We start from the raw sequence: 64,738 nt of genomic DNA, 5'->3' as shown, positions 1-64,738 counted from the left end.
GATCTGGGACCGACCATCAACTGACGGTATAGCTGCGATCTGGGACCGACCATCAACTGACGGTATAGTTGCGATCTGGGACCGACCATCAACTGACGGTATAGCTGCGATCTGGAACCGACCATCAACTGACGGTATAGCTGCGATCTGGAACCGACCATCAACTGACGGTATAGCTGCGATCTGGAACCGACCATCAACTGACGGTATAGCTGCGATCTGGAACCGACCATCAACTGACGGTATAGCTGCGATCTGGAACCGACCATCAACTGACGGTATAGCTGCGATCTGGGACCGACCATCAGCTGACGGTATAGCTGCGATCTGGGACCGACCATCAGCTGACGGTATAGCTGCGATCTGGGACCGACCATCAGCTGACGGTATAGCTGCGATCTGGGACCGACCATCAGCTGACGGTATAGCTGCGATCTGGGACCGACCATCAGCTGACGGTATAGCTGCGATCTGGGACCGACCATCAGCTGAACTGAGTGGCTTTGGTTGCCTGTTATTCATTGAAGTAGCAAGCATTTTGAGCTTAACAAATATTAACACTTGTGATGTATTGTATATTTGTTATATTTAATGTAAGACCTGTGGAAATCAATCCCATGGACCCATGTCCAGCCAGTCCAGTCCAGGGACGTTACCTGTGAATTATTCCCAGGTGCCATAGCTATAGAGGGCTATAGGTTTAGATGCAAAGTGCATCCCTCTGCAGCAGCACTGTGTGGTTCAATCGCGTCTCTCTAACGATTGATTTTTAATTTATAACTTGCTCCCCCCGATGGCCCAACTGGTTAAAATCAGTGAGACGCCCTGCCCTACACATCAGGATGGTCCCGGGTTTAATTCCCATTCTGTGTCGTTGGCCGCTCTCAGTGACGGAAGTATTATGGTTTTTCCAAGTGTCGCCCTAGTGCAGGACTTCTGACTGCTGCTGGGAAATTCACACATTCCCTCGAGTATGGAAGATGAAGGGGGTGATCTAATCGAGGTGTTTAAGATGATTAAAGTATTTGATAGGGTCGATAGAGAGAAACTATTTCCTCTGGTGGGGGGGGGGGAGGAGTCCAGAACAAGGGGGCATCACCTTAAAATTAGAGCCAGGCCGTCCAGGGGTGATGTCAGGAAGCATCTCTTCACACAAAGGGGAGTGGAAATCTGGAACTCTCTCCCCCAAAAAAACTGTAGAGGCTGGGGGTCAATTGAAAATTTCAAAACTGAGATTGATAAGATTTTTGTTATGATGTGGAGATGCCGGTGATGAACTGGAGTGGACAAATGTAAGGAGTCTTACAACACCAGGTTATAGTCCAACAGTTATAAGCATTTGGATGAGCACTTGAAATGCCATAGCATACAAGGCTACGGACCAAATGCTGGAATATGGGATTAGATTAGACAGGGCTTGATGGCCGGCGCGGACACGATGGGCCGAAGGGCCTCTATCCGTGCTGTATGACTCTATGACTCCTTAGATTTTTGTCAGGCAAGGGTATGAAGGGATAGGCAACCAAGGTGGGTAAATGGATTTAAAATACAGATCAGCCATGATCCGATTGAATGAAGGAACAGGCTCGAGGGGCTGAATGGCCTCCTCCTGTTCCTATGCAAATATAATTAGGACTGTTTACTTGCATGGAGGGTAAATGCCGACACAGACGGGGGTTGGGCCCAATGGCCTGATTCCGTGCATTACCAATATGTGCATGTTCTTAGCTCACCTTCCCTAGCTGTGTGCCTCTAGTTCAAATCTTCGTTGAACTTCCGTTGCCAATTATCTGGCTGACGGCATCCAGCATGGAACAGATCCACTACAGGATAGGGAATGGCAATGGCTCGCCATTGAGCCAGCCGAGGAGCTGTGCAGTAACTTGCAGGCAACGGAACAGGCTCGAGGGGCTGAATGGCCTCCTCCTGTTCCTATGTCTGTAGAGTCCAGGCAGGCTGGATTTCAGCATTGACAGCTCAGCCTCATTTGGACGAGATAATGGAGCTATGAGTGACTTCTATATTTAATATTTATTCTCGGCAAGGCCACATTTATTGCCCATCCCTAGTTGCCCGGAGGGCATTAAGAGTCAACCGTGTAAGCGTGGGACTGGAGTCACACGTAGGTCAGACCAGGTAAGGACGACAGGCTCCCTTCCCTGAAGGTCGCTGGTGAACCAGTTGGGTCTTTACTACAATCCGGCAGCTTTCATGGTTTCCTGGGATGGCGGGACTGACGTATGAGGAGAGATTGGGTCGACTAGGCCTATATTCACTAGAGTTTAGAAGAATGAGAAGTGATCTCATCGAAACATATAAAATTCTAACAGGACTAGACAGACTAGATGCAGGGAGGATGTTCCCGATGGATGGGGAGTCCAGAACCAGGGGTCACAGTCTCAGGATATGGGGTATGCCATTTAGAACCTAGATGAGGAGAAATTTCTTCACTCAGAGGGTGGTGAACCTGTGGAATTCTCTACCACAGAAGGCAGTGGAGGCCAAGTCATTAGATGTATTCAAGAAGATAGATATATTTCTTAATGCTAAAGGGATCAAGGGATATGGGGAAAAAGCGGGAACAGGGTACTGAGTTAGACAATCAGCCATGATCATTTTGAATGGCGGAGCAGGCCTGAAGGGCTGAATGGCCTACTCTTGCACCTATTTTCTATGTTTCTATGGTCGTTTTATCTAGTGTGAGATTTCACTGAATTCAAATTTCCAACTTGCTGTGGTGGGTTTTAAACTCATGCCCTCTAGATTGCTAGACTGGTACCATCGCCACTAGGCTACCCTGTACCCAAGTCTTTTTTTTAAATTCGTTCATGGGATGTGGGTGTCGCTGGCGAGGTTGGCATTTATTGCCCATCCCTAATTGCCCTTGAGAAGGTGGTGGTGAGCCGCCTTCTTGAACCGCTGCAGTCCGTGTGGTGAAGGTTCTCCCAGCAACGATGAAGGAACGGCGATATATTTCCAAGTCGGGATGGTGTGTGACTTGGAGGGGAACGTGCAGGTGGTGATGTTCCCATGTGCCTGCTCTTGTCCTTCTAGGTGGTAGAGGTCGCGGGTTTGGGAGGTGCTATTGAAGAAGCCTTGACGAGTTGCTGCAGTGCATCCTGTGGATGGTACAAACTGCAGCCACAGTGCGCCGGTGGTGAAGGGAGTGAATGTTTAGGGTGGTGGATGGGGTGCCAATCAAGCGGGCTGCTTTGTCCTGGATGGCGTCGAGCTTCTTGAGTGTTGTTGGAGCTGCACTCATCCAAGCAAGTGGAGAGTATTCCATCACACTCCTTCCTGACTTGTGCCTTGTAGATGGTGGAAAGGCTTTGGGGAGTCAGGAGGTGAGTCACTCGCCGCAGAATACCCAGCCTCTGACCTGCTCTTGTAGCCACAGTATTTATATGGCTGGTCCAGTTAAGTTTCTGGTCAATGGTGACCCCCAGGATGTTGTTGATGGGGGATTCGGCGATGGTAATGCCGTTGAATGTCAAGGGGAGGTGGTTAGACACTCTTATTGGAGATGGTCATTGCCTGGCACTTGTCTGGCGCGAATGTTACTTGCCACTTATGAGCCCAAGCCTGGATGTTGTCCAGGTCTTGCTGCATGCGGGCACGAACTGCTTCATTATCTGAGGGGTTGCGAATGGAACTGAACACTGTGCAATCATCAGCGAACATCCCCATTTCTGACCTTATGATGGAGGGAAGGTCATTGATAAAGCAGCTGAAGATGGTTGGGCCTAGGACACTACCCTGGGGACTCCTGCAGCAATGCTCAGAGGCTGAGATGATTGGCCTCCAACAACCACTACCATCTGTGGAACGGTGCGTCCCAGGTCAGTGTCTTCAAAGAATATGAAAAAGGCAAGTTGCCGATCTTCAGTGTCATCAGAAAGGAGCACGTCTACGAGCCCCCATTAACCCAGCAAGAGGCAACCAAAGGGGCACGTCCACGAGCCCCCATTAACCCAACTAGACGCAACCAAAGGAGCACGTCTACGAGCCCCCATTAACCCAGCAAGAGGCAATCAAAGGGGCACGTCCACGAGCCCCCATTAACCCAGCAAGAGGCAACCAAAAGGGCACGTCCACGAGCCCCCATTAACCCAGCAGGAGGCAATCAAAGGGGCACGACAAAATGGGCAAGTCTCAACACACAGGGTTTTAGAAATGTCGTTCCACCACTTGGTTCAGGCTCCCAATAGAAGCAATGAACTGTACTACGATAATTAAGGCGATAGATGGAGAACAACGATTTCCTCTGGTGGGGGGAGTCCAGAACAAGAGAGGGTAACCTTCGAATTGGAGCCAGGCCGTTCAGGAGTGAAATCAAGAGGCACTTTTTCACACAAAGGGTAGTGGAAATCTGGAATTCTTTCTCTCCCCCCCTCCCCCTTACCCCCAAAAAGCTGTTGAGGCTGGGGTTCCATTGAAAATTTCAAAACTGAGATTGATAGATTTGTGTTGGGCGAGGGTATTAAGGGATATAGAACTGAAGCGGGTAGATGGAGTTAAGATACAGATCAGCCATGGTCTAACTGAATGGTGGAACAGGCTCGAGGGGCTGAATGGCCTCCTAGTCCTATGTTCCTACGTCAACAAAGTCCCTTTAAAAAAAGGGAGCGAGCCAGGATTGAATGCCGTGGGGACTGACGACAGACGACTAAACGCTGATGCTTGCGGCCATAGGAATTATTTTATTTACAGTTATCAACAGAGTTCAGCATTTCCCAGAGAAACCTGTTACAGACACAGTGGCCTCAGAGGGACATCAGGCGTGCGTCCATCTGATTTTAACTTCAGTACAGATGAAGGGAACAGAGAGCCTGGCGAATAGGAAGATAAAAGAACAAACGAAGTTGCATTTACATAGCACCTTTCACGACCTCAGGACGTCCCAATGAAATACTTTTGAAGTGTAGTCACTGTTGTAATGTAGGAAACGTGGCAGCCAATTTGCGCACAGCAAGATCCCACAAACAGTAATGTGATAAATGACCAGATAATCTGTTTTAGTGACGTTGGTTGAGGGGTAAATACTGGCCAGATCTCCTCTGATGCTCTTCAAAATAGTGGCCGTGGGCTCTTTCACATCCACCTGAGGGGACAGATGGGGCCTCAGTTTAGCGTCTCATCCGAAAGACGGCACCTCCGACTCCCTCAGTACTGCACTGGGAGCGTCAGCCTAGATTTTGTGCTCAAGTCTCTGGAGCCCACGACCTTCTGACCCAGAGTTGAGAGTGCTGCCAGCTGAGCCACAGCTGACAAAAATTGGAAAAGGAGGTGGGGGCGCATGATGATTTTAAAACCACTTCTCCCCACCCCCCACAAGAGGTCAGATCGGGACACTCGCAGGGCGGGGGCTTCTGTAGGGCACGAGCTGCTGGAGTTGGTTCACGCAGCACCGCAGTTAGGCGGCACTTCAGCTGGCTTATCGGTCCACACCGACGCAGACTTGGGACTAACAGGGACCAGGACAGAGGTGGTGACAGGGACAGCCAAGGTTTGGGAGACTGATACGGGAGTGTTATCGGAACGGACTCAGTGGCAACTCCACATTTTCTTCAGTCTCCCTCCATTGAATAAATTCCCTCCTTCACTTCCCCGGACTTTCCGCACCACACTCCACTCCCCGATCGTGGGGCCAGAAGAACGGTTGCCTGGTGCCTCCAGAGGAAGCGCACGGAGTGCTCTGATGGGGAATTCCCTGGGGGGGGGGGGGGGGGGGGGAGGAAGGAGGAGGAGCGCCTGCGTCTATTTGTCAACATGCCAACATCACAGCGGGTAGTATGGCTGGCGCCAGTCCGCGCTACCAGACCGCGTTGTTTTGAGAATACACTTACAAACATGAGACGCCCACCGACTGAACTACAGCGAATGAAGGATCACAGAGTGCTCTTCAGACCAGGTTTTTCAAACGCCATATGCTCAGTCCAAGGCCATTACATCACCTCTCCAGTCCCTCTGGGGTTTCCCCTCGCGTTCTCTGCCCGCGCTCTTGCTCCTCCTCTTCCCTGCTCTTCAGTAGTTGTTCTTTTTCCTCTGCAATCCGCTTCTGCTCTTCCTCGTCCTGCTGCCTCAGCTTCCCTTCTATCTCCTCGGGAATCTCCACCTCCAACAGATTCTCCATCCCGGCCTCGGGCTCGTCGGAGATCAGCAGCTGGGTAAGGGGTACACAACCAGCTCACATTAACCAGGATCACGCGGGATATGTCGATCATGATATTGTGTCGGTCCTGGCTCAGTGTTAACTCTCTCGCCTCGGAGTCAGAAGGCTGTGGGTTCGAGTCCCACTCCAGAGACTTGAGCCCCATAACCCAGGCCGACACTCCCAGTGCCAGTACTGAGGGAGTGCTGCACTGTCGGAGGTGCCGTCTTTTGGATGAGACGTTAAACCGAGGCCCCATCTGCCCCCTCAGGTGGACGTAAAAGATCCCATGGTGCTATTTGAAGACGAGAAACGGAGTTCTCCGCGGTCTCCTGGCCAATATTTATCCCTCAACCAAATCATTAAAACAGATTATGTGTTTCTGGGATCTTGCTGTGCGCAAATTGGCTGCTGCGTTTTCCTACATTACGAGAGTGACTACACTTCAAAAGTACCTCATTGGCTGTAAAGTGCTTTGGGACGTCCTGAAAGGAGTTATATAAATGCAAGGCTTTCTTTATGATAAATGTTGAACTGCCAACTTGACACCTGCACTTCCTCATTCTGCCCCATCCCTCATTTCTCTCCTTCCTTCCCGAAGGATATGCCAGGTATAGTTCCTCAGTCGCCTGCAGCTATCTGCAACTTTGACCAATCTTCACGCGAGCCTAGGCAGCAACACTTGGTGGGGTATGCGAACATGGGGGAGGGTAGCAGTCGAGTTCGATCCTGCACCCACCAAAAGTCCAAACACATAGCATTCCGGCTGGGGATAATGCATGGTGATCAGGAGTGGAAATCCTTGCTAATATCCCCCCCCGCTGCTGAGCCCAGGTACCCCGAGAGTAAGCTGTAGCACGGCCAAGTGTGGCCCAGCTGCGATCAGCTAACTCGGCACAGGCCAGGGATCAAACTTGGGGCCGACTGGCTCTCGTGGTTCAATACAGGGAGCTGCCATAACCGGCAGGGCCGTGGAGGTGGGGGTGGCTCTGCCTCATTGTCTGAATATAATTCAACCCCTAATCAATGAATACCGAAAAATCGTCAAGTTAAAGGAATGAGCTTGTATTTAAGGAAGAAAGAACTTGCATTTATATAGCGCCTTTCACGACCTCAGGATGTCCCAAAGCGTTTTATAGCCAATTAAGTTTTTTTTGAAGTGTAACCACTGTTGTAATGTAGGAAACGCGGCAGCCAATTCGCGCACAGCAAGATCCCACAAACAGCAACGCGATAAATGACTAGATCAACTGTTTCAGTGATACTGGCTGAGGGATAAATATTGACCAGGACACCGGGCAGAACTTCCCTGCTCTTCTTCAAATAGCACCGCGAGACCTTTTACGTCCACCTGAGAGGGCAGACGGGGCCTCGGTTTAACGTCTCATCCGAAAGACGGCACCTCCGACAGTGCAGCACTCCCTCAGTACTGCACTGGGAGTGTCGGCCTGGGTTACGTCAAGTCTCTGGAGTGGGGCTTGAACCCGCGACCTTCTGACTCGGGGCGAGTGCGCTGCCCACTGAGCCACTGTGATAGACAAAGAACAGCTGCTTGGGTGACAGGCCAGGAGCAGCCACTATCCCTGGAACTGTATCCCAGCTCAATCACCGCCATCGGGACAGGGAGAGAGAGAACTGGAGTGGGGGGTGGTGAGGGGACCCTCCTCTGGAGGCCTGCAGGGCCCGTACCTCAATCAGCTTCTCACACGCAGCACCAACATCCGGCTCCTTCTCCCACCTGTGCAACTCCCGCAGGATCACGTAGGCGTTCTTCTCCTTCACCATTTTACGTCCATTTTTCGTTGCCGTGAGCTACAACAGAAAGTAAGTGGCAGATTATCCAGAGCTACTGAGACACAGAAGTTCCAAAACAACTCACACAGGAGGGACAGATAGATTTTTTTGGTGAGACGAAACTTTCCTGGTGCTTGTAAAGGTGAGAGGAATGGATTATTTTCTTATTTGGCCACAGCATCAAACACTCCCAGGGCAGGTACAGCACGGGTTAGATACAGAGTAAATCTCCATCTACACTCTCCCATCAAACACTCCCAGGGCAGGTACAGCACGGGTTAGATACAGAGTAAAGCTCCCTCTACACCGTCCCATCAAACACTCCCAGGGCAGGTACAGGGTTAGATACAGAGTAAATCTCCATCTACACTCTCCCATCAAACACTCCCAGGGCAGGTACAGCACGGGTTAGATACTGAGTAAAGCTCCCTCTACACTGTCCCATCAAACACTCCCAGGGCAGGTACAGCACGGGTTAGATACAGAGTAAAGCTCCCTCTACACTGTCCCATCAAACACTCCCAGGGCAGGTACAGCACGGGTTAGATACAGAGTAAAGCTCCCTCTACACTGTCCCGTCAAACACTCCCAGGGCAGGTACAGCACAGGTTAGATACAGAGTAAAGCTCCCTCGACACTGTCCCATCAAACACTCCCAGGGCAGGTACAGCATGGGTTAGATACAGAGTAAAGCTCCCTCTACACTGTCCCATCAAACACTCCCAGGGCAGGTACAGCACGGGTTAGATACAGAGTAAAGCTCCCTCTACACTGTCCCATCAAACACTCCCAGGGCAGGTACAGCATGGGTTAGATACAGAGTAACTCAGGTTAGGCAGAGCAGTGTTTCTATACAGATTAAACCTCCCTCTGCAATGCTCCAACAATGTACAACTCCACCGCACCAGTGTGATATTTCCATTTCCCACACTATTGTGTAGCCTCTTGGAAAATTTATGCAGAGTAACGAGCCGTGCTGTAAAATTGGCTGTCCGTGTAGGCAGGACCGGGCTCGGCTGTGATGCCCCGCACTTTTGAATTTCCTAGATTCACACATGGGCAAGGTACCAGTGGGTTCTCTGTCGCTGGGGAGCCAGGGGAGGGGCAAGGCGGAGCCAGGGGAGGGGCAAGGCGGAGCCAGGGGAGGGGCAAGGCGGAGCCAGGGGAGGGGCAAGGCGGAGCCAGGGGAGGGGCAAGGCGGAGCCAGGGGAGGGGCAAGGCGGAGCCAGGGGAGGGGCAAGGCGGAGCCAGGGGAGGGGCAAGGCGGAGCCAGGGGAGGGGCAAGGCGGGGAACACTGGGCTAAATTTTAAGAAAAATTAAGGCAACAGGGTAACAATTTATCAGCTACACTAAAAAAGCAGGTTATCTGGTCATTTAGCTCATTGCTGTTTGTGGGATCTTGCTGTGCACAAATTGGCTGCCACATTTCCCTACATTACAACAGTGACCACACTTCAGAAGTACTTAATTGGCTGTGAAGCGCTTCAGGATGTCCTGAGGTGGCAAAAGGCACTGTATAATTGCAAGTTCTTTGTTTTTATATGTCGGTATGTACCAGGTTGATGGCCTCAAGGAGCATTTTGCGGATGTCTGGGTCCTCCTCGCGTTGCTTGTCCTCCGGCAGGTACTGCAGGTCAATGGGCAGCCCTACATCAGGATGCAGAGAGAGGGGCTAAAGGTCAGGAGGGAGGCTTCAGCTATCACTAACAATCGACATGCAACACCCGGAACTACAAAAAAAAAATTAATTATTTTCTGCTGGAAATCTAAAGTAAAAACAGAACACGGGGGCAATGTTTGGACCGGCAAAGGGAATATGCAATCTGGGGGGGGAACGGGAGGGGCAGTCTTGGACCAGAATGGGCGTCAGTTGCCTTCTGACCTTTCCCAACCACTGTGCCCCTCTCGACTTGCTCCGAAGGGCCCATCGACGCATCCATCGCTGCCTCCTGTTGAGCAGCAACCCCAACCGGCCCACCTCGCCGATCCCGCTCACTGTGTCGCTGGGAGCTAACCTGGCCGGCCGCTTCCCGTCCAGCTCGCCCCTGCCCCCTCGGGGGAGGCATCAATGTCCTCAGCTTCGACTGAAACTTGGTTCGTGGGTGGTGACCTTTGCCCCTTTCTGATGCCTCCCCACCTGCCCCTCCCAAACCGCCACCATGGTGGTGTGGGTCTGGTCACCAAATCACACCGTGGTCTCTGCCCCTACTTCTCCTCAGAGCGCCTCGCCTTGTTCCACATCTCTGGTCGACCCGTTAACATCCTTGTTCTCCACATCCCCGCGCCCCCCCACCCCGACCCCTGCTTATGGTTCTCGCCCAGATATCCTCCCCGCTTTCCTCCATCAGCCTCTGCCCCGAGCTACTGCTCATCCTCAGTAATATATCAATCTTCATCTCAGCTCTTCTCGCCTCGGAATTCACTGACTTCCTGCCCTCCCTCTCCCTCTCCATAAACCCTCACCCAGACTCACAGCGACCCCCTCGACCTTGCCGTCTCCCCTGGCTTCTCCACTCGGAAGGTCACGTGCACTAACATGGCCGCGTCCAACCACTTTGTTATATCCCTCACCACCCACACCCCCCCTAACCCCTTCTAAATCCGCTTCCTTCAGTGTCCGTCCCTGGAAAGAGAACACTGCCCCAAATCTCTGACAACTCCACTTTCCAAGTCCCAACTGTCTGGCCTTTGGCCCTCCATTTTGAGCAATAATTCTGCAGCCGTCAATCTGCTGAACCACTCCGACAGGTGCACCTTTGATGCCCCTTTCCCCAGGAAACCATGACTCTCTCCCACCCCGGTCAATCCCCCCGGTCAAACCCCGCTCTCCCCCCTTCACTCCCTCAAGTCTAAGGGGCGGAGACTCGAGTGTATCTGGCGCACAACTGGTTTAGCCATTCACCGTCAGATCTGACTGGACCAAATGAAGTATAATTGGGTCGTACACCCCTCTGCCAAAACTGCTCACTAGTCCAGGGTCATCCGGGAGGGCAAAGATACTCCCGGTTTCTCTTCCCCATTACCAGCCGTCTCCTTCCCTTCTCCACCACCAACCGTCTCCTTCTCTTCTCCACTACCGACCGTCTCCTTCTCTCCTCCACTACCGACCGTCTCCTTCTCTCCTCCACCACCGGCCGTCTCCTTCCCTTCTCCACCACCAGCCGTCTCCTTCCCTTCTTCTCCACCACCGACCGTCTCCTTCTCTCCTCCACTACCGACCGTCTACTTCTCTCCTCCACTACCGACCGTCTCCTTCTCTCCTCCACTACCGACCGTCTCCTTCTCTTCTCCACTACCGACCGTCTCCTTCTCTCCTCCACTACCGGCCGTCTCCTTCCCTTCTCCACTACCAGCCGTCTCCTTCTCTCCTCCAATACCGGCCGTCTCCTTCCCTCCTCCACTACCGGCCGTCTCCTTCCCTTCTCCACTACCAGCCGTCTCCTTCTCTCCTCCAATACCGGCCGTCTCCTTCCCTTCTCCACTACCAGCCGTCTCCTTCTCTCCTCCACTACCGACCGTCTCCTTCCCTCCTCCACTACCGACCGTCTCCTTCCCTTCTCCACTACCAGCCGTCTCCTTCTCTCCTCCACTACCGACCGTCTCCTTCCCTCCTCCACTACCGACCGTCTCCTTCTCTCCTCCACCACCGACCGTCTCCTTCTCTCCTCCACTACCGACCGTCTCCTTCTCTCCTCCACTACCGACCGTCTCCTTCTCTCCTCCACTACCGACCGTCTCCTTCTCTCCTCCACTACCGACCGTCTCCTTCCCTTCTCCACTACCGACCGTCTCCTTCCCTTCTCCACTACCGACCGTCTCCTTCTCTCCTCCACTACCGACCGTCTCCTTCTCTCCTCCACTACCGACCGTCTCCTTCTCTCCTCCACTACCGACCGTCTCCTTCTCTCCTCCACTACCGACCGTCTCCTTCCCTCCTCCACTACCGACCGTCTCCTTCTCTCCTCCACTACCGACCGTCTCCTTCTCTCCTCCACTACCGACCGTCTCCTTCTCTCCTCCACTACCGACCGTCTCCTTCTCTCCTCCACTACCGACCGTCTCCTTCCCTCCTCCACTACCGACCGTCTCCTTCCCTCCTCCACTACCGACCGTCTCCTTCTCTCCTCCACTACCGACCGCCTCCTTCCCTTCTCCACTACCGACCGTCTCCTTCCCTCCTCCACTACCGACCGTCTCCTTCTCTCCTCCACTACCGACCGTCTCCTTCTCTCCTCCACTACCGACCGTCTCCTTCTCTCCTCCACTACCGACCGTCTCCTTCCCTCCTCCACGACCGACCGTCTCCTTCTCTCCTCCACTACCGACCGTCTCCTTCTCTCCTCCACTACCGACCGTCTCCTTCTCTCCTCCACTACCGACCGTCTCCTTCTCTCCTCCACTACCGACCGTCTCCTTCCCTCCTCCACTACCGACCGCCTCCTTCTCTCCTCCACTACCGACCGTCTCCTTCTCTCCTCCACTACCGACCGTCTCCTTCTCTCCTCCACTACCGACCGTCTCCTTCTCTCCTCCACTACCGACCGTCTCCTTCCCTTCTCCACTACCGACCGTCTCCTTCCCTCCTCCACTACCGACCGTCTCCTTCTCTCCTCCACTACCGACCGTCTCCTTCTCTCCTCCACTACCGACCGTCTCCTTCTCTCCTCCACTACCGACCGTCTCCTTCCCTTCTCCACTACCAGCCGTCTCCTTCCCTTCTCCACTACCGACCGTCTCCTTCCCTTCTCCACTACCGACCGTCTCCTTCCCTTCTCCACTACCGACCGTCTCCTTCTCTCCTCCACTACCGACCGTCTCCTTCTCTCCTCCACTACCGACCGTCTCCTTCTCTCCTCCACTACCGACCGTCTCCTTCTCTCCTCCACTACCGACCGTCTCCTTCCCTTCTCCACTACCAGCCGTCTCCTTCTCTCCTCCACTACCGACCGTCTCCTTCCCTTCTCCACTACCAGCCGTCTCCTTCCCTTCTCCACTACCGACCGTCTCCTTCTCTCCTCCACTACCAGCCGTCTCCTTCCCTTCTCCACGACCGACCGTCTCCTTCCCTTCTCCACTACCGACCGTCTCCTTCCCTCCTCCACTACCGACCGTCTCCTTCTCTCCTCCACTACCGACCGTCTCCTTCCCTCCTCCACTACCAGCCGTCTCCTTCCCTTCTCCACTACCGACCGTCTCCTTCTCTCCTCCACTACCGACCGTCTCCTTCTCTCCTCCACTACCGACCGTCTCCTTCCCTCCTCCACTACCAGCCGTCTCCTTCCCTTCTCCACTACCAGCCGTCTCCTTCCCTTCTCCACTACCGACCGTCTCCTTCCCTTCTCCACTACCGACCGTCTCCTTCTCTCCTCCACTACCGACCGTCTCCTTCCCTCCTCCACTACCGACCGTCTCCTTCTCTCCTCCACTACCAGCCGTCTCGTTCTCTCCTCCACTACCGACCGTCTCGTTCTCTCCTCCACTACCGACCGTCTCCTTCTCTCCTCCACTACCGACCGTCTCCTTCTCTCCTCCACTACCGACCGTCTCCTTCTCTCCTCCACTACCGACCGTCTCCTTCTCTCCTCCACTACCGACCGTCTCCTTCTCTCCTCCACTACCGACCGTCTCCTTCTCTCCTCCACTACCGACCGTCTCCTTCCCTCCTCCACTACCGACCGTCTCCTTCTCTCCTCCACTACCGACCGTCTCCTTCTCTCCTCCACTACCGACCGTCTCCTTCCCTTCTCCACTACCGACCGTCTCCTTCCCTTCTCCACTACCGACCGTCTCCTTCCCTTCTCCACTACCGACCGTCTCCTTCTCTCCTCCACTACCGACCGTCTCCTTCCCTCCTCCACTACCAGCCGTCTCCTTCCCTTCTCCACTACCGACCGTCTCCTTCTCTCCTCCACTACCGACCGTCTCCTTCCCTCCTCCACTACCGACCGTCTCCTTCTCTCCTCCACTACCGACCGTCTCCTTCTCTCCTCCACTACCGACCGTCTCCTTCTCTCCTCCACTACCGACCGTCTCCTTCCCTCCTCCACTACCGACCGTCTCCTTCTCTCCTCCACTACCGACCGTCTCCTTCCCTCCTCCACTACCGACCGTCTCCTTCCCTCCTCCACTACCGACCGTCTCCTTCCCTCCTCCACTACCAGCCGTCTCCTTCCCTTCTCCACGACCGACCGTCTCCTTCTCTCCTCCACTACCGACCGTCTCCTTCCCTCCTACACTACCGACCGTCTCCTTCTCTCCTCCACTACCAGCCGTCTCCTTCCCTCCTCCACTACCAGCCGTCTCCTTCCCTTCTCCACTACCGACCGTCTCCTTCTCTCCTCCACTACCGACCGTCTCCTTCCCTCCTCCACTACCGACCGTCTCCTTCTCTCCTCCACTACCGACCGTCTCCTTCTCTCCTCCACTACCAGCCGTCTCCTTCTCTCCTCCACTACCAGCCGTCTCCTTCCCTTCTCCACTACCGACCGTCTCCTTCTCTCCTCCACTACCGACCGTCTCCTTCCCTCCTCCACTACCAGCCGTCTCCTTCCCTTCTCCACTACCGACCGTCTCCTTCCCTCCTCCACTACCGACCGTCTCCTTCCCTCCTCCACTACCAGCCGTCTCCTTCCCTTCTCCACTACCGACCGTCTCCTTCTCTCCTCCACTACCAGCCGTCTCCTTCTCTCCTCCACTACCGACCGTCTCCTTCTCTCCTCCACTACCGACCGTCTCCTTCTCTCCTCCACTACCGACCGTCTCCTTCCCTCCTCCACTACCAGCCGTCTCCTTCCCTTCTCCACTACCGACCGTCTCCTTCTCTCCTCCACTACCAGCCGTCTCCTTCCCTCCTCCACTACCAGCCGTCTCCTTCCCTTCTCCACTACCGACCGTCTCCTTCTCTCCTCCACTACCGACCGTCTCCTTCTCTCCTCCACTACCGACCGTCTCCTTCTCTCCTCCACTACCGACCGTCTCCTTCTCTCCTCCACTACCGACCGTCTCCTTCTCTCCTCCACTACCGGCCGTCTCCTTCCCTCCTCCACTACCAGCCGTCTCTTTCCCTTCTCCACTACCGACCGTCTCCTTCTCTCCTCCACTACCGACCGTCTCCTTCTCTCCTCCACTACCGACCGTCTCCTTCCCTTCTCCACTACCGACCGTCTCCTTCCCTTCTCCACTACCGACCGTCTCCTTCTCTCCTCCACTACCGACCGTCTCCTTCTCTCCTCCACTACCGACCGTCTCCTTCCCTTCTCCACTACCGACCGTCTCCTTCTCTCCTCCACTACCGACCGTCTCCTTCTCTCCTCCACTACCGACCGTCTCCTTCTCTCCTCCACTACCGACCGTCTCCTTCTCTCCTCCACTACCAGCCGTCTCCTTCCCTCCTCCACTACCAGCCGTCTCCTTCCCTTCTCCACTACCGACCGTCTCCTTCTCTCCTCCACTACCGACCGTCTCCTTCCCTTCTCCACTACCGACCGTCTCCTTCTCTCCTCCACTACCGACCGTCTCCTTCTCTCCTCCACTACCGACCGTCTCCTTCTCTCCTCCACTACCGACCGTCTCCTTCTCTCCTCCACTACCAGCCGTCTCCTTCCCTCCTCCACTACCAGCCGTCTCCTTCCCTTCTCCACTACCGACCGTCTCCTTCTCTCCTCCACTACCGACCGTCTCCTTCCCTTCTCCACGACCGACCGTCTCCTTCCCTTCTCCACGACCGACCGTCTCCTTCTCTCCTCCACTACCGACCGTCTCCTTCTCTCCTCCACTACCAGCCGTCTCCTTCCCTTCTCCACTACCGACCGTCTCCTTCTCTCCTCCACTACCGACCGTCTCCTTCTCTCCTCCACTACCGGCCGTCTCCTTCCCTCCTCCACTACCGACCGTCTCCTTCCCTCCTCCACTACCGACCGTCTCCTTCCCTTCTCCACTACCGACCGTCTCCTTCTCTCCTCCACTACCGACCGTCTCCTTCTCTCCTCCACTACCGACCGTCTCCTTCCCTCCTCCACTACCAGCCGTCTCCTTCCCTCCTCCACGACCGACCGTCTCCTTCTCTCCTCCACTACCGACCGTCTCCTTCTCTCCTCCACTACCGACCGTCTCCTTCTCTCCTCCACTACCGACCGTCTCCTTCTCTCCTCCACTACCGACCGTCTCCTTCTCTCCTCCACTACCGACCGTCTCCTTCTCTCCTCCACTACCGACCGTCTCCTTCCCTCCTCCACTACCAGCCGTCTCCTTCTCTCCTCCACTACCGACCGTCTCCTTCTCTCCTCCACTACCGACCGTCTCCTTCTCTCCTCCACTACCGACCGTCTCCTTCCCTCCTCCACTACCAGCCGTCTCCTTCCCTCCTCCACTACCGACCGTCTCCTTCTCTCCTCCACTACCGACCGTCTCCTTCCCTCCCCACTACCAGCCGTCTCCTTCCCTCCTCCACTACCGACCGTCTCCTTCTCTCCTCCACTACCGACCGTCTCCTTCCCTCCTCCACTACCGACCGTCTCCTTCCCTCCTCCACTACCGACCGTCTCCTTCCCTCCTCCACTACCAGCCGTCTCCTTCCCTCCTCCACTACCAGCCGTCTCCTTCTCTCCTCCACTACCGACCGTCTCCTTCTCTCCTCCACCACCGACCGTCTCCTTCTCTCCTCCACTACCGACCGTCTCCTTCCCTCCTCCACTACCGACCGTCTCCTTCCCTCCTCCACTACCAGCCGTCTCCTTCCCTCCTCCACGACCGACCGTCTCCTTCCCTCCTCCACTACCAGCCGTCTCCTTCTCTCCTCCACTACCGACCGTCTCCTTCTCTCCTCCACTACCGATCGTCTCCTTCCCTCCTCCACTACCAGCCGTCTCCTTCTCTCCTCCACTACCGACCGTCTCCTTCCCTTCTCCACTACCGACCGTCTCCTTCTCTCCTCCACTACCGACCGTCTCCTTCTCTCCTCCACTACCGACCGTCTCCTTCTCTCCTCCACTACCGACCGTCTCCTTCCCTCCTCCACTACCGACCGTCTCCTTCTCTCCTCCACTACCGACCGTCTCCTTCTCTCCTCCACTACCGACCGTCTCCTTCCCTCCTCCACTACCGACCGTCTCCTTCTCTCCTCCACTACCGACCGTCTCCTTCCCTCCTCCACTACCAGCCGTCTCCTTCTCTCCTCCACTACCGACCGTCTCCTTCCCTCCTCCACTACCAGCCGTCTCCTTCCCTTCTCCACTACCGACCGTCTCCTTCTCTCCTCCACTACCGACCGTCTCCTTCCCTCCTCCACTACCGACCGTCTCCTTCTCTCCTCCACTACCAGCCGTCTCCTTCCCTCCTCCACTACCAGCCGTCTCCTTCCCTTCTCCACTACCGACCGTCTCCTTCCCTCCTCCACTACCGACCGTCTCCTTCTCTCCTCCACTACCGACCGTCTCCTTCTCTCCTCCACTACCGACCGTCTCCTTCTCTCCTCCACTACCGGCCGTCTCCTTCCCTCCTCCACTACCGACCGTCTCCTTCTCTCCTCCACGACCGACCGTCTCCTTCTCTCCTCCACTACCGACCGTCTCCTTCTCTCCTCCACGACCGACCGTCTCCTTCTCTCCTCCACTACCGACCGTCTCCTTCTCTCCTCCACTACCAGCCGTCTCCTTCCCTCCTCCACTACCGACCGTCTCCTTCCCTCCTCCACTACCAGCCGTCTCCTTCCCTTCTCCACTACCGACCGTCTCCTTCTCTCCTCCACTACCGGCCGTCTCCTTCCCTCCTCCACTACCGACCGTCTCCTTCTCTCCTCCACTACCGGCCGTCTCCATCCCTCCTCCACTACCGACCGTCTCCTTCCCTCCTCCACTACCGACCGTCTCCTTCTCTCCTCCACTACCGACCGTCTCCTTCTCTCCTCCACTACCGGCCGTCTCCTTCTCTCCTCCACTACCGGCCGTCTCCTTCTCTCCTCCACCACCGACCGTCTCCTTCTCTCCTCCACGACCGACCGTCTCCTTCCCTCCTCCACTACCGACCGTCTCCTTCTCTCCTCCACCACCGACCGTCTCCTTCTCTCCTCCACTACCGACCGTCTCCTTCCCTCCTCCACTACCAGCCGTCTCCTTCTCTCCTCCACTACCGACCGTCTCCTTCTCTCCTCCACTACCGACCGTCTCCTTCTCTCCTCCACGACCGACCGTCTCCTTCTCTCCTCCACTACCGACCGTCTCCTTCTCTCCTCCACTACCGACCGTCTCCTTCTCTCCTCCACGACCGACCGTCTCCTTCTCTCCTCCACTACCGACCGTCTCCTTCTCTCCTCCACTACCGACCGTCTCCTTCTCTCCTCCACTACCGACCGTCTCCTTCTCTCCTCCACTACCGACCGTCTCCTTCTCTCCTCCACTACCGACCGTCTCCTTCTCTCCTCCACTACCGACCGTCTCCTTCTCTCCTCCACTACCGACCGTCTCCTTCTCTCCTCCACTACCGACCGTCTCCTTCTCTCCTCCACTACCGACCGTCTCCTTCTCTCCTCCACTACCGACCGTCTCCTTCTCTCCTCCACTACCGACCGTCTCCTTCTCTCCTCCACTACCGACCGTCTCCTTCCCTCCTCCACTACCAGCCGTCTCCTTCTCTCCTCCACTACCGACCGTCTCCTTCTCTCCTCCACTACCGACCGTCTCCTTCTCTCCTCCACTACCGACCGTCTCCTTCCCTTCTCCACTACCGACCGTCTCCTTCTCTCCTCCACTACCGACCGTCTCCTTCCCTTCTCCACTACCGACCGTCTCCTTCTCTCCTCCACTACCGACCGTCTCCTTCCCTTCTCCACTACCGACCGTCTCCTTCTCTCCTCCACTACCGACCGTCTCCTTCCCTTCTCCACTACCGACCGTCTCCTTCCCTTCTCCACTACCGACCGTCTCCTTCCCTCCTCCACTACCAGCCGTCTCCTTCCCTCCTCCACGACCGACCGTCTCCTTCTCTCCTCCACTACCGACCGTCTCCTTCTCTCCTCCACTACCGACCGTCTCCTTCTCTCCTCCACTACCGACCGTCTCCTTCCCTCCTCCACTACCAGCCGTCTCCTTCCCTCCTCCACTACCAGCCGTCTCCTTCCCTCCTCCACTACCAGCCGTCTCCTTCCCTCCTCCACTACCAGCCGTCTCCTTCCCTCCTCCACTACCAGCCGTCTCCTTCCCTCCTCCACTACCAGCCGTCTCCTTCCCTCCTCCACTACCAGCCGTCTCCTTCCCTCCTCCACTACCAGCCGTCTCCTTCTCTCCTCCACTACCGTCCGTCTCCTTCTCTCCTCCACTACCGACCGTCTCCTTCTCTCCTCCACTACCGACCGTCTCCTTCTCTCCTCCACTACCGACCGTCTCCTTCTCTCCTCCACTACCGACCGTCTCCTTCCCTCCTCCACTACCGACCGTCTCCTTCTCTCCTCCACTACCGACCGTCTCCTTCCCTCCTCCACTACCGACCGTCTCCTTCTCTCCTCCACTACCGACCGTCTCCTTCCCTCCTCCACTACCGACCGTCTCCTTCCCTCCTCCACTACCAGCCGTCTCCTTCCCTCCTCCACTACCAGCCGTCTCCTTCTCTCCTCCACTACCGTCCGTCTCCTTCTCTCCTCCACTCCCGACCGTCTCCTTCTCTCCTCCACTACCGACCGTCTCCTTCCCTCCTCCACTACCGACCGTCTCCTTCTCTCCTCCACTACCGTCCGTCTCCTTCTCTCCTCCACTCCCGACCGTCTCCTTCTCTCCTCCACTACCGACCGTCTCCTTCCCTCCTCCACTACCGACCGTCTCCTTCCCTCCTCCACTACCGACCGTCTCCTTCTCTCCTCCACTACCGACCGTCTCCTTCTCTCCTCCACTACCGACCGTCTCCTTCCCTCCTCCACTACCGACCGTCTCCTTCTCTCCTCCACTACCGACCGTCTCCTTCTCTCCTCCACTACCGACCGTCTCCTTCTCTCCTCCACTACCGACCGTCTCCTTCTCTCCTCCACTACCGACCGTCTCCTTCTCTCCTCCACTACCGACCGTCTCCTTCTCTCCTCCACTACCGACCGTCTCCTTCTCTCCTCCACTACCGACCGTCTCCTTCTCTCCTCCACTACCTGCCGTCTCCTTCCCTTCTCCACTACCGACCGTCTCCTTCTCTCCTCCACTACCGACCGTCTCCTTCTCTCCTCCACTACCGGCCGTCTCCTTCCCTCCTCCACTACCGACCGTCTCCTTCCCTCCTCCACTACCGACCGTCTCCTTCCCTTCTCCACTACCGACCGTCTCCTTCTCTCCTCCACGACCGACCGTCTCCTTCTCTCCTCCACTACCGACCGTCTCCTTCCCTCCTCCACTACCAGCCGTCTCCTTCCCTCCTCCACGACCGACCGTCTCCTTCTCTCCTCCACTACCGACCGTCTCCTTCTCTCCTCCACTACCGACCGTCTCCTTCTCTCCTCCACTACCGACCGTCTCCTTCTCTCATCCACTACCGACCGTCTCCTTCTCTCCTCCACTACCGACCGTCTCCTTCTCTCCTCCACTACCGACCGTCTCCTTCCCTCCTCCACTACCAGCCGTCTCCTTCTCTCCTCCACTACCGACCGTCTCCTTCTCTCCTCCACTACCGACCGTCTCCTTCTCTCCTCCACTACCGACCGTCTCCTTCCCTCCTCCACTACCAGCCGTCTCCTTCCCTCCTCCACTACCGACCGTCTCCTTCTCTCCTCCACTACCGACCGTCTCCTTCCCTCCCCACTACCAGCCGTCTCCTTCCCTCCTCCACTACCGACCGTCTCCTTCTCTCCTCCACTACCGACCGTCTCCTTCCCTCCTCCACTACCGACCGTCTCCTTCCCTCCTCCACTACCGACCGTCTCCTTCCCTCCTCCACTACCAGCCGTCTCCTTCCCTCCTCCACTACCAGCCGTCTCCTTCTCTCCTCCACTACCGACCGTCTCCTTCTCTCCTCCACCACCGACCGTCTCCTTCTCTCCTCCACTACCGACCGTCTCCTTCCCTCCTCCACTACCGACCGTCTCCTTCCCTCCTCCACTACCAGCCGTCTCCTTCCCTCCTCCACGACCGACCGTCTCCTTCCCTCCTCCACTACCAGCCGTCTCCTTCTCTCCTCCACTACCGACCGTCTCCTTCCCTCCTCCACTACCGACCGTCTCCTTCCCTCCTCCACTACCAGCCGTCTCCTTCCCTCCTCCACTACCAGCCGTCTCCTTCTCTCCTCCACTACCGACCGTCTCCTTCTCTCCTCCACCACCGACCGTCTCCTTCTCTCCTCCACTACCGACCGTCTCCTTCCCTCCTCCACTACCGACCGTCTCCTTCCCTCCTCCACTACCAGCCGTCTCCTTCCCTCCTCCACTACCAGCCGTCTCCTTCTCTCCTCCACTACCGACCGTCTCCTTCTCTCCTCCACCACCGACCGTCTCCTTCTCTCCTCCACTACCGACCGTCTCCTTCTCTCCTCCACTACCGACCGTCTCCTTCCCTCCTCCACTACCAGCCGTCTCCTTCTCTCCTCCACTACCGACCGTCTCCTTCTCTCCTCCACTACCGACCGTCTCCTTCTCTCCTCCACTACCGACCGTCTCCTTCCCTTCTCCACTACCGACCGTCTCCTTCTCTCCTCCACTACCGACCGTCTCCTTCCCTTCTCCACTACCGACCGTCTCCTTCTCTCCTCCACTACCGACCGTCTCCTTCCCTTCTCCACTACCGACCGTCTCCTTCTCTCCTCCACTACCGACCGTCTCCTTCCCTTCTCCACTACCGACCGTCTCCTTCCCTTCTCCACTACCGACCGTCTCCTTCCCTCCTCCACTACCAGCCGTCTCCTTCCCTCCTCCACGACCGACCGTCTCCTTCTCTCCTCCACTACCGACCGTCTCCTTCTCTCCTCCACTACCGACCGTCTCCTTCTCTCCTCCACTACCGACCGTCTCCTTCCCTCCTCCACTACCAGCCGTCTCCTTCCCTCCTCCACTACCAGCCGTCTCCTTCCCTCCTCCACTACCAGCCGTCTCCTTCCCTCCTCCACTACCAGCCGTCTCCTTCCCTCCTCCACTACCAGCCGTCTCCTTCCCTCCTCCACTACCAGCCGTCTCCTTCCCTCCTCCACTACCAGCCGTCTCCTTCTCTCCTCCACTACCGTCCGTCTCCTTCTCTCCTCCACTACCGACCGTCTCCTTCTCTCCTCCACTACCGACCGTCTCCTTCTCTCCTCCACTACCGACCGTCTCCTTCTCTCCTCCACTACCGACCGTCTCCTTCCCTCCTCCACTACCGACCGTCTCCTTCTCTCCTCCACTACCGACCGTCTCCTTCCCTCCTCCACTACCGACCGTCTCCTTCTCTCCTCCACTACCGACCGTCTCCTTCCCTCCTCCACTACCGACCGTCTCCTTCCCTCCTCCACTACCAGCCGTCTCCTTCCCTCCTCCACTACCAGCCGTCTCCTTCTCTCCTCCACTACCGTCCGTCTCCTTCTCTCCTCCACTCCCGACCGTCTCCTTCTCTCCTCCACTACCGACCGTCTCCTTCCCTCCTCCACTACCGACCGTCTCCTTCTCTCCTCCACTACCGTCCGTCTCCTTCTCTCCTCCACTCCCGACCGTCTCCTTCTCTCCTCCACTACCGACCGTCTCCTTCCCTCCTCCACTACCGACCGTCTCCTTCCCTCCTCCACTACCGACCGTCTCCTTCTCTCCTCCACTACCGACCGTCTCCTTCTCTCCTCCACTACCGACCGTCTCCTTCCCTCCTCCACTACCGACCGTCTCCTTCTCTCCTCCACTACCGACCGTCTCCTTCTCTCCTCCACTACCGACCGTCTCCTTCTCTCCTCCACTACCGACCGTCTCCTTCTCTCCTCCACTACCGACCGTCTCCTTCTCTCCTCCACTACCGACCGTCTCCTTCTCTCCTCCACTACCGACCGTCTCCTTCTCTCCTCCACTACCGACCGTCTCCTTCTCTCCTCCACTACCTGCCGTCTCCTTCCCTTCTCCACTACCGACCGTCTCCTTCTCTCCTCCACTACCGACCGTCTCCTTCTCTCCTCCACTACCGGCCGTCTCCTTCCCTCCTCCACTACCGACCGTCTCCTTCCCTCCTCCACTACCGACCGTCTCCTTCCCTTCTCCACTACCGACCGTCTCCTTCTCTCCTCCACGACCGACCGTCTCCTTCTCTCCTCCACTACCGACCGTCTCCTTCCCTCCTCCACTACCAGCCGTCTCCTTCCCTCCTCCACGACCGACCGTCTCCTTCTCTCCTCCACTACCGACCGTCTCCTTCTCTCCTCCACTACCGACCGTCTCCTTCTCTCCTCCACTACCGACCGTCTCCTTCTCTCATCCACTACCGACCGTCTCCTTCTCTCCTCCACTACCGACCGTCTCCTTCTCTCCTCCACTACCGACCGTCTCCTTCCCTCCTCCACTACCAGCCGTCTCCTTCTCTCCTCCACTACCGACCGTCTCCTTCTCTCCTCCACTACCGACCGTCTCCTTCTCTCCTCCACTACCGACCGTCTCCTTCCCTCCTCCACTACCAGCCGTCTCCTTCCCTCCTCCACTACCGACCGTCTCCTTCCCTCCCCACTACCAGCCGTCTCCTTCCCTCCTCCACTACCGACCGTCTCCTTCTCTCCTCCACTACCGACCGTCTCCTTCCCTCCTCCACTACCGACCGTCTCCTTCCCTCCTCCACTACCGACCGTCTCCTTCCCTCCTCCACTACCAGCCGTCTCCTTCCCTCCTCCACTACCAGCCGTCTCCTTCTCTCCTCCACTACCGACCGTCTCCTTCTCTCCTCCACCACCGACCGTCTCCTTCTCTCCTCCACTACCGACCGTCTCCTTCCCTCCTCCACTACCGACCGTCTCCTTCCCTCCTCCACTACCAGCCGTCTCCTTCCCTCCTCCACGACCGACCGTCTCCTTCCCTCCTCCACTACCAGCCGTCTCCTTCTCTCCTCCACTACCGACCGTCTCCTTCTCTCCTCCACTACCGATCGTCTCCTTCCCTCCTCCACTACCAGCCGTCTCCTTCTCTCCTCCACTACCGACCGTCTCCTTCCCTTCTCCACTACCGACCGTCTCCTTCTCTCCTCCACTACCGACCGTCTCCTTCTCTCCTCCACTACCGACCGTCTCCTTCTCTCCTCCACTACCGACCGTCTCCTTCCCTCCTCCACTACCGACCGTCTCCTTCTCTCCTCCACTACCGACCGTCTCCTTCTCTCCTCCACTACCGACCGTCTCCTTCCCTCCTCCACTACCGACCGTCTCCTTCTCTCCTCCACTACCGACCGTCTCCTTCCCTCCTCCACTACCAGCCGTCTCCTTCTCTCCTCCACTACCGACCGTCTCCTTCCCTCCTCCACTACCAGCCGTCTCCTTCCCTTCTCCACTACCGACCGTCTCCTTCTCTCCTCCACTACCGACCGTCTCCTTCCCTCCTCCACTACCGACCGTCTCCTTCTCTCCTCCACTACCAGCCGTCTCCTTCCCTCCTCCACTACCGGCCGTCTCCTTCCCTTCTCCACTACCGACCGTCTCCTTCCCTCCTCCACTACCGACCGTCTCCTTCTCTCCTCCACTACCGACCGTCTCCTTCTCTCCTCCACTACCGGCCGTCTCCTTCCCTCCTCCACTACCGACCGTCTCCTTCTCTCCTCCACTACCGACCGTCTCCTTCTCTCCTCCACTACCGACCGTCTCCTTCTCTCCTCCACGACCGACCGTCTCCTTCTCTCCTCCACTACCGACCGTCTCCTTCTCTCCTCCACTACCAGCCGTCTCCTTCCCTCCTCCACTACCGACCGTCTCCTTCCCTCCTCCACTACCAGCCGTCTCCTTCCCTTCTCCACTACCGACCGTCTCCTTCTCTCCTCCACTACCGGCCGTCTCCTTCCCTCCTCCACTACCGACCGTCTCCTTCTCTCCTCCACTACCGGCCGTCTCCTTCCCTCCTCCACTACCGACCGTCTCCTTCCCTCCTCCACTACCGACCGTCTCCTTCTCTCCTCCACTACCGACCGTCTCCTTCTCTCCTCCACTACCGGCCGTCTCCTTCTCTCCTCCACTACCGGCCGTCTCCTTCTCTCCTCCACCACCGACCGTCTCCTTCTCTCCTCCACGACCGACCGTCTCCTTCCCTCCTCCACTACCGACCGTCTCCTTCTCTCCTCCACCACCGACCGTCTCCTTCTCTCCTCCACTACCGACCGTCTCCTTCCCTCCTCCACTACCAGCCGTCTCCTTCTCTCCTCCACTACCGACCGTCTCCTTCTCTCCTCCACTACCGGCCGTCTCCTTCTCTCCTCCACTACCGACCGTCTCCTTCTCTCCTCCACGACCGACCGTCTCCTTCTCTCCTCCACTACCGACCGTCTCCTTCTCTCCTCCACTACCGACCGTCTCCTTCTCTCCTCCACTACCGACCGTCTCCTTCTCTCCTCCACTACCGACCGTCTCCTTCTCTCCTCCACTACCGACCGTCTCCTTCTCTCCTCCACTACCGACCGTCTCCTTCTCTCCTCCACTACCGACCGTCTCCTTCTCTCCTCCACTACCGACCGTCTCCTTCTCTCCTCCACTACCGACCGTCTCCTTCTCTCCTCCACTACCGACCGTCTCCTTCTCTCCTCCACTACCGACCGTCTCCTTCTCTCCTCCACTACCGACCGTCTCCTTCTCTCCTCCACTACCGACCGTCTCCTTCTCTCCTCCACTACCGACCGTCTCCTTCTCTCCTCCACTACCGACCGTCTCCTTCCCTCCTCCACTACCAGCCGTCTCCTTCTCTCCTCCACTACCGACCGTCTCCTTCTCTCCTCCACTACCGACCGTCTCCTTCTCTCCTCCACTACCGACCGTCTCCTTCTCTCCTCCACGACCGACCGTCTCCTTCCCTTCTCCACTACCGACCGTCTCCTTCTCTCCTCCACTACCGACCGTCTCCTTCCCTTCTCCACTACCGACCGTCTCCTTCTCTCCTCCACTACCGACCGTCTCCTTCCCTTCTCCACTACCGACCGTCTCCTTCCCTTCTCCACTACCGACCGTCTCCTTCCCTCCTCCACTACCAGCCGTCTCCTTCCCTCCTCCACGACCGACCGTCTCCTTCTCTCCTCCACTACCGACCGTCTCCTTCTCTCCTCCACTACCGACCGTCTCCTTCTCTCCTCCACTACCGACCGTCTCCTTCCCTCCTCCACTACCTGCCGTCTCCTTCCCTCCTCCACTACCAGCCGTCTCCTTCCCTCCTCCACTACCAGCCGTCTCCTTCCCTCCTCCACTACCAGCCGTCTCCTTCCCTCCTCCACTACCAGCCGTCTCCTTCCCTCCTCCACTACCAGCCGTCTCCTTCCCTCCTCCACTACCAGCCGTCTCCTTCTCTCCTCCACTACCGTCCGTCTCCTTCTCTCCTCCACTACCGACCGTCTCCTTCTCTCCTCCACTACCGACCGTCTCCTTCTCTCCTCCACTACCGACCGTCTCCTTCTCTCCTCCACTACCGACCGTCTCCTTCTCTCCTCCACTCCCGACCGTCTCCTTCTCTCCTCCACTACCGACCGTCTCCTTCCCTCCTCCACTACCGACCGTCTCCTTCCCTCCTCCACTACCGACCGTCTCCTTCTCTCCTCCACTACCGACCGTCTCCTTCTCTCCTCCACTACCGACCGTCTCCTTCCCTCCTCCACGACCGACCGTCTCCTTCTCTCCTCCACTACCGACCGTCTCCTTCTCTCCTCCACTACCGACCGTCTCCTTCTCTCCTCCACTACCGACCGTCTCCTTCTCTCCTCCACTACCGACCGTCTCCTTCTCTCCTCCACTACCGACCGTCTCCTTCTCTCCTCCACTACCGACCGTCTCCTTCTCTCCTCCACTACCGACCGTCTCCTTCCCTTCTCCACTACCGACCGTCTCCTTCTCTCCTCCACTACCGACCGTCTCCTTCCCTCCTCCACGACCGACCGTCTCCTTCTCTCCTCCACTACCGACCGTCTCCTTCTCTCCTCCACTACCGACCGTCTCCTTCCCTCCTCCACTACCGACCGTCTCCTTCCCTCCTCCACTACCAGCCGTCTCCTTCCCTCCTCCACTACCAGCCGTCTCCTTCCCTCCTCCACTACCAGCCGTCTCCTTCTCTCCTCCACTACCAGCCGTCTCCTTCCCTTCTCCACGACCGACCGTCTCCTTCTCTCCTCCACTACCGACCGTCTCCTTCCCTCCTCCACTACCAGCCGTCTCCTTCCCTTCTCCACTACCGACCGTCTCCTTCTCTCCTCCACTACCGACCGTCTCCTTCTCTCCTCCACTATCAGCCGTCTCCTTCCCTCCTCCACTACCGACCGTCTCCTTCTCTCCTCCACTACCGACCGTCTCCTTCTCTCCTCCACTACCGACCGTCTCCTTCCCTCCTCCACCACCGACCGTCTCCTTCTCTCCTCCACTACCGACCGTCTCCTTCTCTCCTCCACTACCGACCGTCTCCTTCTCTCCTCCACCACCGACCGTCTCCTTCCCTCCTCCACTACCAGCCGTCTCCTTCCCTTCTCCACTACCGAGCGTCTCCTTCTCTCCTCCACTACCGACCGTCTCCTTCTCTCCTCCACTACCAGCCGTCTCCTTCCCTCCTCCACTACCAGCCGTCTCCTTCTCTCCTCCACTATCAGCCGTCTCCGTCCCTCCTCCACTACCAGCCGTCTCCTTCCCTCCTCCACTACCGACCGTCTCCTTCTCTCCTCCACTACCGACCGTCTCCTTCCCTCCTCCACCACCGACCGTCACCTTCTCTCCTCCACTACCGACCGTCTCCTTCTCTCCTCCACTACCAGCCGTCTCCTTCCCTCCTCCACTACCGACCGTCTCCTTCCCTCCTCCACTACCGACCGTCTCCTTCCCTCCTCCACTACCAGCCGTCTCCTTCCCTTCTCCACTACCGACCGTCTCCTTCTCTCCTCCACTACCAGCCGTCTCCTTCCCTCCTCCACTACCAGCCGTCTCCTTCTCTCCTCCACTACCGACCGTCTCCTTCCCTCCTCCACTACCAGCCGTCTCCTTCTCTCCTCCACTATCAGCCGTCTCCTTCCCTCCTCCACTACCAGCCGTCTCCTTCTCTCCTCCACTACCGACCGTCTCCTTCTCTCCTCCACTACCGACCGTCTCCTTCTCTCCTCCACTACCGACCGTCTCCTTCCCTCCTCCACTACCAGCCGTCTCCTTCTCTCCTCCACTACCGACCGTCTCCTTCTCTCCTCCACTACCGACCGTCTCCTTCTCTCCTCCACTACCGACCGTCTCCTTCCCTCCTCCACTACCGACCGTCTCCTTCCCTTCTCCACTACCGACCGTCTCCTTCCCTTCTCCACTACCGACCGTCTCCTTCTCTCCTCCACTACCGACCGTCTCCTTCCCTCCTCCACTACCGACCGTCTCCTTCCCTTCTCCACTACCGACCGTCTCCTTCTCTCCTCCACTACCAGCCGTCTCCTTCTCTCCTCCACTACCGACCGTCTCCTTCTCTCCTCCACTACCAGCCGTCTCCTTCCCTTCTCCACTACCGACCGTCTCCTTCTCTCCTCCACTACCGACCGTCTCCTTCTCTCGTCCACTACCAGCCGTCTCCTTCCCTCCTCCACTACCAGCCGTCTCCTTCCCTTCTCCACTACCGACCGTCTCCTTCCCTCCTCCACTACCGACCGTCTCCTTCTCTCCTCCACTACCGACCGTCTCCTTCTCTCCTCCACTACCGACCGTCTCCTTCCCTCCTCCACTACCGACCGTCTCCTTCTCTCCTCCACTACCGACCGTCTCCTTCTCTCCTCCACTACCGACCGTCTCCTTCCCTCCTCCACTACCAGCCGTCTCCTTCTCTCCTCCACGACCGACCGTCTCCTTCTCTCCTCCACTACCGACCGTCTCCTTCTCTCCTCCACTACCGACCGTCTCCTTCTCTCCTCCACTACCGACCGTCTCCTTCCCTTCTCCACTACCGACCGTCTCCTTCTCTCCTCCACTACCGACCGTCTCCTTCCCTCCTCCACTACCGACCGTCTCCTTCTCTCCTCCACTACCGACCGTCTCCTTCTCTCCTCCACTACCGACCGTCTCCTTCTCTCCTCCACTACCGACCGTCTCCTTCCCTTCTCCACTACCGACCGTCTCCTTCTCTCCTCCACTACCGACCGTCTCCTTCTCTCCTCCACTACCGACCGTCTCCTTCTCTCCTCCACTACCGACCGTCTCCTTCTCTCCTCCACTACCGACCGTCTCCTTCTCTCCTCCACTACCGACCGTCTCCTTCTCTCTTCCACTACCGACCGTCTCCTTCTCTCCTCCACTACCGACCGTCTCCTTCCCTTCTCCACTACCGACCGTCTCCTTCTCTCCTCCACTACCGACCGTCTCCTTCTCTCCTCCACTACCGACCGTCTCCTTCCCTTCTCCACTACCGACCGTCTCCTTCTCTCCTCCACTACCGACCGTCTCCTTCTCTCCTCCACTACCGACCGTCTCCTTCCCTTCTCCACTACCGACCGTCTCCTTCCCTCCTCCACTACCGGCCGTCTCCTTCCCTCCTCCACGACCGACCGTCTCCTTCTCTCCTCCATTACCGACCGTCTCCTTCTCTCCTCCATTACCGACCGTCTCCTTCTCTCCTCCACTACCGACCGTCTCCTTCTCTCCTCCACTACCGACCGTCTCCTTCCCTTCTCCACTACCTGCCGTCTCCTTCCCTCCTCCACGACCGACCGTCTCCTTCCCTCCTCCACTACCGACCGTCTCCTTCTCTCCTCCACGACCGACCGTCTCCTTCTCTCCTCCACTACCGACCGTCTCCTTCCCTCCTCCACTACCAGCCGTCTCCTTCCCTCCTCCACTACCGACCGTCTCCTTCCCTTCTCCACTACCTGCCGTCTCCTTCCCTCCTCCACGACCGACCGTCTCCTTCCCTCCTCCACTACCGACCGTCTCCTTCTCTCCTCCACTACCGACCGTCTCCTTCTCTCCTCCACTACCGACCGTCTCCTTCTCTCCTCCACTACCGACCGTCTCCTTCTCTCCTCCACTACCGACCGTCTCCTTCCCTTCTCCACTACCGACCGTCTCCTTCTCTCCTCCACTACCGACCGTCTCCTTCCCTCCTCCACTACCAGCCGTCTCCTTCCCTCCTCCACTACCAGCCGTCTCCTTCCCTCCTCCACTACCAGCCGTCTCCTTCCCTCCTCCACTACCAGCCGTCTCCTTCCCTCCTCCACTACCAGCCGTCTCCTTCCCTCCTCCACTACCAGCCGTCTCCTTCTCTCCTCCACTACCGACCGTCTCCTTCTCTCCTCCACTCCCGACCGTCTCCTTCTCTCCTCCACTACCGACCGTCTCCTTCTCTCCTCCACTACCGACCGTCTCCTTCTCTCCTCCACTACCGACCGTCTCCTTCTCTCCTCCACTACCGACCGTCTCCTTCTCTCCTCCACTACCGACCGTCTCCTTCTCTCCTCCACTACCGACCGTCTCCTTCCCTTCTCCACTACCGACCGTCTCCTTCTCTCCTCCACTACCGACCGTCTCCTTCTCTCCTCCACTACCGACCGTCTCCTTCTCTCCTCCACTACCGACCGTCTCCTTCTCTCCTCCACTACCGACCGTCTCCTTCTCTCCTCCACTACCGACCGTCTCCTTCTCTCCTCCACTACCGACCGTCTCCTTCTCTCCTCCACTACCGACCGTCTCCTTCTCTCCTCCACTACCGACCGTCTCCTTCCCTCCTCCACTACCGACCGTCTCCTTCTCTCCTCCACTACCGACCGTCTCCTTCTCTCCTCCACTACCGACCGTCTCCTTCTCTCCTCCACTACCGACCGTCTCCTTCTCTCCTCCACTACCGACCGTCTCCTTCCCTCCTCCACTACCAGCCGTCTCCTTCTCTCCTCCACTACCGACCGTCTCCTTCTCTCCTCCACTACCGACCGTCTCCTTCCCTTCTCCACTACCGACCGTCTCCTTCCCTCCTCCACTACCGACCGTCTCCTTCTCTCCTCCACTACCGACCGTCTCCTTCTCTCCTCCACTACCAACCGTCTCCTTCTCTCCTCCACTACCGACCGTCTCCTTCTCTCCTCCACTACCGACCGTCTCCTTCCCTCCTCCACTACCGACCGTCTCCTTCTCTCCTCCACTACCGACCGTCTCCTTCTCTCCTCCACTACCGACCGTCTCCTTCTCTCCTCCACTACCGACCGTCTCCTTCTCTCCTCCACTACCGACCGTCTCCTTCCCTCCCCACTACCAGCCGTCTCCTTCCCTTCTCCACCACCAACCGTCTCCTTCTCTCCTCCACTACCGACCGTCTCCTTCCCTCCTCCACTACCAGCCGTCTCCTTCTCTCCTCCACTACCGACCGTCTCCTTCTCTCCTCCACTACCGACCGTCTCCTTCCCTTCTCCACTACCGACCGTCTCCTTCCCTCCTCCACTACCGACCGTCTCCTTCTCTCCTCCACTACCAACCGTCTCCTTCTCGCCTCCACTACCGACCGTCTCCTTCCCTCCTCCACTACCGACCGTCTCCTTCTCTCCTCCACTACCAGCCGTCTCCTTCCCTCCTCCACTACCAGCCGTCTCCTTCACTTCTCCACTACCGACCGTCTCCATCACTTCTCCACTACCAGCCGTCTCCTTCCCTTCTCCACTACCGACCGTCTCCTTCTCTCCTCCACTACCGACCGTCTCCTTCCCTCCCCACTACCAGCCGTCTCCTTCCCTCCTCCACTACCGACCGTCTCCTTCCCACCTCCACTACCGACCGTCTTCTTCTCTCCTCCACTACCGACCGTCTCCTTCTCTCCTCCACTACCGACCGTCTCCTTCTCTCCTCCACGACCGACCGTCTCCTTCCCTTCTCCACTACCGACCGTCTCCTTCTCTCCTCCACGACCGACCGTCTCCTTCTCTCCTCCACTACCGACCGTCTCCTTCCCTTCTCCACTACCGACCGTCTCCTTCTCTCCTCCACGACCGACCGTCTCCTTCTCTCCTCCACGACCGACCGTCTCCTTCTCTCCTCCACGACCGACCGTCTCCTTCTCTCCTCCACGACCGACCGTCTCCTTCCCTCCTCCACTACCAGCCGTCTCCTTCCCTTCTCCACTACCGACCGTCTCCTTCTCTTCTCCACGACCGACCGTCTCCTTCTCTCCTCCACTACCGACCGTCTCCTTCCCTTCTCCACTACCGACCGTCTCCTTCTCTCCTCCACTACCGGCCGTCTCCTTCTCTCCTCCACTACCGGCCGTCTCCTTCTCTCCTCCACGACCGGCCGTCTCCTTCTCTTCTCCACTACCGACCGTCTCCTTCTCTCCTCCACTACCGACCGTCTCCTTCCCTTCTCCACTACCGACCGTCTCCTTCTCTCCTCCACTACCGACCGTCTCCTTCCCTTCTCCACTACCGACCGTCTCCTTCTCTCCTCCAATACCGACCGTCTCCTTCCCTCCTCCATTACCAGCCGTCTCCTTCTCTCCTCCACTACCGACCGTCTCCTTCTCTCCTCCACTACCGACCGTATCCTTCTCTCCTCCACTACCGACCGTCTCCTTCCCTTCTCCACTACCGACCGTCTCCTTCTCTCCTCCACTACCGACCGTCTCCTTCCCTTCTCCACTACCGACCGTCTCCTTCCCTCCTCCACTACCAGCCGTCTCCTTCCCTCCTCCACTACCAGCCGTCTCCTTCTCTCCTCCACTACCGACCGTCTCCTTCCCTTCTCCACTACCGACCGTCTCCTTCCCTCCTCCACTACCGACCGTCTCCTTCCCTCCTCCACTACCGACCGTCTCCTTCCCTCCTCCACTACCGACCGTCTCCTTCCCTCCTCCACTACCGACCGTCTCCTTCTCTCCTCCACTACCGACCGTCTCCTTCCCTCCTCCACTACCGACCGTCTCCTTCCCTCCTCCACTACCGACCGTCTCCTTCTCTCCTCCACTACCAGCCGTCTCCTTCTCTCCTCCACTACCGACCGTCTCCTTCCCTTCTCCACTACCGACCGTCTCCTTCTCTCCTCCACTACCGACCGTCTCCTTCTCTCCTCCACTACCGACCGTCTCCTTCCCTCCTCCACTACCGACCGTCTCCTTCTCTCCTCCACTACCGACCGTCTCCTTCCCTCCTCCACTACCGACCGTCTCCTTCTCTCCTCCACTACCGACCGTCTCCTTCCCTCCTCCACTACCGACCGTCTCCTTCTCTCCTCCACTACCGACCGTCTCCTTCTCTCCTCCACTTCCGACCGTCTCCTTCCCTTCTCCACTACCGACCGTCTCCTTCTCTCCTCCACTACCGACCGTCTCCTTCTCTCCTCCACTACCGACCGTCTCCTTCCCTCCTCCACTACCGACCGTCTCCTTCTCTCCTCCACTACCGACCGTCTCCTTCCCTCCTCCACTACTGACCGTCTCCTTCCCTCCTCCACGACCGACCGTCTCCTTCTCTCCTCCACTACCGACCGTCTCCTTCTCTCCTCCACTACCGACCGTCTCCTTCCCTCCTCCACTACCGGCCGTCTCCTTCCCTCCTCCACTACCGACCGTCTCCTTCCCTCCTCCACTACCGACCGTCTCCTTCCCTCCCCACTACCAGCCGTCTCCTTCCCTTCTCCACTACCGACCGTCTCCTTCTCTCCTCCACTACCGACCGTCTCCTTCCCTCCCCACTACCAGCCGTCTCCTTCTCTCCTCCACTACCGACCGTCTCCTTCCCTCCCCACTACCAGCCGTCTCCTTCTCTCCTCCACTACCGACCGTCTCCTTCTCTCCTCCACTACCGACCGTCTCCTTCCCTCCTCCACTACCGACCGTCTCCTTCTCTCCTCCACTACCGACCGTCTCCTTCGCTCCTCCACTACCGACCGTCTCCTTCTCTCCTCCACTACCGACCGTCTCCTTCTCTCCTCCACTACCGACCGTCTCCTTCTCTCCTCCACTACCGACCGTCTCCTTCTCTCCTCCACTACCGACCGTCTCCTTCTCTCCTCCACTACCGACCGTCTCCTTCCCTCCTCCACTACTGACCGTCTCCTTCTCTCCTCCACTACCGACCGTCTCCTTCCCTCCTCCACTACCGACCGTCTCCTTCCCTCCTCCACTACCGACCGTCTCCTTCTCTCCTCCACTACCGACCGTCTCCTTCTCTCCTCCACTACCGGCCGTCTCCTTCCCTCCTCCACTACCGGCCGTCTCCTTCCCTCCTCCACTACCGACCGTCTCCTTCCCTCCTCCACTACCGACCGTCTCCTTCCCTCCTCCACTACCGACCGTCTCCTTCTCTCCCCACTACCAGCCGTCTCCTTCCCTTCTCCACTACCGACCGTCTCCTTCTCTCCTCCACTACCGACCGTCTCCTTCGCTCCCCACTACCAGCCGTCTCCTTCTCTCCTCCACTACCGACCGTCTCCTTCCCTCCCCACTACCAGCTGTCTCCTTCTCTCCTCCACTACCGACCGTCTCCTTCTCTCCTCCACTACCGACCGTCTCCTTCCCTCCTCCACTACCGACCGTCTCCTTCTCTCCTCCACTACCGACCGTCTCCTTCGCTCCTCCACTACCGAACGTCTCCTTCTCTCCTCCACTACCGACCGTCTCCTTCTCTCCTCCACTACCGACCGTCTCCTTCTCTCCTCCACTACCGACCGTCTCCTTCTCTCCTCCACTACCGACCGTCTCCTTCCCTCCTCCACTACCGACCGTCTCCTTCTCTCCTCCACTACCGACCGTCTCCTTCCCTCCTCCACTACCGACCGTCTCCTTCCCTCCTCCACTACCGACCGTCTCCTTCTCTCCTCCACAACCGACCGTCTCCTTCTCTCCTCCACTACCGGCCGTCTCCTTCCCTCCTCCACTACCGACCGTCTCCTTCCCTCCTCCACTACCGACCGTCTCCTTCCCTCCTCCACTACCGACCGTCTCCTTCTCTCCTCCACTACCGACCGTCTCCTTCTTTCCTCCACTACCGACCGTCTCCTTCCCTCCTCCACTACCGACCGTCTCCTTCCCTCCTCCACTACCGACCGTCTCCTTCTCTCCTCCACTACCGACCGTCTCCTTCTCTCCTCCACTACCGACCGTCTCCTTCTCTCCTCCACGACCGGCCGTCTCCTTCTCTCCTCCACGACCGGCCGTCTCCTTCTCTCCTCCACTACCGACCGTCTCCTTCTCTCCTCCACTACCGACCGTCTCCTTCTCTCCTCCACTACCGACCGTCTCCTTCTCTCCTCCACTACCGACCGTCTCCTTCCCTCCTCCACTACCGACCGTCTCCTTCCCTCCTCCACTACCGAACGTCTCCTTCCCTCCTCCACTACCGACCGTCTCCTTCCCTCCTCCACTACCGACCGTCTCCTTCCCTCCTCCACTACCGACCGTCTCCTTCTCTCCCCACTACCAGCCGTCTCCTTCCCTTCTCCACTACCGACCGTCTCCTTCTCTCCTCCACTACCGACCGTCTCCTTCGCTCCCCACTACCGGCCGTCTCCTTCTCTCCTCCACTACCGACCGTCTCCTTCCCTCCCCACTACCAGCCGTCTCCTTCTCTCCTCCACTACCGACCGTCTCCTTCTCTCCTCCACTACCGACCGTCTCCTTCCCTCCTCCACTACCGACCGTCTCCTTCTCTCCTCCACTACCGACCGTCTCCTTCGCTCCTCCACTACCGAACGTCTCCTTCTCTCCTCCACTACCGACCGTCTCCTTCTCTCCTCCACTACCGACCGTCTCCTTCTCTCCTCCACTACCGACCGTCTCCTTCTCTCCTCCACTACCGACCGTCTCCTTCCCTCCTCCACTACCGACCGTCTCCTTCTCTCCTCCACTACCGACCGTCTCCTTCCCTCCTCCACTACCGACCGTCTCCTTCCCTCCTCCACTACCGACCGTCTCCTTCTCTCCTCCACAACCGACCGTCTCCTTCTCTCCTCCACTACCGGCCGTCTCCTTCCCTCCTCCACTACCGACCGTCTCCTTCCCTCCTCCACTACCGACCGTCTCCTTCCCTCCTCCACTACCGACCGTCTCCTTCTCTCCTCCACTACCGACCGTCTCCTTCTCTCCTCCACTACCGACCGTCTCCTTCCCTCCTCCACTACCGACCGTCTCCTTCCCTCCTCCACTACCGACCGTCTCCTTCTCTCCTCCACTACCGACCGTCTCCTTCTCTCCTCCACTACCGACCGTCTCCTTCTCTCCTCCACGACCGGCCGTCTCCTTCTCTCCTCCACTACCGACCGTCTCCTTCTCTCCTCCACTACCGACCGTCTCCTTCTCTCCTCCACTACCGACCGTCTCCTTCTCTCCTCCACTACCGACCGTCTCCTTCCCTCCTCCACTACCGACCGTCTCCTTCCCTCCTCCACTACCGAACGTCTCCTTCCCTCCTCCACTACCGACCGTCTCCTTCCCTCCTCCACTACCGACCGTCTCCTTCTCTCCTCCACTACCGACCGTCTCCTTCTCTCCTCCACTACCGACCGTCTCCTTCCCTCCTCCACTACCGACCGTCTTCTTCTCTCCTCCACTACCGACCGTCTCCTTCTCTCCTCCACTACCGACCGTCTCCTTCTCTCCTCCACGACCGACCGTCTCCTTCCCTCCTCCACTACCGACCGTCTCCTTCTCTCCTCCACGACCGACCGTCTCCTTCCCTTCTCCACTACCGACCGTCTCCTTCCCTTCTCCACTACCGACCGTCTCCTTCTCTCCTCCACGACCGACCGTCTCCTTCTCTCCTCCACGACCGACCGTCTCCTTCTCTCCTCCACGACCGACCGTCTCCTTCTCTCCTCCACGACCGACCGTCTCCTTCCCTCCTCCACTACCAGCCGTCTCCTTCCCTTCTCCACTACCGACCGTCTCCTTCTCTTCTCCACTACCGACCGTCTCCTTCTCTCCTCCACTACCGACCGTCTCCTTCTCTCCTCCACTACCGACCGTCTCCTTCTCTCCTCCACTACCGACCGTCTCCTTCCCTCCTCCACTACCGACCGTCTCCTTCTCTCCTCCACGACCAGCCGTCTCCTTCTCTCCTCCACTACCGACCGTCTCCTTCCCTTCTCCACTACCGACCGTCTCCTTCTCTCCTCCACTACCGACCGTCTCCTTCTCTCCTCCACTACCGACCGTCTCCTTCCCTCCTCCACTACCGACCGTCTCCTTCTCTCCTCCACTACCGACCGTCTCCTTCCCTCCTCCACTACCGACCGTCTCCTTCTCTCCTCCACTACCGACCGTCTCCTTCCCTCCTCCACTACCGACCGTCTCCTTCTCTCCTCCACTCCCAGCCGTCTCCTTCTCTCCTCCACTACCGACCGTCTCCTTCCCTTGTCCACTACCGACCGTCTCCTTCCCTTCTCCACTACCGACCGTCTCCTTCTCTCCTCCACTACCGACCGTCTCCTTCTCTCCTCCACTACCGACCGTCTCCTTCCCTTCTCCACTACCGACCGTCTCCTTCCCTCCTCCACTACCGACCGTCTCCTTCCCTCCTCCACTACCGACCGTCTCCTTCTCTCCTCCACTACCGACCGTCTCCTTCCCTTCTCCACTACCGACCGTCTCCTTCCCTCCTCCACTACCGACCGTCTCCTTCCCTCCTCCACTACCGACCGTCTCCTTCCCTCCTCCACTACCGACCGTCTCCTTCTCTCCTCCACTACCGACCGTCTCCTTCTCTCCTCCACTACCGATCGTCTCCTTCCCTCCTCCACGACCAGCCGTCTCCTTCCCTCCTCCACGACCGACCGTCTCCTTCTCTCCTCCACTACCGACCGTCTCCTTCTCTCCTCCACTACCGACCGTCTCCTTCCCTCCTCCACTACCGGCCGTCTCCTTCCCTCCCCACTACCAGCCGTCTCCTTCCCTTCTCCACTACCGACCGTCTCCTTCTCTCCTCCACTACCGACCGTCTCCTTCCCTCCCCACTACCAGCCGTCTCCTTCTCTCCTCCACTACCGACCGTCTCCTTCCCTCCCCACTACCAGCCGTCTCCTTCTCTCCTCCACTACCGACCGTCTCCTTCTCTCCTCCACTACCGACCGTCTCCTTCCCTCCTCCACTACCAGCCGTCTCCTTCTCTCCTCCACTACCGACCGTCTCCTTCCCTCCTCCACTACCGACCGTCTCCTACGCTCCTCCACTACCGACCGTCTACTTCTCTCCTCCACTACCGACCGTCTCCTTCCCTCCTCCACTACCGACCGTCTCCTTCTCTCCTCCACTACCGACCGTCTCCTTCTCTCCTCCACTACCGACCGTCTCCTTCCCTCCTCCACTACCGACCGTCTCCTTCCCTCCTCCACTACCGACCGTCTCCTTCCCTCCTCCACTACCGACCGTCTCCTTCTCTCCTCCACTACCGGCCGTCTCCTTCCCTCCTCCACTACCGACCGTCTCCTTCTCTCCTCCACTCCCGACCGTCTCCTTCTCTCCTCCACTCCCGACCGTCTCCTTCTCTCCTCCACTACCGACCGTCTCCTTCTCTCCTCCACTACCGACCGTCTCCTTCTCTCCTCCACTACCGACCGTCTCCTTCTCTCCTCCACTACCGACCGTCTCCTTCCCTCCTCCACTACCGACCGTCTCCTTCCCTCCTCCACTACCGACCGTCTCCTTCTCTCCTCCACTACCGACCGTCTCCTTCTCTCCTCCACTACCGACCGTCTCCTTCTCTCCTCCACTACCGACCGTCTCCTTCCCTCCTCCACTACCGACCGTCTCCTTCTCTCCTCCACTACCAGCCGTCTCCTTCTCTCCTCCACTACCGACCGTCTCCTTCCCTCCTCCACTACCGACCGTCTCCTTCCCTCCTCCACTACCGACCGTCTCCTTCTCTCCTCCACTACCGACCGTCTCCTTCTCTCCTCCACTACCGACCGTCTCCTTCCCTTCTCCACTACCGACCGTCTCCTTCCCTTCTCCACTACCGACCGTCTCCTTCCCTCCTCCACTACCGACCGTCTCCTTCCCTTCTCCACTACCGACCGTCTCCTTCCCTTCTCCACTACCGACCGTCTCCTTCTCTCCTCCACTACCGACCGTCTCCTTCTCTCCTCCACTACCGACCGTCTCCTTCTCTCCTCCACTACCGACCGTCTCCTTCCCTTCTCCACTCCCGACCGTCTCCTTCCCTCCTCCACTACCGACCGTCTCCTTCCCTCCTCCACTACCGACCGTCTCCTTCTCTCCTCCACTACCGACCGTCTCCTTCTCTCCTCCACTACCGACCGTCTCCTTCCCTCCTCCACTACCAGCCGTCTCCTTCCCTTCTCCAGTACCGACCGTCTCCTTCCCTTCTCCACTACCGACCGTCTCCTTCCCTCCTCCACTACCGACCGTCTCCTTCCCTCCTCCACTACCAGCCGTCTCCTTCCCTTCTCCACTACCGACCGTCTCCTTCCCTTCTCCACTACCGACCGTCTCCTTCTCTCCTCCACTACCGACCGTCTCCTTCTCTCCTCCACTACCGACCGTCTCCTTCTCTCCTCCACTACCGACCGTCTCCTTCCCTTCTCCACTACCGACCGTTTCCTTCCCTTCTCCACTACCGACCGTCTCCTTCCCTCCTCCACTACCGACCGTCTCCTTCTCTCCTCCACTACCGACCGTCTCCTTCTCTCCTCCACTACCGACCGTCTCCTTCTCTCCTCCACTACCGACCGTCTCCTTCTCTCCTCCACTACCGACCGTCTCCTTCCCTTCTCCACTACCGACCGTCTCCTTCCCTCCTCCACTACCGACCGTCTCCTTCCCTCCTCCACTACCGACCGTCTCCTTCCCTCCTCCACTACCGACCGTCTCCTTCCCTTCTCCACTACCGACCGTCTCCTTCCCTCCTCCACTACCGACCGTCTCCTTCCCTTCTCCACTACCGACCGTCTCCTTCCCTCCTCCACTACCGACCGTCTCCTTCCCTTCTCCACTACCGACCGTCTCCTTCCCTTCTCCACTACCGACCGTCTCCTTCCCTTCTCCACTACCGACCGTCTCCTTCTCTCCTCCACTACCGACCGTCTCCTTCTCTCCTCCACTACCGACCGTCTCCTTCCCTCCTCCACTACCAGCCGTCTCCTTCCCTTCTCCACTACCGACCGTCTCCTTCCCTTCTCCACTACCGACCGTCTCCTTCCCTCCTCCACTACCGACCGTCTCCTTCCCTCCTCCACTACCGACCGTCTCCTTCCCTTCTCCACTACCGACCGTCTCCTTCCCTCCTCCACTCCCGACCGTCTCCTTCCCTTCTCCACTACCGACCGTCTCCTTCCCTCCTCCACTACCAGCCGTCTCCTTCCCTCCTCCACTACCGACCGTCTCCTTCTCTCCTCCACTACCGACCGTCTCCTTCCCTCCTCCACTACCAGCCGTCTCCTTCTCTCCTCCACTACCGACCGTCTCCTTCTCTCCTCCACTACCGACCGTCTCCTTCCCTCCTCCACTACCGACCGTCTCCTTCCCTTCTCCACTACCGACCGTCTCCTTCCCTCCTCCACTACCGACCGTCTCCTTCCCTTCTCCACTACCGACCGTCTCCTTCTCTCCTCCACTACCAGCCGTCTCCTTCCCTTCTCCACTACCGACCGTCTCCTTCCCTCCTCCACTACCGACCGTCTCCTTCTCTCCTCCACTACCAGCCGTCTCCTTCCCTTCTCCACTACCGACCGTCTCCTTCCCTTCTCCACTACCGACCGTCTCCTTCCCTTCTCCACTACCAGCCGTCTCCTTCCCTCCTCCACTACCGACCGTCTCCTTCTCTCCTCCACTACCGACCGTCTCCTTCCCTCCTCCACTACCGACCGTCTCCTTCCCTCCTCCACTCCCGACCGTCTCCTTCCCTTCTCCACTACCAGCCGTCTCCTTCCCTTCTCCACTACCGACCGTCTCCTTCTCTCCTCCACTACCGACCGTCTCCTTCCCTCCTCCACTACCGACCGTCTCCTTCCCTTCTCCACTACCAACCGTCTCCTTCCCTCCTCCACTACCGACCGTCTCCTTCTCTCCTCCACTACCAGCCGTCTCCTTCTCTCCTCCACGACCGACCGTCTCCTTCCCTCCTCCACTACCTACCGTCTCCTTCCCTCCTCCACTACCAGCCGTCTCCTTCTCTCCTCCACTACCGACCGTCTCCTTCTCTCCTCCACTACCGACCGTCTCCTTCCCTCCTCCACTACCAGCCGTCTCCTTCCCTCCTCCACTACCAGCCGTCTCCTTCCCTCCTCCACTACCGACCGTCTCCTTCCCTCCTCCACTACCGACCGTCTCCTTCTCTCCTCCACTACCAGCCGTCTCCTTCTCTCCTCCACTACCGACCGTCTCCTTCTCTCCTCCACTACCGACCGTCTCCTTCTCTCCTCCACTACCGACCGTCTCCTTCTCTCCTCCACTACCGACCGTCTCCTTCTCTCCTCCACTACCGACCGTCTCCTTCTCTCCTCCACTACCGACCGTCTCCTTCTCTCCTCCACTACCGACCGTCTCCTTCCCTCCTCCACTACCGACCGTCTCCTTCTCTCCTCCACTACCGACCGTCTCCTTCTCTCCTCCACTACCGACCGTCTCCTTCTCTCCTCCACTACCGACCGTCTCCTTCTCTCCTCCACTACCTGCCGTCTCCTTCTCTCCTCCACTACCTGCCGTCTCCTTCTCTCCTCCACTACCTGCCGTCTCCTTCTCTCCTCCACTACCGACCGTCTCCTTCTCTCCTCCACTACCGACCGTCTCCTTCTCTCCTCCACTACCGACCGTCTCCTTCCCTTCTCCACTACCGACCGTCTCCTTCTCTCCTCCACTACCGACCGTCTCCTTCCCTCCTCCACTACCGACCGTCTCCTTCCCTCCTCCACTACCGACCGTCTCCTTCTCTCCTCCACTACCGACCGTCTCCTTCCCTCCTCCACTACCGACCGTCTCCTTCCCTTCTCCACTACCGACCGTCTCCTTCTCTCCTCCACTACCGACCGTCTCCTTCCCTTCTCCACTACCGACCGTCTCCTTCCCTTCTCCACTACCGGCCGTCTCCTTCCCTTCTCCACTACCGACCGTCTCCTTCCCTCCTCCACTACCGACCGTCTCCTTCTCTCCTCCACTACCGACCGTCTCCTTCCCTCCTCCACTACCAGCCGTCTCCTTCCCTCCTCCACTACCGACCGTCTCCTTCTCTCCTCCACTACCAGCCGTCTCCTTCCCTTCTCCACTACCGACCGTCTCCTTCTCTCCTCCACTACCGACCGTCTCCTTCCCTCCTCCACGACCGACCGTCTCCTTCTCTCCTCCACTACCGACCGTCTCCTTCCCTCCTCCACTACCGACCGTCTCCTTCCCTCCTCCACTACCGACCGTCTCCTTCCCTCCTCCACTACCGACCGTCTCCTTCCCTCCTCCACTACCGACCGTCTCCTTCTCTCCTCCACTACCAGCCGTCTCCTTCCCTCCTCCACTACCGACCGTCTCCTTCCCTCCTCCACTACCGACCGTCTCCTTCCCTCCTCCACTACCGACCGTCTCCTTCTCTCCTCCACTACCAGCCGTCTCCTTCTCTCCTCCACTACCGACCGTCTCCTTCCCTTCTCCACTACCGACCGTCTCCTTCCCTCCTCCACTACCGACCGTCTCCTTCCCTCCTCCACTACCGACCGTCTCCTTCTCTCCTCCACTACCGACCGTCTCCTTCCCTCCTCCACTACCGACCGTCTCCTTCCCTCCTCCACTACCGACCGTCTCCTTCCCTCCTCCACTACCGACCGTCTCCTTCCCTCCTCCACTACCGACCGTCTCCTTCTCTCCTCCACTACCAGCCGTCTCCTTCCCTCCTCCACTACCGACCGTCTCCTTCCCTCCTCCACTCCCGACCGTCTCCTTCCCTCCTCCACTACCGACCGTCTCCTTCTCTCCTCCACTACCGACCGTCTCCTTCTCTCCTCCACTACCGACCGTCTCCTTCTCTCCTCCACTACCAGCCGTCTCCTTCCCTCCTCCACTACCAGCCGTCTCCTTCCCTCCTCCACTACCGACCGTCTCCTTCCCTCCTCCACTACCGACCGTCTCCTTCCCTCCTCCACTACCGACCGTCTCCTTCTCTCCTCCACTACCAGCCGTCTCCTTCCCTCCTCCACTACCGACCGTCTCCTTCTCTCCTCCACTACCGACCGTCTCCTTCCCTCCTCCACTACCGACCGTCTCCTTCTCTCCTCCACTACCGACCGTCTCCTTCCCTCCTCCACTACCGACCGTCTCCTTCTCTCCTCCACTACCGACCGTCTCCTTCTCTCCTCCACTACCGACCGTCTCCTTCCCTCCTCCACTACCGACCGTCTCCTTCTCTCCTCCACTACCGACCGTCTCCTTCTCTCCTCCACTACCAGCCGTCTCCTTCCCTCCTCCACTACCGACCGTCTCCTTCTCTCCTCCACTACCGACCGTCTCCTTCTCTCCTCCACTACCGACCGTCTCCTTCCCTCCTCCACTACCGACCGTCTCCTTCCCTCCTCCACTACCGACCGTCTCCTTCTCTCCTCCACTACCGACCGTCTCCTTCTCTCCTCCACTACCGACCGTCTCCTTCCCTCCTCCACTACCGACCGTCTCCTTCCCTCCTCCACTACCGACCGTCTCCTTCCCTCCTCCACTCCCGACCGTCTCCTTCTCTCCTCCACTACCGACCGTCTCCTTCCCTCCTCCACTACCGACCGTCTCCTTCTCTCCTCCACTACCAGCCGTCTCCTTCTCTCCTCCACTACCGACCGTCTCCTTCTCTCCTCCACTACCGACCGTCTCCTTCCCTTCTCCACTACCGACCGTCTCCTTCTCTCCTCCACTACCGACCATCTCCTTCTCTCCTCCACTACCGACCGTCTCCTTCTCTCCTCCACTACCGACCGTCTCCTTCTCTCCTCCACTACCGACCGTCTCCTTCTCTCCTCCACTACCGACCGTCTCCTTCCCTCCTCCACTACCGACCGTCTCCTTCTCTCCTCCACTACCGACCGTCTCCTTCTCTCCTCCACTCCCGACCGTCTCCTTCTCTCCTCCACTACCAGCCGTCTCCTTCCCTCCTCCACTACCAGCCGTCTCCTTCTCTCCTCCACTACCGACCGTCTCCTTCCCTTCTCCACTACCGACCGTCTCCTTCCCTCCTCCACTACCGACCGTCTCCTTCCCTTCTCCACTACCGACCGTCTCCTTCCTCTCTCCACTACCGGCCGTCTCCTTCCCTTCTCCACTACCGGCCGTCTCCTTCCCTTCTCCACTACCGACCGTCTCCTTCCCTCCTCCACTACCGACCGTCTCCTTCTCTCCTCCACTACCGACCGTCTCCTTCCCTCCTCCACTACCAGCCGTCTCCTTCCCTCCTCCACTACCGACCGTCTCCTTCTCTCCTCCACGACCAGCCGTCTCCTTCCCTTCTCCACTACCGACCGTCTCCTTCTCTCCTCCACTACCGACCGTCTCCTTCCCTTCTCCACTACCGACCGTCTCCTTCCCTCCTCCACTACCGACCGTCTCCTTCCCTCCTCCACTACCGACCGTCTCCTTCCCTTCTCCACTACCGACCGTCTCCTTCCCTCCTCCACTACCAGCCGTCTCCTTCCCTCCTCCACTACCAGCCGTCTCCTTCCCTCCTCCACTACCGACCGTCTCCTTCTCTCCTCCACTACCGGCCGTCTCCTTCCCTTCTCCACTACCGACCGTCTCCTTCCCTCCTCCACTACCGACCGTCTCCTTCCCTCCTCCACTACCGACCGTCTCCTTCCCTTCTCCACTACCGGCCGTCTCCTTCCCTCCTCCACTACCGACCGTCTCCTTCTCTCCTCCACTACCGACCGTCTCCTTCTCTCCTCCACTACCGACCGTCTCCTTCTCTCCTCCACTACCGACCGTCTCCTTCCCTCCTCCACTACCGACCGTCTCCTTCCCTTCTCCACTACCGACCGTCTCCTTCCCTTCTCCACTACCAGCCGTCTCCTTCCCTCCTCCACTACCGACCGTCTCCTTCCCTCCTCCACTACCGACCGTCTCCTTCTCTCCTCCACTACCGACCGTCTCCTTCCCTTCTCCACTACCGACCGTCTCCTTCCCTCCTCCACTACCGACCGTCTCCTTCCCTTCTCCACTACCGACCGTCTCCTTCCCTCCTCCACTACCAGCCGTCTCCTTCCCTCCTCCACTACCGACCGTCTCCTTCTCTCCTCCACTACCGACCGTCTCCTTCTCTCCTCCACTACCGACCGTCTCCTTCCCTCCTCCACTACCGACCGTCTCCTTCCCTCCTCCACTACCGACCGTCTCCTTCCCTCCTCCACTACCGACCGTCTCCTTCTCTCCTCCACTACCGACCGTCTCCTTCTCTCCTCCACTACCGACCGTCTCCTTCTCTCCTCCACTACCGACCGTCTCCTTCCCTCCTCCACTACCGACCGTCTCCTTCTCTCCTCCACTACCGACCGTCTCCTTCTCTCCTCCACTACCGGCCGTCTCCTTCCCTCCTCCACTACCGACCGTCTCCTTCTCTCCTCCACTACCGACCGTCTCCTTCCCTCCTCCACGACCGACCGTCTCCTTCTCTCCTCCACTACCGACCGTCTCCTTCTCTCCTCCACTACCGACCGTCTCCTTCTCTCCTCCACTACCGACCGTCTCCTTCCCTCCTCCACTACCGACCGTCTCCTTCTCTCCTCCACTACCGACCGTCTCCTTCTCTCCTCCACTACCGACCGTCTCCTTCCCTTCTCCACTACCGACCGTCTCCTTCTCTCCTCCACTACCGACCGTCTCCTTCCCTCCTCCACTACCGACCGTCTCCTTCTCTCCTCCACTACCGACCGTCTCCTTCTCTCCTCCACTACCGACCGTCTCCTTCTCTCCTCCACTACCGACCGTCTCCTTCCCTTCTCCACTACCGACCGTCTCCTTCTCTCCTCCACTACCGACCGTCTCCTTCCCTCCTCCACTACCGACCGTCTCCTTCTCTCCTCCACTACCGACCGTCTCCTTCTCTTCTCCACTACCGACCGTCTCCTTCTCTCCTCCACTACCGACCGTCTCCTTCCCTCCTCCACTACCGACCGTCTCCTTCTCTCCTCCACTCCCGACCGTCTCCTTCTCTCCTCCACTACCGACCGTCTCCTTCTCTCCTCCACTACCGACCGTCTCCTTCTCTCCTCCACTACCGACCGTCTCCTTCTCTCCTCCACTACCGACCGTCTCCTTCCCTCCTCCACGACCGACCGTCTCCTTCTCTCCTCCACTACCAGCTGTCTCCTTCTCTCCTCCACTACCGACCGTCTCCTTCTCTCCTCCATTACCGACCGTCTCCTTCTCTCCTCCACTACCCACCGTCTCCTTCTCTCCTCCACTACCGACCGTCTCCTTCTCTCCTCCACTACCGACCGTCTCCTTCTCTCCTCCACTACCGACCGTCTCCTTCTCTCCTCCACTACCGACCGTCTCCTTCTCTCCTCCACTACCGACCGTCTCCTTCTCTCCTCCACTAACGACCGTCTCCTTCTCTCCTCCACTACCGACCGTCTCCTTCTCTCCTCCACTACCGACCGTCTCCTTCTCTCCTCCACTACCGGCCGTCTCCTTCTCTCCTCCACTACCGACCGTCTCCTTCTCTCCTCCACTACCGACCGTCTCCTTCTCTCCTCCACTACCGACCGTCTCCTTCTCTCCTCCACTACCGACCGTCTCCTTCTCTCCTCCACTACCGACCGTCTCCTTCTCTCCTCCACTACCGACCGTCTCCTTCCCTTCTCCACTACCGACCGTCTCCTTCCCTCCTCCACTACCGACCGTCTCCTTCCCTCCTCCACTACCGACCGTCTCCTTCTCTCCTCCACTACCGACCGTCTCCTTCCCTTCTCCACTACCGACCGTCTCCTTCCCTCCTCCACTACCGACCGTCTCCTTCCCTCCTCCACTACCGACCGTCTCCTTCTCTTCTCCACTACCGACCGTCTCCTTCTCTCCTCCACTACCAGCCGTCTCCTTCCCTCCTCCACTACCAGCCGTCTCCTTCCCTCCTCCACTACCGACCGTCTCCTTCTCTCCTCCACTACCGACCGTCTCCTTCCCTCCTCCACTACCGACCGTCTCCTTCTCTCCTCCACTACCGACCGTCTCCTTCCCTCCTCCACTACCGACCGTCTCCTTCTCTCCTCCACTACCGACCGTCTCCTTCCCTCCTCCACTACCGACCGTCTCCTTCCCTTCTCCACTACCGACCGTCTCCTTCTCTCCTCCACTACCGACCGTCTCCTTCCCTCCTCCACTACCGACCGTCTCCTTCTCTCCTCCACTACCGACCGTCTCCTTCCCTTCTCCACTACCGACCGTCTCCTTCTCTCCTCCACTACCGACCGTCTCCTTCTCTCCTCCACTACCGACCGTCTCCTTCTCTCCTCCACTACCGACCGTCTCCTTCTCTCCTCCACTACCGGCCGTCTCCTTCCCTCCTCCACTACCGACCGTCTCCTTCTCTCCTCCACTACCGACCGTCTCCTTCTCTCCTCCACTACCGACCGTCTCCTTCTCTCCTCCACTACCGACCGTCTCCTTCCCTCCTCCACTACCGACCGTCTCCTTCTCTCCTCCACTACCGACCGTCTCCTTCTCTCCTCCACTACCGACCGTCTCCTTCCCTCCTCCACTACCGACCGTCTCCTTCCCTCCTCCACTACCGACCGTCTCCTTCCCTCCTCCACTACCGACCGTCTCCTTCCCTCCTCCACTACCGACCGTCTCCTTCCCTCCTCCACTACCGACCGTCTCCTTCTCTCCTCCACTACCGACCGTCTCCTTCCCTCCTCCACTACCGACCGTCTCCTTCTCTCCTCCACTACCAGCCGTCTCTTTCCCTCCTCCACTACCGACCGTCTCCTTCCCTCCTCCACTACCGACCGTCTCCTTCCCTCCTCCACTACCGACCGTCTCCTTCCCTCCTCCACTACCGACCGTCTCCTTCTCTCCTCCACTACCGACCGTCTCCTTCTCTCCTCCACTACCAGCCGTCTCCTTCCCTCCTCCACTACCAGCCGTCTCCTTCCCTCCTCCACTACCGACCGTCTCCTTCCCTCCTCCACTACCGACCGTCTCCTTCTCTCCTCCACTACCGACCGTCTCCTTCTCTCCTCCACTACCAGCCGTCTCCTTCCCTCCTCCACTACCGACCGTCTCCTTCTCTCCTCCACTACCGACCGTCTCCTTCCCTCCTCCACTACCGACCGTCTCCTTCTCTCCTCCACTACCGACCGTCTCCTTCCCTCCTCCACTACCGACCGTCTCCTTCTCTCCTCCACTACCGACCGTCTCCTTCTCTCCTCCACTACCTGCCGTCTCCTTCCCTCCTCCACTACCGACCGTCTCCTTCTCTCCTCCACTACCGACCGTCTCCTTCTCTCCTCCACTACCGACCGTCTCCTTCTCTCCTCCACTACCGACCGTCTCCTTCTCTCCTCCACTACCAGCCGTCTCCTTCCCTCCTCCACTACCGACCGTCTCCTTCTCTCCTCCACTACCGACCGTCTCCTTCTCTCCTCCACTACCGACCGTCTCCTTCCCTCCTCCACTACCGACCGTCTCCTTCCCTCCTCCACTACCGACCGTCTCCTTCTCTCCTCCACTACCGACCGTCTCCTTCTCTCCTCCACTACCGACCGTCTCCTTCCCTCCTCCACTACCGACCGTCTCCTTCCCTCCTCCACTACCGACCGTCTCCTTCCCTCCTCCACTACCGACCGTCTCCTTCTCTCCTCCACTACCGACCGTCTCCTTCCCTCCTCCACTACCGACCGTCTCCTTCTCTCCTCCACTACCAGCCGTCTCCTTCTCTCCTCCACTACCGACCGTCTCCTTCTCTCCTCCACTACCGACCGTCTCCTTCCCTTCTCCACTACCGACCGTCTCCTTCTCTCCTCCACTACCGACCATCTCCTTCTCTCCTCCACTACCGACCGTCTCCTTCTCTCCTCCACTACCGACCGTCTCCTTCTCTCCTCCACTACCGACCGTCTCCTTCTCTCCTCCACTACCGACCGTCTCCTTCTCTCCTCCACTACCGACCGTCTCCTTCCCTCCTCCACTACCGACCGTCTCCTTCTCTCCTCCACTACCGACCGTCTCCTTCTCTCCTCCACTCCCGACCGTCTCCTTCTCTCCTCCACTCCCGACCGTCTCCTTCCCTCCTCCACTACCAGCCGTCTCCTTCTCTCCTCCACTACCGACCGTCTCCTTCCCTCCTCCACTACCGACCGTCTCCTTCTCTCCTCCACTACCGACCGTCTCCTTCCCTCCTCCACTACCGACCGTCTCCTTCTCTCCTCCACTACCGACCGTCTCCTTCTCTCCTCCACTCCCAGCCGTCTCCTTCCCTCCTCCACTACCGACCGTCTCCTTCCCTCCTCCACTACCGACCGTCTCCTTCTCTCCTCCACTACCGACCGTCTCCTTCCCTCCTCCACTACCGACCGTCTCCTTCCCTCCTCCACTACCGACCGTCTCCTTCTCTCCTCCACTACCGACCGTCTCCTTCTCTCCTCCACTACCGACCGTCTCCTTCCCTCCTCCACTACCGACCGTCTCCTTCCCTCCTCCACTACCGACCGTCTCCTTCTCTCCTCCACTACCGACCGTCTCCTTCCCTTCTCCACTACCGACCGTCTCCTTCTCTCCTCCACTACCGACCGTCTCCTTCTCTCCTCCACTACCGACCGTCTCCTTCTCTCCTCCACTACCGACCGTCTCCTTCTCTCCTCCACTACCGACCGTCTCCTTCCCTCCTCCACTACCGACCGTCTCCTTCTCTCCTCCACTACCGACCGTCTCCTTCCCTTCTCCACTACCGACCGTCTCCTTCCCTTCTCCACTACCGACCGTCTCCTTCTCTCCTCCACTACCGACCGTCTCCTTCTCTCCTCCACTACCGACCGTCTCCTTCTCTCCTCCACTACCGACCGTCTCCTTCTCTCCTCCACTACCGACCGTCTCCTTCTCTCCTCCACTACCGACCGTCTCCTTCCCTTCTCCACTACCGACCGTCTCCTTCCCTTCTCCACTACCGACCGTCTCCTTCCCTCCTCCACTACCGACCGTCTCCTTCTCTCCTCCACTACCGACCGTCTCCTTCTCTCCTCCACTACCGACCGTCTCCTTCTCTCCTCCACTACCGACCGTCTCCTTCTCTCCTCCACTACCGACCGTCTCCTTCCCTTCTCCACTACCGACCGTCTCCTTCCCTTCTCCACTACCGACCGTCTCCTTCCCTCCTCCACTACCGACCGTCTCCTTCTCTCCTCCACTACCGACCGTCTCCTTCTCTCCTCCACTACCGACCGTCTCCTTCCCTCCTCCACGACCGACCGTCTCCTTCTCTCCTCCACTACCGACCGTCTCCTTCTCTCCTCCACTACCGACCGTCTCCTTCCCTCCTCCACTACCGACCGTCTCCTTCTCTCCTCCACTACCGACCGTCTCCTTCTCTCCTCCACTACTGACCGTCTCCTTCTCTCCTCCACTACCGACCGTCTCCTTCCCTCCTCCACTACCGACCGTCTCCTTCTCTCCTCCACTACCAGCCGTCTCCTTCTCTCCTCCACTACCAGCCGTCTCCTTCTCTCCTCCACTACCGACCGTCTCCTTCCCTTCTCCACTACCGACCGTCTCCTTGAACCCTCTCCCCCGCCCCCTCCAACAATAAATGTGGGGAGCTCTTGGCCGTGTTCATCACTAAGATTAGGGACATAGGAACAGGAGCGGGCCTGTTCCGCCATTCAATCAGATTGTGGTTGATCTGTGACCTAACGCCATTTACCCACCATGACTCCATATCCCTTAATACACTTGGTTAGCAAAAATCTATCTAAAAATTATTAATTGAGCTAGCATCTGCTGCTTTTTGTGGGAGAGAGTTCCACACTTCTATCACCCTTTGTGTGAAGAAGTGTCTCCTAACTTCTCTCCTGATTGGCCTGGCTCTGATTTTAAGGTTCTGTCCCCTTGTCCTAGACTCCCCCACCAGCGGAAAAAGTTTCTCTCCATCTACCCTATCAATTCCTTTCAAAATCCTAAACACCTCAATCAAATCATCCCTTAACCTTCTATATTCCAGGGAATACAAGCCTGGTTTATGTAATCTCTCCTCATAATCTAACCCTTGGAGCTCTGGTGACATTCTGGTGAATCTGCGCTGCGCTCCTTCCAAGGCCAATATATCCCTTCGAAGGTGTGGTTCCCTGAGCTGTGCACAGTACAGATTGAGACCGCCCGTTCAGCTTGTCGACGCTCACCGTCTAGGCTCACAAAGGACAAACCGTTACCTGAGTCAGACACCACTGCCCTGGCGACGAGTCAGTGCCTTCAGAGGGCAAGGGCAGGAATATTTAAAAACTCGTCCAACCCGCAAATGCTCTTTGGACAGGTCAGGGTAGACTGCCTCCGCCAAAATCTTCAAAATCCCATTCGGTGTTGGCGTTACCGGGCCCTGTGACTAACCGTGTCCCGGTGCTCCCTTACCTTCCATTTCACCTTCGCTCAACTCCTCAGGACCAGCCAGTGGTAGCAGCAGGAACGGGAGAATGTCCACTTCACTGCCAAGCAACCACTCGTGATAGGCTGCAGGGAAGAAAAGAAAGACACGATCAAAGAACAGGGCGGTGATTACATTTTGGTTGCGTACAGGAGGCTGGCGGGTTCTCCACAAATAACGCGGACCCATTTAGCACCAGCAAGTCTGCAGCAGGACTTTTGCACTGTGACCTACCCCATCGATCCGAACAGGCAAATATCTCATCTGAAAGACGGCATCGCCGACAATGCAGCACCCCCCACGGTGCAGTGCTCCCTGGGTACCACCCCCCACCTCGTACAGTGCTCCCCGGGTACCCCCCCCCCTCGTACAGCGCTCCCCGGGTACCCCCCCCCTCGTACAGCGCTCCCCGGGTACCCCCCCCCCTCGTACAGCGCTCCCCGGGTACCCCCCACCCTCGTACAGCGCTCCCTGGGTACCCCCCACCACGGTGCAGCGCTCCCTGGGTACCACCCCCCCCCTCGTACAGCGCTCCCTGGGTACCCCCCCCTCGTACAGCGCTCCCCGGGTACCCCCCACCCTCGTACAGCGCTCCCTGGGTACCCCCCACCACGGTGCAGCGCTCCCTGGGTACCACCCCCCACCCTCGTACAGCGCTCCCTGGGTACCGCCCCCCCACGGTGCAGTGCTCCCTGGGTACCGCCCCCCCACGGTGCAGTGCTCCCTGGGTACCCCCCCCCCCCACCCACGGTGCAGCGCTCCATGGGTACCGCCCCCCCCCCCCCCCCCCATGGTGCAGTGCTCCCTGGGTATCGCCCCCCCCCCCCCCCCATGGTGCAGCGCTCCCTGGGTACCGCCCCCCCCCCCCCCCCCCCCATGGTGCAGTGCTCCCTGGGTATCGCCCCCCCCCCCCCCCCCATGGTGCAGTGCTCCCTGGGTACCCGCCCCCCCCCCCCCCCCCCCATGGTGCAGTGCTCCCTGGGTATCGCCCCCCCCCCCCCCCATGGTGCAGCGCTCCCTGGGTACCGCCCCCCCCCCCCCCCCATGGTGCAGCGCTCCCTGGGTACCCGCCCCCCCCCCCCATGGTGCAGCGCTCCCTGGGTACCGCCCCCCCCCCCCCCCCCATGGTGCAGCGCTCCCTGGGTACCGCCCCCCCCCCCCCATGGTGCAGCGCTCCCTGGGTACCGCCCCCCCCCCCATGGTGCAGCGCTCCCTGGGTATCGCCCCCCCCCCCCCCCCCCCATGGTGCAGCGCTCCCTGGGTACCGCCCCCCCCCCCCCACGGTGCAGCGCTCCCTGGGTACCGCCCCCCCCCCCCATGGTGCAGCGCTCCCTGGGTACCGCCCCCCCCCCCCCATGGTGCAGCGCTCCCTGGGTACCGCCCCCCCCCCCCCATGGTGCAGCGCTCCCTGGGTACCCCCCCCCCCCCCCCATGGTGCAGCGCTCCCTGGGTACCGCCCCCCCCCCCCCCCCCCATGGTGCAGCGCTCCCTGGGTACCGCCCCCCCCCCCCCCCCATGGTGCAGCGCTCCCTGGGTACCGCCCCCCCCCCCATGGTGCAGTGCTCCCTGGGTACCGCCCCCCCCCCCATGGTGCAGTGCTCCCTGGGTACCGCCCCCCCCCCCCCATGGTGCAGTGCTCCCTGGGTACCGCCCCCCCCCCCCCCATGGTGCAGTGCTCCCTGGGTACCGCCCCCCCCCCCATGGTGCAGCGCTCCCTGGGTACCGCCCCCCCCCCCCCCCCCCACGGTGCAGCGCTCCCTGGGTACCGCCCCCCCCCCCCCCCCATGGTGCAGTGCTCCCTGGGTACCCGCCCCCCCCCCCCATGGTGCAGTGCTCCCTGGGTACCGCCCCCCCCCCCATGGTGCAGCGCTCCCTGGGTACCGCCCCCCCCCCCCCCCCCCCATGGTGCAGTGCTCCCTGGGTACCGCCCCCCCCCCCATGGTGCAGTGCTCCCTGGGTACCGCCCCCCCCCCACGGTGCAGTGCTCCCTGGGTACCGCCCCCCCCCCCCCATGGTGCAGTGCTCCCTGGGTACCGCCCCCCCCCCCCATGGTGCAGTGCTCCCTGGGTACCGCCCCCCCCCCCCCCCCATGGTGCAGTGCCCCCTGGGTACCGCCCCCCCCCCCCCCCATGGTGCAGTGCTCCCTGGGTACCGCCCCCCCCCCCCATGGTGCAGTGCCCCCTGGGTACCGCCCCCCCCCCCCATGGTGCAGTGCTCCCTGGGTACCGCCCCCCCCCCCACGGTGCAGTGCTCCCTGGGTACCGCCCCCCCCCCCCCCCATGGTGCAGCGCTCCCTGGGTACCGCCCCCCCCCCCCCCCACGGTGCAGCGCTCCCTGGGTACCGCCCCCCCCCCCCCCATGGTGCAGTGCCCCCTGGGTACCGCCCCCCCCCCCCCCATGGTGCAGTGCTCCCTGGGTACCCCCCCCCCCCATGGTGCAGTGCTCCCTGGGTACCGCCCCCCCCCATGGTGCAGTGCTCCCTGGGTACCGCCCCCCCCCCCCCCCCCCATGGTGCAGTGCTCCCTGGGTACCGCCCCCCCCCCCCCATGGTGCAGTGCCCCCTGGGTACCGCCCCCCCCCCCCCCCCATGGTGCAGTGCCCCCTGGGTACCCGCCCCCCCCCCCCCATGGTGCAGTGCTCCCTGGGTACCGCCCCCCCCCCCACGGTGCAGTGCTCCCTGGGTACCGCCCCCCCCCCCCCCCCACGGTGCAGCGCTCCCTGGGTACCCGCCCCCCCCCCCCCCCCCATGGTGCAGTGCCCCCTGGGTACCGCCCCCCCCCCCCCCATGGTGCAGTGCTCCCTGGGTACCGCCCCCCCCCCCCCCCCATGGTGCAGTGCCCCCTGGGTACCGCCCCCCCCCCCCCCATGGTGCAGTGCCCCCTGGGTACCGCCCCCCCCCCCCCCCATGGTGCAGTGCTCCCTGGGTACCGCCCCCCCCCCCCCCCCCCATGGTGCAGTGCTCCCTGGGTACCGACCCCCCCCCCATGGTGCAGTGCTCCCTGGGTACCGCCCCCCCCCCATGGTGCAGTGCTCCCTGGGTATCGTGCTCCTTCGGTACCCGCCCCCTCAGTACTGCAATTGTACCTTCTCTCCAATAGTGACACTCCAGCACCTCCACTGGCGGGACGATGTTATTGCACCATGACAAGTTTACATAGGCTGTTTCCATTATAAACGCGGACTCGGGAATTGTAATGGGAAAGAGAGACAGGAGGTGGCGGGCAGATGCAAGATTTATGATGTCTTTTTGAAATTTGGACGAGCCCGGTGCACTGCAATGGTCTCTCTCAGGCCTGTACATTCCTTCATTCACATGATGCTGAGCAAACCTCTCCCTTTCCGGCTCTCCAGCAAGACGGCAGAGGAACTGCAATTAGAGTCAAAATAAAGTGCGAGGGTGGAGGCCTGGGTGAGTTGGGAGTTTCTGCCGAGAAGTAGCTTGCATTTACACAGCTTACCCGCGTTTCTCGGAAACGTCCCCACGCACAGGGTGCAGGCCAATTTTCCAACATTCACCCAGGCACCCAGATGGATCCAATAGCCCCAGGTACAGGAAGATCTGCCGCCAGCTCTCACGGATCGAATTTCGGTTCTCAATTCCCTTCCCTTCCAACCCCCACTCCTCCTCCTGAAGAGGTTGATCTGAGGGTGCAGTTCCACAGGCACCAGCAGACCACCAAAAGACCATTCTACACAGGCCGTAGAAGGCTGTGTTCACTTTCTGATCACAATTTCTCACTGGGCTCTTCTGCGGTGTCGGCCGTGGCTCAGCGGGCAGCACTCCCGCAACTGAGTCAGTAGGCGGTGAGTTCAAGCCCCACTCCAGAGACTTGAGCACATAATCCAGGCTGAAATTCCCAGTGCCAGTACCGAGGGAGCGCTGCACTGTCGGAGGTGGCGGCCTTCGGATGAGACGTTAAACCGAGGCCCTGCCTGCCCCTCTCTCGAGTGGATGTAAAAGATCCCACGCCACTATTTCGAAGATGAGCAATGGAGTTCTCCCCGGTGTCCTGGCCAATATTTATCCCTCAAACAACATCATTAAAACAGATCATCTGGTCATTATTGCATTGCTTTTTGTGGGAGCTTGCTGCGCATAAATTGGCTGCCACGTTTCCTATATTACAACAGTGACCACACTTTAAAAGTGTAAAGCGCTTTGGGACGTCCCAAGGTCGTGAAAGGCACTGCATAAAGCTGAAAACTTTCTTTTTTTCTTTTCTTTGTAGCCCATCGAACCTTGGTCCATCTTCTGCCCCCTCATTAGCCTGGGGACACGGAGGCCTGATATAGCGTCACTGAACGAGATCAACGTAGACTGGATACCCAACCTGGGGCTTTCCAATTAGCGCAGGTCATAAAATAGATGGTCAATCTAACTTTTATGGTGAGAGAGCTGCAGCTATCGGGGCTTCACCCCCAGTATTTACATAGGTCAAGTTATTCTCTCCGCTCGGAGCTCAGGTTTGGAAGGGCATAGGAACAGGAGGAGGCCATTCAGCCCCAAAGAGCCTGTTCCGCTGTTCAATCAGATTATGGCTGATCATCACTCCACCTACCCGCCCTGGACAGAATCTACCGGTGTAATGCCGGGCGGTTTTCACAGCTCAGACATTGAACGCGCCCACCGATACGTCCTACGAGCGACAATGCCGGTCGGAGGTGGGATACTCACAGTGGTCGAAGCAGCAATTGCGAAGCGTGCCCACCACACCCCCTCGCCGCACGCTCGAACCCTCGTACTGCGTATAGGGCAGAAGTCGCTGAACAACACACCTGCAGGAAAAAGAGCAAATCACATGGGTTGGCTTGAGGACGCTGGGATAGAAGTTACCACACAGAGATCTCTCTGCTCCTCCACAGTCCTGGCTTCTCACCATTTAGAAAATACTCTGCTCTATCTTTCTTAGGTCCTCAGTGGATGACCTCACACTTCCCCACATTGAATTCCATCTGCCACAGTATTGCCCACTCACATAATCTCTCAATGTCCCTTTGCAACTTTCTGCTCCCATCTACTCTATTTACTGTCCCACCTAACTTAGTGTCATCAGCAAATTTAGAAATACGGCTCTCTGTTCCTTCATCTAAGTCATTTATTAATATAGTGAATAGCTGTGGCTAGTCCCTTGGGGCACATCACTAGTCACATCCTGCCATTATCCCTACTCTCAGTCTCCTACCTCCTAACCAATTCCCAATCCAAGCCAACAGGTTGCCTCCAATTCCATGCACTTTCATTTTTGTTAAGAATCTCCTATATGGAACCTTGTCGAATGCCTTCTAGAAGTCCATATAAATAACATCCATAGACACTCCCTTATCTACCACATTTGTTACCTCCTCAAAAAATTTAACAAGGTTCATTAGACATGACTTACCCTTCACAAATCCATGCTGGCTCGCTGATCAACTCACGTTTGTCCAAATGCTCAGTCACTCTGTCCCTAACAACAGGTTCCAGTAACTTCCACACAACTGACGTTAGACGAGTAGGCCTATAATTCCTCAGTTTCTCTCTCCTACCCGCCTTAGTCCCACTCCCCAGCTCTTTCCCCATAGCCCAGCAAATCTTTCCTTTTCAAGTATCTAACCAATTCCCTTTTGAAAGTTGTGACTGAATCTGCCTCCACCACCCTTTCAGTCAATCCATTCCAGATCATAACAACTGATTGCATAAAAAAATTCTCATCTCCCCACTTTGGTTCTTTTGCCAATTACCTTAAATCTGTGCCCTCTGTTTAATGACTCTCCCGCCACTGGAAACAGTTTCTCCTTATTTACTCTATCAAAACTCTTCACGATTTTAAACGCCTCTATTAAATCTCCTCTTAACCATAGGAACAGGAGTAGGCTATTCAGCCCCTCGTGCCTGCTCCGCCATTTCATAAGATCATGGCTGATCTGTGATCTAACTCCATATACCTGCCTTTGGCCCATATCCCTTAATACCTTTGGTTGCCAAAAAGCTATCTATCTCAGATTTAAATTTAGCAATTGAGCTAGTATCAATTGCCGTTTGCGGAAGAGAGTTCCAAACTTCTACCACCCTTTGTGTGTAGAAATGTTTTCTAATCTCACTCCTGAAAGGTCTGGCTCTAATTTTTAGACTGTGCCCCTACTACTAGAATCCCCAACCAGCGGAAATAGTTTCTTTCTATCCACCCTATCCGTTCCCCTTAATATCTTATAAACTTCGATCAGATCACCCCTTAACCTTCTAAACTCTAGAGAATACAACCCCAATTTGTGTAATCTCTCCTTGTAACTTAACCCTTGAAGTCCGGGTATCATTCTAGTAAACCTACGCTGCACTCCCTCCAAGGCCAATATGTCCTTCCGAAGGTGCGGTGCCATCTCTGCTCTTCTCCCGTCTCTCCACATAACTGAAATCCCTCATCCCTGGTACCATTCTAGTAAATCTCTTCTGCACCCTCTCTATGACCTTGACATCCTTCCTAAAGTGTGGTGCCCAGAATTGAACACAATATTCCAGCTGAGGCCTCACCAGTGTTTTATAAAGGTTTAGCATAGCTTCCTTGCTTTTGTATTCTATGCCTCTATTTATAACACAAAGGATCCCTTATGTTCTTTTTTAAAAACAGCCTTCTCAACTTGTCCTGCTAACTTCAAAGATTTGTGTCTGTGCACCCCCAGGTCTCTCCCTATTCCTGCACTCCCTTTAAAATTGTACCATTTAGTTAATATCCCTATTAGTTAGAACTAGTTTGTAGTTGGAGGGAAGGTATAATGCAGCAGACCTGTCCTTATCCAGCACAAACTGCCTGGTCTCTGGTAACTGGGTCAGGTTGGACAGCAGTGGTCCCAGGTAGTGAAGAGCCACCTTTTTGTTATAACCGTCGGTGCAGAAGATCTCCACGATCTTCGCCAAGCCACCGTCACCCTCGCTCTGAATGGCACCGAACACCTCCCGGCATGTTTGCTCCCCCCCGGGAGAGGTTGGACAGGATGGAGCAGATTTGGTCGGAGAAGTCGTACTCCGGGTCCCAGAGATTCCTCAGCAGGGTGGGGACCAGGTTGGCGTCCCGCGCCAGGGGCCCGCGGGCAGAGGCGTCGGCCGACAGGTTGACCAGGGCGAAGTAGCAGTCCTTGGCCACGGCCCGAGAGGCGTCCTTGGTCAGAGTCGACAAGGCCTTCAGGACGTCGGGACTCTGCCCCAGGAACCGACAGCCCTCCTGGCTGCCGGTCAGGACCCAGCACGTACTCCACGGCCTGGCCCTTCAGGTCCGCGCGGGTCTCGAGCGTCAGGAAGCCCAGCAGCTCCCGGGCCCGTCCATCCTCCAGCATGGCCGGCTTTTCCGCAGCGCAGCAGGTCGGTCAGTTCTCTGCCAGAGGCAACAGACAGAACCATCAGTGAGGTCAGTGAGCCATCATACAGTCCAGGCAGGTTAACAGAAAGAAAGATCTTGTATTTATACAGTGCCGTTCACCACCTCCGGACGTCCGAAGCACTTTACAGCCAACGAGTATTTATCGAAGTGTAGTCACTGTGGTAATGGAGGAAACGAGGCAGTCGGCCTGCGCCCGGCGCAGATTACAACCCCGGGTCCTACACTCCCCCCCACCCCCCCGGGGTCCTACACTCCCCACCCCCCCCCCCCGGGGTCCTGCACTCCCCACCCCCCCTCGGGGTCCTGCACTCCCTACCCTACCCCCCCCCCGGGTCCGACACTCCCTACCCTACCCCCCCCCGGGTCCTACACTCCACCCCCCCCCCCCCCCGGTCCTACACTCCACCCCCCCCCCCGGGTCCTACAGTCCACACCCCCCCCCCCCACCCGGGTCCTACACTCCACCCCACCCCCACCCCCCCCTACACTCCACCCCCCCCCCCCCCGGGTCCTACACTCCACCCCACCCCCCCCTACACTCCACCCCCACCCCCCCCGGGTCCTACATACCCCCCCGGGTCCTACATACCCCACCCCCCCCGGGTCCTACATACCCCCCCTGGGTCCTACATACCCCCCCCCGGGTCCTACATACCCCCCCCGGGTCCTACATACCCCCCCCCCCCCGGGTCCTACATACCCCACCCCCCCCCCCCCCCCGGGTCCTACATACCCCATCCCCCCCCCCCCCCCCGGGTCCTACATACCCCCCCCCCCGGGTCCTACATACCCCACCCCCCCCCCCCCCGGGTCCTACATACCCCACCCCCCCCCCGGGTCCTACATACCCCCCCCCCCCCCCCCCCGGGTCCTACATACCCCCCCCCCCCCCCCGGGTCCTACATACCCCCCCCCCCGGGTCCTACACTCCCCCCACCCCCCCGGGGTCCTGCACTCCCTACCCCCCCCCCCCCGGGGTCCTGCACTCCCTACCCCCCCCCCCGGGGTCCTACACTCCCCCCCCCCGGGTCCTCCATACCCTCCCCGGGTCCTCCATACCTCCCCCCCAAGGAATCATACATTAGTAAATGTCGGCGATTGTCACGGATTTTGTCGGGGGGGGGGGGGGGGGGGACATTAAACAGGCCCCGCGGGGGGAGATTTGAACAAGTTTGATTCAAACCGCCACTCACCCCTCACACGCGCTGCTGCTCAAAGCCAATCGGAAGTACCGCCCGCATGAAAGTGATTGACACCGCCAGTGACCAATGAGAAATCAAAACGGTCCAAGCGTCATGCGAATCAGCCCGCCGGCTCATACCGGAATTGGCCGCTAGGCCCTGTGGGATTTGTAGTTCTATTTGGAAGAGAATTGCTCCAATGGCTGGAAAACGGCTCTGGCCAAGGGTCATTGACCTTTTTTTATTCGTTCATGGGATGTGGGCGTCGCTGGCGAGGCCAGCATTTATTGCCCATCCCTAATTGCCCTTGAGAAAGTGGTGGTGAGCCGCCTTCTTGAACCGCTGCAGTCCGTGTGGTGAAGGTTCCCCACAGTGCTGTTAGGAAGGGAGTTCCAGGATTTTGACCCAGCGACGATGAAGGAACGGCGATATATTTCCAAGTCGGGATGGTGTGTGACTTGGAGGGGAACGTGCAGGTGGTGTTGTTCCCATGTACCTGCTGCTCTTGTCCTTCCAGGTGGTAGAGGTCACGGGTTTGGGAGGTGCTGTCGAAGAAGCCTTGGCGAGTTGCTGCAGTGCATCCTGTGGATGGTGCACACTGCAGCCACAGTGCGCCGGTGGTAAAGGGAGTGAATGTTTAGGTTGGTGGATGGGGTGCCAATCAAGCGGGCTGCTTTATCTTGGATGGTGTCGAGCTTCTTGAGTGTTGTTGGAGCTGCACTCATCCAAGCAAGTGGAGAGTATTCCATCACACTCCTGACTTGTGCCTTGTAGATGGTGGAAAGGCTTTGGGGAGTCAGGAGGTGAGTCACTCGCCGCAGAATACCCAGCCTCTGACCTGCTCTCGTAGCCACAGTATTTATATGGCTGGTCCAGTTAAGTTTCTGGTCAATGGTGACCCCCAGGATGTTGATGGTGGGGGATTCGGTGATGGTAATGCCGTTGAATATCAAGGGGAGGTGGTTAGACTCTCTCTTGTTGGAGATGGTCATTGCCTGGCACTTATCTGGCGCGAATGTTACTTGCCACTTATGAGCCCAAGCCTGAATGTTGTCCAGGTCTTGCTGCATGCGGGCTCGGACTGCTTCATTATTTGAGGGGTTGCGAATGGAACTGAACACTGTGCAGTCATCAGCGAACATCCCCATTTCTGACCTTATGATGGAGGGAAGGTCATTGATGAAGCAGCTGAAGATGGTTGGGCCTAGGACACTGCCCTGAGGAACTCCTGCAGCAATGCCCTGGGGCTGAGATGATTGGCCTCCAACAACCACTACTATCTTCCTTTGTGCTAGGTATGACTCCAGCCACTGGAGAGTTTTCCCCCTGATTCCCATTGACTTCAATTTTACTAGGGCTCCTTGGTGCCACACTCAGTCAAATGCTGCCTTGATGTCAAGGGCAGTCACTCTCACCTCACCTCTGGAATTCAGCTCTTTTGTCCATGTTTGGACCAAGGCTGTAATGAGGTCTGGTGCCGAGTGGTCCTGGCAGAACCCAAACTGCATCGGTGAGCAGGTTATTGGTGAGTAAGTGCCGCTTGATAGCACTGTCGACGACACCTTCCATCACTTTGCTGATGATTGAGAGTAGACTGATGGGGCGGTAATTGGCCGGATTGGATTTATCCTTTTTGTGGTCAGGACATACCTGAGCAATTTTCCACATTGTCGGGTAGATGCCAGTGTTGTCGCTGTACTGGAACAGCTTGGCTAGAGGCGCAGCTAGTTCTGGAGCACAAGTCTTCAGCACTACAACCGGGATGTTGTCGGGGCCCATAGCCTTTGCTGTATCCAGTGCACTCAGCCGTTTCTTGATATCACGTGGAGTGAATCGAATTGGCTGAAGACTGGCTTCTGTGATGGTGGGGATATCGGGAGGAGGCCGAGATGGATCATCCAATCGGCACTTCTGGCTGAAGATGGTTGCAAACACTTCAGCCTTGTCTTTTGCACTCATGTGCTGGACTCCGCCATCGTTGAGGATGGGGATGTTTACAGAGCCTCCTCCTCCCATTAGTTGTTTAATTGTCCACCACCATTCACGACTGGATGTGGCAGGACTGCAGAGCTTTGATCTGATCCGTTGGTTGTGGAATCGCTTAGCTCTGTCTATAACATGTTGCTTCCGCTGTTAGCATGCATGTAGTCCTGAGTTGTAGCTTCACCAGGTTGGTACCTCATTTTTAGGTACGCCTGGTGCTGCTCCTGGCATGCTCTTCTACACTCCTCATTGAACCAGGGTTGATTCCCTGGCTTGTTGGTAATGGTAGAGTGAGGAATATGCCGGGCCATGAGGTTACAGATTGTGCTGGAATACAATTCTGCTGCTGCTGATGGCCCACAATGCCTCATGGATGCCCAGTTTTGAGCTGCTAGATCCGTTCTGAATCTATCCCATTTAGCACGGTGGTAGTGCCACACAACATGTTGGATGGTGTCCTCAGTGTGAAGACGGGACTTCATCTCCATGAGGACTGTGCGGTGGTCACTCCTACCAATACTGTCATGGACAGATGCATCTGCGACAGGTAGATTGGTGAGGACGAGGTCAAGTAAGTCTTTCCCTCGTGCTGGTTCACTCACCACCTGCCGCAGGCCCAGTCTGGCAGCTATGTCCTTCAGGACTCGGCCAGCTCAGTCAGTAGTGGTGCTACCGAGCCACTCTTGGTGATGGACATTGAAGTCCCCCACCCAGAGTACATTCTGTGCCCTTGCTACCCTCAGTGCTTCCTCAACATGGAGGAGGACTGATTCATCAGCTGAGGGAGGACGGTAGGTGGTAATCAGCAGGAGGTTTCCTTGCCCATGTTTGACCTGATGCCATGAGATTTCATGGGGTCCGGAGTCAATGTTGAGGACTCCCAGGGCCGCTCCCTCCTGACTGTATATCACTGTACCACCACCTCTGGTGGGTCTGTCCTGCCGGTGGGACAGGACATACCCAGGGATGGTGATGGAAAGAGTCTGGGACGTTGGCTGAAAGATATGATTCTGTGAGTATGGCTATGTCAGGCTGTTGCTTGATTAGTCTGTGGGACAGCTCTCCCAATTTTAGCACAAGTCCCCAGATGTCAGTGAGGAGGACCTTGCAGTGTCGACTGGGCTTGGTTTGCCTTTGTCGTGTCCGATGCCGGGTGGTCCGTCCAGTTTTATTTTTAGTATGACTTTTTTTAAGCGAGATTTTACAACTGAGTGGCTTACTCGGCTATTTCAGAGGGCAATTAAGAATCAACCACATTGCCGTGGGTCTGGAGTTACCTATCGGCCAGACCAGGTAAGGACGGCAGGTTTGTTCCCCTAAAGGGCATTAGTGAACCAGATGGGTTTTTGCGACAATCCGATAGTTTCATGGCCACCATTACTGATACTAGTATTTTAATTCCAGATTTTTATTTAATGAATTGAATTTAAATTCCCCAGCTGCTATGGTGGGATTTGAACTCGTGATTTCGGATCTATTCGTCCAGGCTTCTGGATTGCTAGTCCAGTAACATAACCACTATGCTACCGTACCTGAAGCATTGCCTCTGATTCTTTCTCCACAGATGCTGCCTGGCTTGCTGAGTATTTCCAGCATTTTCTGGTTTTGTTTCAGATTTCCAGCATCCGCTGTATTTTGCTTTTGTTCCAATGACCAAGGGACAGAGAAAGTGCGCACTTGGTGGAGAGAGACAGCTTGGGCTTTAATGTCCCTCCTAACAGTTGAATAGATGGCCCGCATTCCACAGACTTTGAGCACATAATTCAGGCTGACACCCCCAGTGCAGTACTTTGGGAGTGCTGCACTGTCGGAGGTGTTGTTTTTCGGATGACACTTTAAACTGAGGCCCCATCTGCCAACAGATAGAATCATAGAAAGTTATGGCACAGAAGGAGGCCATTCGGCCCATCATGTCCGTGCCGGCCAAAAAAGAGCTATCCAGCTTAATCCCACTTCCCGGCACTTGGTCTGTAGCCCTGTAGGTCACGGCACTTCAAGTGCACATCCAAGTACTTTTTAAAAGAGTTGAGGGTTTCTGCCTCTCCCACCCTCTCAGGCAGTGAGTTCCAGACCCCCACCGCCCTCTGGGTGAAAAATATTCTCCTCCATTCCCCTCTAATCCTTCTACCAATTACTTTAAATCTATGCCCCCTGGTCACTGACCCCTCTGCTAAGGGAAATAGGTCCTTCCTATCCACTCTATCTAGTCCCGTCATAATTTTGTACACCTCAATTAAATCTCCCCTCAGCCTCCTTTGTTCCAAAGAAAACAACCCCAGCCTATCCAATCTTTTCTCACAGCTAAAATTCTCCATCCCTGGCAACATCCTCGTAAATCTCCTCTGTACCCTCTCTAGTGCAATCACATCTTTCCTGTAATGTGGTGACCAGAACTGTACTCAAGCTGTGGCCTAACCAGTGTTTTATACAGTTCTAGCATAACCTCCCTGCTCTTATATTCTATGCCTCGGCTAATAAAGCAAAGTATCCCTTATGCCTTCTTAACCATCTTATCTACCTGTCCTGCTACCTTCAGGGATCTGTGGACATGCACTTTGTTCCTCTACACCTCTCAGTATCCTCCCATTTATTGTCTATTCCCTTGCCTTGTTTGCCCTCCCCAAATGCATTACCTCACACTTCTCTGGATTGAATTCCATTTGCCACTTTTCTGCCCA

General features: G+C 58.4%; 1 protein-coding gene across 1 annotated transcript; it reads right to left on the bottom strand.

Annotated features, from left to right (window-relative positions):
• Window positions 1-4,680: 4,680 nt before the first annotated feature.
• On the bottom strand, window positions 4,681-60,132 carry hgh1 (HGH1 homolog (S. cerevisiae)). Its single transcript, XM_067999507.1, is given in 9 exon segments — window positions 4,681-6,163; window positions 7,841-7,963; window positions 9,502-9,593; window positions 51,532-51,630; window positions 56,220-56,320; window positions 58,306-58,493; window positions 58,495-58,755; window positions 58,757-58,890; window positions 60,090-60,132. Coding segments are annotated over 8 exon segments (1,173 nt in total). The 5' UTR covers window positions 58,853-58,890; window positions 60,090-60,132; the 3' UTR covers window positions 4,681-5,950.
• Between the last annotated feature and the right edge of the window lie 4,606 nt (window positions 60,133-64,738).

Source organism: Heptranchias perlo, chromosome 2 (genome assembly GCF_035084215.1).
Source record: "Heptranchias perlo isolate sHepPer1 chromosome 2, sHepPer1.hap1, whole genome shotgun sequence".
Classification (NCBI taxonomy): Eukaryota; Metazoa; Chordata; class Chondrichthyes; order Hexanchiformes; family Hexanchidae; genus Heptranchias; species Heptranchias perlo.
The sequence above is the reverse complement of the archived record's forward strand: the minus strand, read 5'-3'. Positions and strand labels throughout refer to the sequence as shown.